At 40.7% G+C, this 72,089-nt stretch overlaps 2 protein-coding genes across 2 annotated transcripts; one reads left to right on the top strand and one right to left on the bottom strand.

Moving 5' to 3' along the window:
* Positions 1 to 44,644: 44,644 nt before the first annotated feature.
* Positions 44,645 to 48,995, bottom strand: HINT1 (histidine triad nucleotide binding protein 1). The gene is made up of 3 exons (XM_054397417.1): positions 48,860 to 48,995; positions 45,724 to 45,828; positions 44,645 to 44,973 (listed from the first exon to the last, which is right to left on the bottom strand). Exons 1-3 carry the CDS (start codon positions 48,968 to 48,970, stop codon positions 44,809 to 44,811), a joined length of 381 nt encoding a protein of 126 aa, XP_054253392.1. The 5' UTR covers positions 48,971 to 48,995; the 3' UTR covers positions 44,645 to 44,808.
* Positions 48,996 to 50,117: 1,122 nt separating this feature from the next.
* Positions 50,118 to 60,263, top strand: LYRM7 (LYR motif containing 7). The gene is made up of 5 exons (XM_054398051.1): positions 50,118 to 50,144; positions 52,511 to 52,583; positions 53,163 to 53,233; positions 54,180 to 54,261; positions 59,811 to 60,263. The coding sequence occupies exons 1-5, from the start codon at positions 50,127 to 50,129 to the stop codon at positions 59,885 to 59,887; spliced, it is 321 nt and encodes a 106-aa protein (XP_054254026.1). The 5' UTR covers positions 50,118 to 50,126; the 3' UTR covers positions 59,888 to 60,263.
* The last annotated feature ends 11,826 nt before the right edge of the window (positions 60,264 to 72,089 follow it).

The raw sequence follows: 72,089 nt of genomic DNA, 5'->3' as shown, positions 1-72,089 counted from the left end.
AGCCCATTCCACTGGCCAATTACCCTTTCTGTGAAGAACTTTCTCTTCACCTCGAGCCTGTGCAGCTTGAGACTGTGTCCTCTTGTTCTGGCACGGGTTGCCTGGGAGAAGAGACCAACCCCCACCTGTCTACAACCTCCTTTCAGGTAGTTGTACAGAGCAATAAGGTCTCCCCTGAGCCTCCTCTTCTCCAGGTTAAACAAGCTCAGGTCCCTCAATCTCTCCTTATAGGGCTTGTGCTCCAGACCTCTCACCAGCCTCGCTGCCCTTCTCTGGACACGTTCAAGTATCTCAATGTCCTTCTTAAATTGAGGAGCCCAGAACTGGACACAGTACTCAAGGTGCGGCCTAACCAGTGTTGAGTACAGGGGCACAATGACTTCCCTAATCCTGCTGGCCACACTATTTCTGATGCAGGCCAGAATGCCATCTGCCTTCTTGGCCACCTGGGCACACTGCTGGCTCATGTTCAGCCTACTGTCAACCAGTACCCCCATGTCCCTTTCTGCCTGGCTGCTCTCCACCCACTCTGTTCGCAGCCTGTAGCACTGCATGGGGTTGTTGTGGCCAAAGGGCAGAACCTGGCACTTTCACATCCTCCTCAGTGGCATTACAAGCAGGAAGCCAAATGTGGTCATTTGTTCCAGATACTTGTTTTGAGACAGCTTTCGTTTTAATTTGGTCTTCATTCTGAGTTTGTCCAGATTCACTTTTAGATTGCCGAGAAGCCTTTAATGAGCCCAGCAAGGTCAAGGTGGGATGGAAGAGAGAACAGAACAATGACATGGCTGCAGCCCATCAAGTGAGCAAGCACAATCTGAGTAGTGCTTGTGGTGGAGAGAAGGGCAAAAAAAGGCAATGGTCTTCCCACTTCTCCTCTGCCATTCAATGCCTTTGGGTGTTTTCTGAGCAGTTGCACTTTGGTGCAGGTATTGATGTGATATACCTTGAGCAAGTATGTGTCCAGCACAGAAAAATGAGCAAAAGTGTTCAGGTGACAATACCTGCAGACCCAGCAGTTTCAGTGAAGGTATTTAGGTGTTCAAGTATCATCAGATGAAACCTAAGCCAAGATTGGATTGAAATTTGGTGCAGCAGTGCCTCTCCATGTATTTGTCAGAATCAGGAAAAAAATGAAACTGCAGGAGTCATTTTAAAATGCCGACACATTTCCAAGTAAGTATCTTTTAACTACTTCTTTGCTTACAATGCATATGCTCAAAGTGTATATAGATTTACAGTATCTGTGTAAAGCCTTAAAAGATATTTTCTCTTTACCAAACAATACTCATTTCTTATAGCAGCAGTTTGTGTTGTCAGTGAAATGTAATCCCATAGCAGAATGAATACTTTGTCAAGGCTAACACACTTGTGATCACCTTATTCACAAACCCGAACATTCATTTTGCCTTGATCAAGATCCAGATCAACACAAGGCTATTCCAGCTACAGAGATAACTACAGACTCTGCAAAATATGCACACAGTAGCTGTCAGAGAAATTACACCAGTAGGAATGCACAGAGGCAGGCATTTCTGCCAGAGGTTTTGCTACCTGAACATTCTTTCTACAGAGCAAGTTCTTACTGCAACACCTTTGGCATAAAACTCTTATACTTCTCCAATGTTCTACTATCGTTACATTATTATTTTACGCTCCTGTAATGTGTTTTTCAGTTCCAAAACACCTTAAAAGTTTAATCCAGATTCCGGTCAAAATCACATCCTCAAAACATTTTGGGCAAGACTAGTAATAAATACCATCCTCATAGGTAAGCTTCAGAAGCTAGATGAGTGGACAGTGAAGTGGATTGAGAACTGGCTGAAGGACAGATCACAGAGGATTGTGATCAGTGGTGCAGGGTCTAATTGGAGAGCTGTAGCTAGTGGTGTTCCCTAGGAGCCAGTACTGGCTCCTGTCTTCTTCATCAAACGACTTGAATGAAGGGATGGAAGTTTGCTGACAATACAGAATTGGGAGGAATGTCTGGCACAACGGAGCTGGACAGGCAGAAGAGCTGAGCGGAGAGAAACCTCATGAAGCTCAATAAGGGTAAGTGTAGAGTCCTGCACCTGGGAAGGAGTAAGCCTATGGACCAGTACAGGTAAGCAGTTGACCTGCTGGAAAGCAGCTCTGCAGAGAAGGACCTGGTGGACAAGTTCCACCATAAGCTAGCAATGTGCCCTCATGGCCAAAAAGGCCAACAGTATTCTAGAGTACATTAAGAAGAGGGTGGTGAGCTGCTTGAGCTACTCTGCCCTGGTGAGGCTATATCTGGAGTATTACGTCCAGTTCTGGGTCCCCAGTTCAAGAGAGACAGGGAACTACTGGAAAGGATCCAACAGAGGGCTGTAAAGATGATGAAGAGGCTGAAGCATTTCTCTTAAGAGGAGAGGCTGAGAGTCCTGGGGCTGTTTTGCCTGGAGAAGATAAGATTCAGAGGAGATATTATCAATGCTATATAAGGAGTAGAGGTCATGAGGATGGGGCTGGACCCTTTTCAGTGGTGGTTGGTGATAGGACAAGGAGCAGTGGCCATGGACACAGGAGGTTTCACTTAAACATAAAGAAGATCTTTACTTCAAGGGTGATGAAGTGCTGGATCAAGCTGCTCAGTGATGTGGAGTCTTCTTTTCTGGAGACTTTTAAAACCCACCTGGATGAATTTCTATGCAACCTGATATAGGCGAACCTGCTTTTTTAGATGATCTACAGAGGTCCCTTCCAACCCCTACTTATTCTGTGAATCTGTGAAAAGCTGGCAAAGATCAAGTACAAGTCTCTAAAGCAGTAAGAGCAAAACTTGCTGTTTTACAGTTGCATGAAGATCAGAACAAGTTTTGCAAAAACTAAGAGGACGTTCTGGCCACACAAAAGTCTGTGAATTCCACTGGAGTGAAAAATTTGCACAGCAGTGGTAAACTGGCTGTTATCTTCATTTAATCAGACTAATGGCATCACCCTATCTGTAGCATTGGTTACATACTCATTGCTTTTATCTCCTTTTGCAGCACTGTGCTATGCAAGTTTGCAAGCTCTGCCATGCAACTATTTCAATACCTCAGCACTGCTTAGGTTAGTCATCTGAGTCGATGTGATCATTATCAGGCAGTACTTCACAGTTCCTCTAAAGGAAATTGCTCCAGACTGCTCCAAGAGACATTTGCAGGGCTATCTGCAAATTGCATGCCTGGCCACGTGCCAGCAAATCAAGGAATAAATGAATGTTCACTCCTTGATGGATTTCTTTTAAATTGTTTGAATTGCAATTAGTCTTGTGATAAATAACAATGACAGAACAGTCTAACTCCAGAACAATAGTCTGTGAATATTTTACACAATTAGTCTTGTAAATTCTATCCATGAAACTTTTCCTATATGCGTAAGAAATCCTGTTCTTCTGGGACAGAAGGTAGACTTTCCACTACAGGTAGACTTTCCACTACAGTTTCTTAGTTTTTAAGCTATTATTTGTTTAGAATTTGTTTAGAAATTATGTAAAATTTCATTTTGTAACTTTTGTAACTCTATATAAATGCAGGAAGTCTATGATTTTAAATAAATAAACTAATTAATTTAATTAATCCAGAATCTCTCTGTGTCCGTTTTCCTAGCTAAATTTGTCCAAAGTAATTTACTTTACAGACTATCAGGGTGAAAACACCATTCACTTGTGCTTTGCTTTACAGAAGAGAAGCAGTTCTTAATGGAGCAATTTTCCTGGTGATTGCTGCCCTTCTCAGAGCTGGAGAACCACTGCACACAAACACAAGCAATTGCAGGCTTTGTGTGTAGGAAAGTAGTGTTAGGAAAGTGTCTGAATACCATTCATTCCTTCTGTAGGTATTTGGCAGACAGAAGATAAAAGAGAGAGAGTTATCAAATCAGTCCTCCACAGAACACCCACTGGAGGGTTCTGGAAACTGTCCCACTGGAGTTATCGGTGATTATATCCCCTTTGTTGTTAACAGGCAAGTATGCTGGAGTTCCATTCATCAAAGTCAGGAAGCTCTGCATAGCATGGAAGTTTTAGTCTAATAACAGTCATGGGAAGAAGAAATTTTAGCTTAATAAGGATGTTACAAAAATATGACACCATTTCAGGTTTGAGGCAATTCAAAAGGCAGAGCTCTCTGAAAATTTAGCTCCATGCTGTGCAGGATCTTCTTGAATGTCAACGTTGTTTTATCCATCACCCAAAAAAGCCATTTTGCTGGAGTACTTTCACAACTGCCATGTACAGGAGCACATTCTCCCTCTTTGCTGTTAGGGAACTCTGCTATATAAGCTGCTGACCTTCTTTGCCTTCTCTCAATTGGCAAGTTTCTTTCTCCCACTTTTGCAGACAATACTTCCTGTAGTTGCCTGCAACTTTTTTGGTACTGGCTTGAAAATCTGATGCTTTCTGGATTTCCTAAAGTCTCTTTTAGCAAAAAAAAGTATCGGTTTTGCTGAGTTTATAGGAAGCAGATACCCACGTGCAGCTATTTTCGTCAGTAAAGGACATTTCCTTTTATGCTGAGTCTTCCATTGGAGAGAGATCTCTGAGCTGCTTCTACTTTCTAAGTTAAAAATAACATAGGCTGGCCAAACCAGCTACTTTACTGCAAAACCATAACGTTTACATATTACCATGCCTTGAAAAATTTACCATTACCATCTCCAGTCAGACCTTCCTCTCTTTCTTCACCCACTGCCATTTCAGACACTCAAACCCCTACTTGCTTTCAGCTGTATTCCCGTAGTTCACACTGCTAATGCACTTTAACATTTGCTTTGGAATTGTGTGAAGAAAACCTGTTCAAAAGCACCTTTATTAGACAACTTAAAGGAAAAACAAAGTAGACCTGATGGGACACATGGAAGAAGTTGTTATACTGTATATTAATCTCAGTTCAAGAGGCTCCTTCATTTCAAAGGCATCTGCCTCCCAGTTCCTGTTAAGTGCATGCTTGCAGGTATTTGAAGTGGGCTTTTGTCATGTTTAGTACAGAGATTAATTCAGCCTTCCTCTGGTATGATCACACTTACAGGGACGGATGCCAAACTGTGCATCCCAGCTTTGGGAGAGATGCAGATGATAAGCACAGGAATGACTTGCAAGGAAATGAAGGGTAGGATGTAAAAGAAGATGCAAACAGATAGGTCCTAGAGGAGAATGTAACCAGGTCCTAAATTAATTTGGTAAGATAGTGGCCATCACAAAAGGGTGCAATATTGGTTTGGGACTCTGGTATGAGAAAACCACGGCACTAAAGTTTATTGGCTGACAGACAAATTGTTTGTTTATTCTCGATTCACAGACCCGAGTCTGCTTTGCAGTATACAACATCAATGGAGCCTTGGTCTTCCCCATGATTACATACTGAATTTTAGTTAATTTTGGATTAAAATTCTATGGTAAATAAATAGCTACAAAGGAAGCATATAGGTGGAAGGAAATCCCTTTAATGAGCTATGTGCCTTAAGACCCAAGTTACAGAAAATGTGACAGACAATGCTGTAAAATATCTTTTTTTTTAATTTAAGAATTACATGACAGTATCATTCTATTTGCCATTTCATTCAAATTTTACATTTTGGTGAGACAAGATAAAGAAAACAAATACAGTGGCTGTGTACACCACTGCTGTACAAACATGTAATACACATAATATTTTCTATTCCAGCATTACCCCACTGAAAATGCACTTATTTTAAAAGTCTCTCTGCCTGTTTTGGCCAGCTTTTTTTAACAGGAAACTACGCAAAGCAAAAAAAATAGAAGAGGCAATAATATTCCTGTGGGATTTTCATGTGACAGTGTTAAAGAGATTGCAACATGCAAGTTGGAAATGATGGTTTGTCCTGATCACAACATGTTACAGAATCACAGAATGTTGAAAGGGACCTCAAAAGGTCATCTAGTCCAACCCCAGGAACCGGGATTTCCCATACAAATGAAGACTCTCAGTGTCCTTCAACTGAAGAAGTCCACTTTTGGATACACAGCTAAGGAATGAAGGATCAAGGGTGAGGCTTCTTTTTTTGATAATAAGTGTCAAAACACTTGAGAACATTGCCTGTCAAAAACAAAGGAAAATAATTAACAGGAGGACGAAGACAGGTTTCTCTTTTTTTTACCCATTAAAAATAGGTGAATCTGTTGCTACAAATAAAAATATTCTTCTCTTTGAGAATGCATGATCTGAATATGATGACACATTTGTGTTATTACTTTTCAAAATTTTGTCATAATATACAAAATATGACCATCAAGAAACAGGATGAACATAACCTTCTAAGATATTAAATGACAAAAGCTTATTTATGCATTTACAGGTGGATCTCTGGGCTGGCAGTGGAAAACCTGATGGGTAAAATATAGCCCTTACCTTTTTCTGAGTCACTGCACTAATTATCAATAAGTACTAAACTCCAAAACCATTGCCAACTGGACTGTGAAGGTGAGACATACCATATAGTGTGTCTTTTGTCACAGAATACCAAAGAAACAACTGTGCTTCTTAATTATTTTTATATTAAAAAATAGGGAGTAAACATAAAAAAATTTCTTCACATCAGTGTGAGGCTTTCTGAGGGGAAAGAATAAACTTGTCTCCATCTGCTCCATCCAGAGATGGGTATTCTTCTGAATAATTTTAATTTTTCATTTTATGATTGCTTTGTGGAACAGATGTGCATGTCAAAATTATGTTTTATGACTGATATTTTCATAAACCTAATGAGCTGAATTGTTTTACAGTGTTTGAGAACCATACCTTTTTAATGTTCCTAGTAAAACTGAGACGTATTTTTAAAATAAATAAATAATTAGTTTACACTGCTGTTCAAAAGCTGGATTACATACACATTTTCATTGGAAGAAAGTGCTCAGCCAGGGCAAAAGTTCTCAGTCAAGGGAAAAAAGTTGTCAATAGTGTTGATGATGAAATGGAACTTCAACTTTAATTCAAAGGGAGGTCAACTAAGCAATTTTTGGCTGTGCTAGAGAGCGGAATCTACACTAATTCTGGGAGTCCTTATGCTCTACAACTAGAATCTTGCATCTGGGAAAGACCAATCCCATGTACCAGTATGTGCTGGGGACTGACCTGTTGGAGAGCAATATAGGAGAAAGGGACCTGGACAACAGGATGCCCATGAGCCAGCAATGTGCTCTTACGGCCAAGAAGGCCAACGCCATTCTGGGGTGTATTAAAAGGGGTGTGGTTAGTAGGTCGAGAGAGGTTCTGCTCCCTTTCTAGTCTGCCCTGGTGAGGCTGCATCTGGAATATTGTATCCAGTTCTATGCCATACAGCTCAAGAAGAACAGGGAACTGCTTGAAAGATTCCAGCACAGAGCTACAAATATGATTAAGGAAGTGGAACATGTCCCTTATGAGGAAAGGCTGAGGGAGCTGGGTCTTTTTAACTTGGAGAAGAGGAGACTAAGTGGTGACCTCATTCGTATTTATAAATATGCAAAGGGCAAGTGTCAGGAGGATGGAGCCAGGCTCTTCTCAATGATGTCCAATGATAGGACAAGGGGCAAGAGGTGCAAGCTGGAGCACAGGAGGTTCCAAGTAAATATAAGGAAAAACCTTTTCACTGTGAGGGTGACTGAACACTGGAACAGGCTGCCCAGAGAGGTTGTGGAGTCTCCTTCTATAGAGACATTCAAAGCCCATCAGGACATATTCCAGTGTGACCTATTCTAGGTGATCCTGCTCTGGTAGAGCAGTTGGACTAGATGATCTTTCCAGGTCCCTTCCAATCTCTTAACATTCTCTGATTCTGTGATACAGCTACCTCAAAGGAAGTTGTAGCAAGGTGACAGTCAGCCTCTTCTGCCAGGTAAGAATCAATAGGTCAAGAGGGGAGGTTTAGATTAGGTATTAGGAAAATTTTCTTCCCTGAAAGAATTGTCAAGCACTGCACAGACTGCCCAGGGATGTGGTTGAGCATCCATTACTGGAAGTATTTAGATACAGTGCTTAGGGTCATGGTTTAGTGGCAGACTTGGCAGTATTGTTAACAGTTGGACCTGATGGTCTTAGGTCACAGTATCATAGTATGCCAGAGGTTGGAAGGGACCTCAAGAGATCATCAGGTCCAACCCCCCTGCCAGAGCAGGATCACTTAGGGTAGTCCACACAGGAATGCATCCAGGTGGGTTTTGGAAGTCTCCAGAGAAGGAGACTCCACAACCCCCCAGGGCAGCCTGTTCCAGTGCTCTGTCACCCTCACTGTAAAGAAGTTCCTCCTCATGTTGAGGTGAAATCTTCTATGTTCAACTTGGAACCCATTGTTCCTTGTTTTATCACTGTGAACCACCAAAAAGAGCCTGGCCCCCTCCACTTGACACCCACCCCTCAGGTATTTATAGACATTGATGAGATCCCCTCTCAGTCTTCTCTTCTCAAGACTAAATAGCCCCAGGGATCTCAGCCTCTCTTCATAGGGGAGATGCTCAAGTCCCATAATCATCCTTGTGGCTCTCTGTTGGATTCTTTCCAGCAGGTCTCTGTCTCTCTTGGACTGGGGAGCCCAAAACTGAACACAGTATTCCAGGTGTGGTCTCATCAGGGTAGAGTAGAGAGGTAGAAGAACTTCCCTGGACACAGGGACACACCTCTCTTGATGCATCCCAGGATCCCATTGGCTTTCTTGGCCACAAGAGCACATTGTTGTTCCATGGAGAACTTGCTGTCCACCAGCACTCCAAAGTCTTTCCCTGTGGAGCTGCTTTCCAGCACGGCAGCCCCTAACCTATTGTTATTCCTCCCCAGATACAGGACACTGCACTTGTCCTTACTAAACTTCATGAGGCTTGCCTGCACCCAGCTCTCCAGCCTGTCCAGGTCATGTTGGATGGCTGCACAGCCTGACAGGGTGTCAGCCACCCCCCCCAGTTTTGTATCATCAGTGAACTTGCTGAGGGTACTCACAATGCCCTCATCTAAAGATATTGAACAAAGATATTGAACAAAAGTGGACCCAGTACCGATCCCTGGGGGACACCACTTGCCACAGGCCTCCAAGTTGACTCTGTGCCATTGATGACAACCCTCTGCACTCTGTTGTGGAGCCAGTTTGCAATCCACCTCACTGACCAACCATCTATGCCACATCTCCTGAGCTTTTCTATGAGGATGTTATGGGAGACAGTCTCAAAAGCTTTACTGAAGTCAAGATTTATGACATCCACTGCTCTTCCCTCATCTACCCACTTGATCATAACTTAATAGAAAGCTATCAGATTAGTCAGACAGGATCTCCCCTTGGTAAATCCATGTTGGCTACTCCTGATAAGCTTCTTCCATGTGGCTAGAGATGACCTCCAGGATGAGCTGCTGCATCATCTTTCCAGGGATGGAGGGGAGGCTGACTAGTCTGCAGTTGCCTGGGTCCTCCTTCTTGCCTTTTTTGAAGACTGGAGTGACATTTGCTTTCTTCCAGTCATCAGGCACCTCTCCTGTTCTCCATGACATTTCAAAGATGATGGAGAGAGGTTCAGTAACAGTATCAGCCAGCTCTCTCAGCACTCATGGATGCATCCCATCAGGCCCCATGGATTTGTGTGTCTTCAGGTGGTATAAGAGATCTCTAACCCTTTCCTGACTGACCAGTGGAATGTCCACATCTCTCCAGTTCTGGTCCCTTGCTTCTAGAGACTGAGGTTCCTGAGGGCTGGTCTTAGGAGTGAAGACTGAGGGAAAGAAGGCATTCAGCAACTCTGCCATCTCTGCATCATCAGTTAGTGTATCTCCCATCTCATTCAGCAGTGGGCCCACCTTTTGCCTGCTCTTCCTTTTATCATTGATGTATTTGAAAAAACTCTTCTTGTTCTCTTTCACCCTCACCCTCCCTGTGAGATTGAGTTCCAAGAGGGCCTTGGCCTTCCTTGTTGTATCTCTACATTCTCTGGCTATATCTCTATAATCCTCCCAATTGGCCAGTTCTTTTTTCCACACATTGTAAACTTCCTTTTTGTTCTTGAGAGTTTTACTAAGAGTTCCTTGCTTATCCATGCAGGTCTTCTTCTTGCCTTACTTGATTTTTTTTCAAGGGAATACGTTTCTCTTGATCTTGGAGGTGGTTATGTTTGAATATTAACCAGCTCTCTTGGGCCCCCCCTTCCTTCCAGAGCCCTAGTCCAGTGGATATTTCTAAATGGAGTCTTGAAGAGGGCAAAGTTTGCCCTTTTAAAGTCCAGGGTTGAAATTTTACTTATCACCCTGCTTCTTTGTCTGTTGATATTAAACTCTAACATGTCATGGTCACTATAACCAGGATTATCCCCAGCCTTGACATCTACAACCAGTCCTTCTTTGTTAATACCAGGTCCAGCATTGCACTCCTCCTTGTTGGTTCTTCAACTACTTGCAGGAGAAAGTTGTCATCGATGCACTGCAGGAACCTTTTGGACTGTTTGTGCTTGTCTGTGTGATCTTTCCAACTAATATTCGAGTGGTTGAAGTCACTCACAAGCACCAGGGCACTTGATCTTGAGGCTACTTCCAGCTGCCTGTAGAAGGCCTCATCAGTAGCTTCTTCCTGGTTCAGTGGTCTGTAGTAAACCCCCACAACCATATCATCCATGTTTGTATGTCCCTTCACTCTTACCCATAAGCTTTTATCATCTCCCCCTGGGTTGAGCTCAACACATTCCAGTTGCTTATTCACATAGAGAGCAACTCCACCACCTCGCCTTGTCAGCCTGTCCTTCCTGAAAGGAACAGTCATTTCCAACCTAAATGACTCTGTTCTATGATTCTAAGATCCTGAATACTCTGCTACTATTTTTTTTCCCTTGAGCAACTATTCCTTCTTTTCTCTGCACAGCTTGCTAGGTGTCCCCCAGCCTAAGTGGCTGTCTTCTGAGAAGTTCAGACTGTCATCTTTTCCACACAGCAGGCTCTGCTGCCTGTGGACACTGCCTGTTCCAATGCCTGCTAGGAAAGTCCCATCAAGTAGATCTTCATCTTATAATTTCCAAGTCTTATATACCTAATAGTGCCTAGAAAACAAAGCAATCCCCTAACAAATAAGAATCCATGCAGCTCTATAGTGCATAAATAACTTTAGTAAAGGGGCAGGTTTTGACAAAACCCCCCCATGAGAACATGAAGAGGAACCGCAAAAGTTCTGATGCAGACCAAATATGTTGCTAAGCTCAAGAAAAGCAGGAGAAGTTGAGAAGTATAAATAAAATCAGTAAGAAGGTTAGTGCTGTAACACAGAATGTATGCAAACTTCTGCCACTAACAAAAAGAACTACCAACTATTTTATGTTTACACTTCAATGTCTGAGATTTATGTAGTGATCCACAGGGACCTCTCAACTTGCAGCATCATCCCAGGCTTCGTAGACAGTAGTAAATAACTCACTGTCACTTGAAAACAAGATTAACAAATAGAAAATATCAATTTAAAATAATTTCATGTTTTGTTTAATGCTAATGATTTTTGAAGACATATTGTTTTATTATCTCAGTTGATATTAACCATCAACAACTGGTTTTTGATTTAATCCACGACTTCTGAAAAACAAACATCAAAGCTCTCCCCACTCAACATAAAAACACTTCACTATTGGAGTTATCACAAAGGGACTTAGCTACTAACATCAAAGTCAATGAAAGTTTTGCCATCAAAGCTGCTGGATGCATATATAATTATTGTTAGTAACACTATACTCACCATTATATGAGGGATTCTTTCAGTGGAGAGAGTTTTAGGCTTTGCAAACTGTAAGCCTAAAAAATCAGTATATGTGGACGAGGGGAGACACAGGGTTTAGAGACTAAATGTCACTGGAAAATGTATTAGAAAATATTTCATCTTCAGCTATGAAAAATAGTATCAAGGAAATAAAGACAGCCTAAATGTCTTTCTTCAAATAACATTATGTCTACAGAGTGGTATCAAAATGTAGAGCCTTCCAAAAGAGTACTTTTTCCCTATTATTAATACTTTTGTGGCATACATATGTACCTCAGAAAAGACAGCTGATCTGTTTTACAGAGATTTCTCTGTACACTTGAAAGAGTATTGTTTAGTATTTTGCAATGGCTCTAGTTCCCAGATGTTCACAGTCAATTCCTGAGACAGCCACATGTGTCTAAAGTACAAGAATGCTGGCAACTTACTCTTTCCATATGCCCAAACAAGAGAATTACTCACCTGATAGTCTTTGGAAGACTAGATTGCACAGCATTTCCTAAAGCTCTTCAAAGGTGTTTTAATCTACAGGAAAATGTAACCAACCCAATAGTAAATCAAACTCCACAGTTCATCAGTCTCTCATACTTTGTATCTGGATCAAGCAGCAGATGTTGTCTTTTTTTCAGTAGAAGCATCTTCTCTTCAAAGTCAAGGAGAGGAAGGGAAGACTTCCTTGGACTACATAAACACGCACCTGTTGAGCACAGGAAAGCTAAAACTAATTACACAGCTTTAAAGTATACAGCTGCTTGTTCACAGTTAGAATACATTTTAAGATCATTTTAAAAATGTGCTTTGTATCAAGGCCAACATTTTGTTTGCAATTCCAAAGAAGTAAGAAATAGGTAAAACAGAGGAAATGAAGCTGATTCATAGCCATCTAGAGGTAGATTTAACAGAATCACAGAATGGTAGGAGTTGGAAGGGACCTTTGAAGATCATCAAGTCCAAGCCCCCTGCCAGAGCTGGATCACCTAAAGCAGATCATGCAGGAAGGCATCTAGGTGGGCCTTGAAAGTCTCTGGAGACAGAGACTCCACCATCTCTCTGGGCAGCCTGTTCCAGTTCTCTGCCACCCCCAAAGTAAAGTTCTTTGTCATGTTTAGATGGAACTTCCTGTGTCCAAGTTTATGCCCACTTGCTCTTGTCCTGTCACTGAGGATCATAGAAAAGAGTCTGGCCTCACCTTCCTGCCACCCACCCTTTAGATATTTGTAAGCATATATCTAAGCCTCCTCTTCAAAGTTAAACACACCCAGATGTCTCAGCCTTTCCTCATACGACATCTCAGTCCCCTAATCACCTTAGTGGCCGTGAGCTGGACTCTCTCCAGTAACTCTTTGTTCTTCTTGAGCTGGGATGCCTAGAACTGAACATGGTACTCCAGGTGAGGCCTCACAAATGCGGAGTACAGGAGGAGGAAAACCTCCCTCCACCTACTGGCCACACTCCTCTTTATGCAACCTGAGATACCATTGTCTTTCTCGGTCACAAGGGCACACTGTCAGCTCGTGGTCATCCTGTTGTCTACCAGAACCCCCAGGTCCTTTTCGTCAGGGTGGCTCTTGAACAAGTCAGGATCTAACCTGTACTGATATATGAGGATGTACTTCACATCTGCCTTTATTGAATTTAATTAGCTTTTTCCCACACAGCTCTCCAGTCTGTCTAGGTTATGCTGAATGGCAGCACAACTTTCTGGCACGTCAGCCACTCCTCCCAGTTTGGTATCTTTAAAAAACTTGCTACAGGTACACTCTATCCATTCATCCAGATCATTGAGGAATATATTGAATAGGGCTGGACCCACTACTGACTGCTGGGAAATACCACTAGCCACATGCCTCCAACTAGACTCTGCTCCACTGACCATAACTCTCTAAGCTCTGTCCTTCAGCCAGCATTCAATCCATCTCACTACTCAGTCATCCAAACTGCACTTTTTAAGCTGGGCTGTGACAATGTCACTGGAGACACTGTCAAAAGCTTTGATGAATTCAGTGTAGACTGCATCCACTGCCCTTTCATCATCTATCTAGTTACGTTGTTATAAAAGACTATTAGACTGGTCAAGTATGATCTCCTCTTTTGGAATCCATGCAGACTACTCAAGATAAATCACTTCTTCTCAACATCCTTTGAGATGACCAAGAACAAGCTGTTCCATCACCTTTTCAGGGATGGAGTTGAAGCTGATCTTCCTATAGTTACCTAGGTCCTCTTTCTTGCCCTTTTTGAAGACTGGAGGGACATCAGCATTCTTCCATTTCTCAGGAACTTCTCCTGTTCTCAAGGACTTTTCAAACATTATGGAGTGTGGCCTAGCTATGATTTCTGCCAGCTCCCTCAGCACTCATGGGTGCATCCCATCAGGCTCCATGGATTTGTGGATGTTCAGTTTGCTGAACTGATCTCTAACCCAATCCTCTTCAATTAAGGCAAAAATCTTCCTTTCTCCTGACTTCCTATATGGTCTTGAAGGTCTGGGACTTCTGAGGGCTGTCTCTCTAATAGACAAAAGTAGAGTTCAGTAACTCCACCTTCTCTGTATCCTGGGTCACCAGGGCATCTGCTTCATTCAGCAGTGCGCCCATGTTTCCTCTCATCCTCCTTTTGCCTCCAACAGATTTGAAAAAGTCTTTCTTATTGTGGCTGTGGCTCTATAAAGTCACAGTTGGAAGGTCTAAGCAAATGAGTCAGTGGAAAAATTATGGCACATCACAAGCAGTGAAATGAATGGACAAAGCATATAAAGACAAAACTCAAAAGAATATCACAGTTTAGATATACTATATACTTTGGGATATAGATTAGATACTAGAGGCAATGTCCCCAGGGACAAGAAGATCTGGGAATTTTACAAAACCATTCAGTTGAGTATTTAATGTCTTACATTCAGGGAAGAAAAGCTAATCTCAAAAAAATGTAATAGACCTCGGGACTTTTCCCAAAGCTGCTTCAAAAGTTTGACTACTGCATTTTAATGCTTACAAAGCCTTACTTAATTGTTGCTTCAGTCTTTTGCAATTCTCAAATGCAAAATCATGTGTGATAGGAAGTGATGTCATGCTAGTTTATAGCCTTTTACTTGCTCCTTAACCTGTCCCAAATATAAAGATACAAGTCTGTTAGGCAGGTGTTAAAATACCTCTTAAAAAAACCTTTTAAACTCTGACATTTTGCAGCTTAATTTGATGTCCTTAGGGTTCTGTATTATGTAAAATAAAGACTATTCACCTTGTTTTTAATGGCAACTCATGATGGCAACTTTATTATTCTCACCAGCTTTTTACTTTCTTCTTGAACAGATGCAAGTATGTGCCTTTGTTCATCACTGTTGAACATCTTTTTTAAAAGTTATTCAAATATTCCCTTTTGTCTGGACTGCACACAGTATTCATGGTATGTACTTATGATGAAATTATACATTGACACATCAACTAGAAATTATAGAAATATTTTTAAGTATTACTAAATAAAAAACAGACAGCTCCATACAGTGACAGAGATATTTTAAGTTCAGAAAAACTCATTACCTAGAAAATAGAAGGAAAATAGGAGTAAGATATATGCCTTCCTTAATACCAGTTTCATTATGAAGATCTAAATACCTCCAAATAGACATTTAATTCTTAAGCTAAAATGTCTTGATTCAAATTTACAGACCAGATTTGCTAGTGGAATTTATGCTTTGTAATATCCAGCTCATAGAGGCCTGCTACCCAGTCTCTGTTATGTTCCTTTCATGTCATATATATGGAGAATTCATAGCCTAAAAAAATAGCTTTGTGGAAATCAATATATTGATTCAATCTGCTGCTTAAATGTGTCAGGACAAAGTGCCAGGAAAGACTCAAGAGAGATAGTGTCTTTTCTCTGGGATTCGTGAGTGCAAATTCACACGCTGGTTGCAAGCTTAATGGTCTCTTTCCTTTCTCAGGAACTTACTGCTGCAAAAGGTGGTGGATAGAAAAGGCGTAGTAAAATCCAAAAAGAAACCAAACAAATCCATAGTAAAAAATTAGAATGTCTAACTAGAGACAAAAAGCTCCAAATCATACCACTTCTAGACCAGAAAGTCTTTCAGCCTCAGACCACCGTGAAAGCATATTGAGGAAGTACCACTACACTCCTTTCTGCCTTTCTTAACTTTTATAAGCATTGGTCATTTTCAGTAAGAGAGTACACAGTGAGCTTAAAAATCTCGAGAAGGATGGAACAAAGATGACTTTATACACTGGCTTCATAGATTCATTCAGGATACGTAGAGAGTTTGTTTAGAAAAGGTTAATTAATGCAGTTTCAAAAAAAAAAAAAAGTTGGGCAATATACTCTGAAGAGCTGCTGAAATAGTCAAAGAAAATATTTATAGGAGTAAGCAGCAGAAAACTGCCAATGAGATCACAAATTGCCTGTTGCAAAATAAAGCAAGGCTTATGTAGTCCGGTTCATACTTCAAATCACTGAGGTCAAGTTCTTTGCATTCACATGGTTTCGTAACAAGTTGTGTACCTATACAAATCTTAACTTGTGAAGCATCCATTCAGAAAAAAAAATTGTCACAGCACACACATCAGAACATTGAGGGGGTTTTGACACTGTTCTCTTCTGTTTAAAATGCCTGTTTGATTCCCGACATGGTTAGATTCAGTTCTCCATGAGACTCTATTAATTGTATTTTTCTGAGCAACCAGAATGCAAGTGCCATTATGTCAGTTAACATCAAAACCTGGCAATTACAGCTGTGTAACAATCCCATGTACTTGGTTTACCATCCAAAATTTCTGGATTAGGAGCCTAAGACAAAGGCAAAAGACTCAGCATCTTTCTTGAAGTGCACTCCAATGCAACTTGCTGGCCAGTTAGCATACATATGCCAGCATGTTGGTAGTGCAGATAAGAAGGGCATGCTGACCTAAGTTGCAAGCCACCATCACCATACAGACAGGTTCAGAGACACAAAGCCCATTATCTCTGCCCACAAAACATCTTGCCTGTTCTATGAGTGCAGAAAGAAGCAGCAGCACACACCTTATTCTCTCTCATTTTGCATTTCTGTCAAAACCCAGGAGTCAGAAAGCAACAGCAAGTAGACAGATCCACTGCAGTTCTCTCCTGGCCTAACTCCCTCAGTGGGAGAGTCTAAGATATTCCGTGTCTCCTATTGATCTGGTCCCAAAAGAACCTGTATGGAATTGGGCTGAATTCATATCTTCCCAGATGAATTGTAAAAGGTATTATGTACTACTAGGAACACCTTACAGAGCTGCGCAAATTGCTGCTACTTTCACAGCCTTATTTTTCATAGTTTCATGTCATTAATAGTAACAATATCACTAGAAATAGAAAAATTGCAGCTATGGTGCACCTCAAAGCAGTATATTACAGTATGGCTCCCCAAGGCAAAGAAGAGAAAAAGTCCAAGCAATGAGTTCGTACCTACTGCCAAAATGCCAGCAAAACACATTCACAGGCATAGAAGTAATTAAAGAAACTGCACAGTGTTAGCACTATAGATCTACTCAGAAGTTCCTAGAGATCTTCCTCAGAAAACAAAATTGTCTTTTTCTGTTTTAAACATAAGGGTTTCTGAGGTAAAATGACTCTGACATTTAAAACTTCAATGCAGGTAGGCACATGTTTAATTTTAAGTGCTGTTCACTTGGAAGTTAACCTTGGCTTAAGTGCACACTTAAGTTAGAACAGGACCTGCACAGTGATGTACCTAGGCACAACCAATTGAAACTTCACTGTAGCTGTCCTCTCAGAAAGAAAAAGATCAATTAAAGAACTTTCATCTTAAATAAGAGAAGTAAGAGCAGAAGGGGCTTAAGAAAAAACAAAGTCAGATAACCAAAACTATGTAATTGAAAAAGTCAATTCAAGAAGCTAGGTATTTACGCGGATGCAGTGCCTAGGACTAGTCCTGCATAAAAATGGTCTGCAAGGAATTAAAGCTTCAATGTAATCTGAACAACTAGCACTGCTTTTACTAGTCATATAGTCAGACAGTGAATGAGTTTCCTGCAAACAATCAGGTATTACATATGGCAAACCATACAGACAGATAGCATCCCCGTTTGTGCTACATGCTGTACTAATGTACACAGACTACCCCTGCTAACAAGGAGTTACAAACCTGAATGTGGTCCACAAAAATGATGATGCCAATGACAAAATAACATAGATTAATTTAAAAAAAAAAAAAAGAGTATTAAGTTAATTCCAGTTTGTCCAGCCACATGTCCTGTCCCATGAGACAACAGTGCCTCTGTCCTGGGTCTTTTCAGATCAAAGTTTTCACTTTTTTTGGGGAAAAAAAAAAAAAAAAAACAAACAAGGAACCAGGAATTTGATGTTATTTTTCTCCCTTCCATTCTGCTATTACCCAAAATATATCTCATGCAATGACAGGCAAAATGACAATGAGGAAACAAAATGAAAAAAATCTGTGAGGAACATGGTGTTTATGAACAGCTAGAACTACCCATAGCTCACCTGGATCCGCTTTTGTTCACTATCTCTATCAACGACCTGGATGAGGGGATTGAGAGTACCCTCAGCAAGTTCACTGATGATACAAAACTGGGGGGGTTGGCTGACACCTGTCAGGCTGTGCAGCCATCCAATGTGACCTGAACAGGCTGGAGAGCTGGGTGCAGGCAAACCTCATGAAGTTTAATAACGACAAGTGCAGGGTCCTACATCTGGGGAGGAATAACAATAGGCACCAGTACAGGTTAGGGGCTGCCGTGCTGGAAAGCAGCTCCACAGAGAAAGACCTTGGAGTGATGATGGAACAACAATGTGCTCTTGTGGCCAAGAGAGCCAATGGGATCCTGGGATGCATCAAGAGAGGTGTGTCCCTGTGTCCAGGGAAGTTCTTCTACCTCTCTACTCTACCCTGATGAGACCACACCTGGAATACTGTGTCCAGTTTTGGGCTCCCCAGTCCAAGAGAGGCAGAGACCTGCTGGAGAGAATCCAACAGAGAGCCACAAGGATGATTAGGGGACTTGAGCATCTCCCCTATGAAGAGAGGCTGAGATCCCTGGGGCTATTTAGTCTTGAGAAGAGAAGACTGAGAGGGGATCTCATCAATGTCTATAAATACCTGAGGGGTGGGTGTCAAGTGGAGGGGGCCAGGCTCTTTTTGGTGGTTCACAGTGATAAAACAAGGAACAATGGGTTCCAAGTTGAACATAGAAGATTTCACCTCAACATGAGGAGAAACTTCTTTATAGTGAGGGTGACAGAGCACTGGAACAGGCTGCCCAGGGCCATTGTGGAGTTTCCTTCTCTGAAGACTTCCAAAACCCACCTGGATGCATTCCTGTGCAGACTACCCTAAGTGATCCTGCTCTGGCAGGGGGGTTGGACCTGATGATCTCTTGAGGTCCCTTAAAACCTCTGATATACTGTGATACTAAGATACTGTGATCTGTACCTATGAAAACATTATGGATTCAAAACAGTAAAGTCTGTTAATGAATAGCTAGAGAAGAAAAGAAAAACAAGAGGCTACAATTTGTCAGTTACCCTTTGCTTTACCAATAACTTGATTTTTAGTGGGTCTCAATGTTTGTATCATACCTCAGCATTTCCTGTTTTCACAGGCTTATATAACATGTATTATTTATTGTCTATACCTCAGGCAAAGGTAGCAATATGGTGCCACAGCTGCCTCAGGGATTTTAAATCCTGGAAGCAATGTTCCTGAACACTCCTTCTGGTCCATCTTTTGACCTCCTCTTATGAACTGGCTCACTGTGGAAAGCTAATGCAGGAAGCAAACTCAGGAGGAAAATAATATATATTTTTAGTGGTGGCAGAAGCACAATTTATTAGCCAAGTCACCTCCTAGTTCATCATGTAATGGAACAGAAAGCACAAAGAGGGGCAGACGAGAAATGTGACAGCCCAGATATGAACACAGATAAAGTACTCTGGACTCTCAGCTGTGTCAGCACAGCTGAGAAGGTGACTGGCATGAGGCACCTGAACTGTTGGGTTTGGCCAACAAAGCCTACAGGTGCATCTCTAGAGGTCCTCTGATTTTCCCAAAGTAACACAGAAAATGGGAGCCAAAGTCAGAAAGGGCATCCCAGTGCCTAGAGACCTTTTATTTAAGTGAGAAAAAAAAAAAAAAAAAGAAAAAAAAAAAAGAAAGAAAAAGAAAACAAATACCAAACATCCTTTACTTCAGCATTATTCTCTTCTTTAAACAAGATGAACAGCATCTTGAGAAAGGAGAGAGTGAAAGTTATTCTAGCCTCCAGTAACAAACAAGCAAACAAAAAATTACTGAAAGCCCTATTATTCCAGCTCTTCTTTTGCAGAAAGCCAACTTTAACATGTCATTTTATGTGCTGCAACACTGTCTTAGAGCAAGCATAAGCATCACTTTTTCCATGCACTCCTCATGTTTCTGACTTATTTCTTAAAAATAAGTCCTATCTCTACATGTAACTGGAGGATCACAGAGCAGAGGTAGGATCATTGAACAGATATGGAAGAGTAGCACCAAAAGGTATTCCTAAAATCAGTTGTGTTCCAAGTGAGCATTCATTTCTGTTTGTGTGAAAAAGCTGCCACACATTAAAGATCCATAAAATCTCACGAATTTGAGGAGAACCAGGTTAATGTTATGAAGAATCACCTCTCTAATACAATTATCCAACATTTCTTACTTTCTCCTGCATAATTCTCTTGCTTAAAACACTCTTGTTTAAATTTTGTGTCACTAAACTGGATATCATACAACTTTTCATGAAACACCAAATTTTCATAAACAGGAAAAAAGTGCAACAGTTTACCCAAAAAAATATATATAATTTAAAAAATAATCTAAACACTTATTTAGAACTCAGTTTATGCACAATTACAGGAAATACTCAAATCTTAGTGAGATAGTCTATTATTTATGCCCATTTTGGGGCGTTCCTTGTTAAGAGAATTTCAAATAATTTGAAATGTGTCACTCTGTGTTGGATCACATGTCAAATGGTCTCAAAAAATAACAACAGTGGCCAAAAAAATTACTTTTGGATTTAGTCTCCCATTGTGAGTGAAAAAATCCATCTTCAGAGAAATAAAACAGAGGGATGAAAAAAACATAGTAAGTTAATCTCCCATATTTGTAATACGAATAATACCCTGAAAGGAAGTTCTGACAGTTCTGATAGGTGAGTCACAATAATGATTAATTTCTTGGAAAAATGCTTATATAACCAAAGTATATTCTACCTAACCTAACCACTTGTTCCCATTTCACCAATAGTCAGTTTAAAAGACACAAACTGATCATAGAACTCAGTTTAAGGTTATCACTTGTCTGGAAAGGGTGCAAAATTTTTCCTGGAGGAAAGCTAGGGGAGTGCCGCAAGTACCTTCTCTCACTGGAGGCTGTCTCATTTTCTGGTGTTGAGATAATGATACTCAGGGCTTAAAAAGTGACAATAGTTCAGAGCTAGGTTGGGGCATATTTTGCACAGCAAACACAGTTCTTTCTTACATCACAAACCATATGGACTGCTTCAACAGCTTAGCTAACAGAAGGAAACAATACCAAAAAATATTTTGGAAGGTCCAGTATATACTGACTACAGGACATTAATTACAGCACTGGATCACCAAACCAAGGCAATTCATTATAGAGGGTTCAGCACAAACAGACCCTAGCACATGGTCCATGGAGCCCTCATATGCTAGGAGCTATTCAAGGCTCACAACATACCCCAGTCAAATACCATGTTAGAGGGACTAGGTCAGTTTTTGTTTAACAGTGAATTTCAGTTGCAGGATGGTAGGAGCATAGCTGAAATACCAATGAACAAATGTTAGACTCGTTCCTCTAACATTGAAGTTTGTCTAATTATTTTGTTTATTTCCACTTTGATGACTGTACTATGTGTAAGTAATCAGAAATCAGTTGTGCTTTCTGTGTATTCATTAATTTGCAGAAAATACTACGAACAAATTTGCCTGTCAGAACCATAAAGTAAAGCTTAGCTTTAATGTTTTATTCATTGTTCATGCCTAGTGCTTTCACTTGTGCATGTAGGAAAGCACCATTCATGGTCTGTCATACAGACTGTAATAAAGAATATTTCCCTAAATTTCTGCCAGCATAACAGAACAGGTTTGTTTATTTTTTCCTAGATTAGAAAACATAGTTGCCACTAGTCTTACTGGGAGAATCTGTCACAGTCTCATTCCTTACTACAACTGGGCTTCACTTACTGAAATTTGCTATCAGAAAGTCGCTGTCCAAATAAATGGCAGTAACACAGGCCTTATGATGGCCTTAGACACTGAGCAAGATGATGCAGTGCAGCTCCTCTATTAGTCATGATAGAGAATGAGCTGCTCAAAAGTAACAAAAGCCCTGGGAAAGGATGTTAAAATTATTCAACAGCATTTTGCAACCTTCCGATCATCTGCTATTCTCCAGGGACTGAAAAAGACTTTTCATAAATTAGAGAGTGCATGTTGTTTTCAAAATCTCAACAGCACCCCCAGGCTGCTCTAACTGCAAGATGCAAGATCAGAATGGAGCCTGCCTTTGACATACCTTCTCAAATCCCAAACCCGTCTCTGGCTCACTCCGAATATTGCTAAATGGGTCCTCCCATAAACTGCCTTACTAGGACATCTGACAGTCTGACACAGGCTCTTTCATGCTGCCACGAACCTTCTGATCAGCACACTCAAGCCCTCCTTCATTCAGTTCTTTTTTGTGACCACATCTCTGAACAGATGGACAAAAATAACTTGCCTCCACCAACCAGACTAGCAAACTTTATCACTGACATTTCCAGTGGTGGCAGACTGGTCAAGATCTGAAAACATTTATTAACTATTCATTCTAACTAATCAGGTATATTGGGAAGACATGTAGGGAAGCCTACACTAAATACGTCTTTTTATACAGGTAGCCAAAACCCTTCAACAGGCTTAGCATTCTGGTCAATATCTCTGAAACAGCCCTAACTAATTCCAATTACATAAACAGAAATCAGCAGTGAAGCATAAGTGTCAAGTCACAGGCCTAACATTCATTGTAATGCCTAACACTTTGATGGATATAGATACATCGACACTCACATTAAAAGCAGCATAAAAATAAATAGACAATAAGCCACAGCTTCTGTGTGTCTCTAAGAGTCCTGTTGACAATAAGCTATCTGCTACTTTCTGAAAAAAGCAGCAGTAGCTGTAATACACAAAATGCTTCTTACTCTGCTAACAGCCTCTTCATTGTAAATTCTCTAAATTCCACTTAGAAGCAAGAAACAGCTCTTATTAAGATAATTGTCTCTCCTTTCTGATCTCAAGTAGTGCTCTGCTCATTTCCCCACCAGGATCTGGTGTTTAAAGTGCTAGCTATTTTCATTTATTAGTTGGGTTCTGATTATCTTTCAAATAATTCCTGTAAGCTCAGACCACCTCTTACCTGTAAGTTACACAATTTTTTGACACTTCTACAAATGTAGCCTCATGAAATCTGGTAACAAAATATGAAGGGGGAATGAATCCTGTTTTCCCATAGATGCACTCTACTATATCCAAATACAGAAGTTAGGAATCAGCTAACTTCTTAGATTCAAAATTACTTCAAGTGAGGATAAGTAAAAAGTATTTTATATTTTAAAAGATAAACTGAATTCCAAGACTGTCCAAAAGCTGTCTGAATTTCTTAGTCAGAGATGAGGTCACCCAAAATACCTCCACTATAAAATAATTTTAGTCAGCCGGGCTACTCAAAAACTCACTTCTTAGAAAAGAATAAGGCTCAGTACTATCTAAGCTCCTGTTTGATTAACAGCATACCTAAATGAATGGCAAGTAGAGGCAGCTGCCTCTTTCTGGTCCATGTCACTGGGGGAAGAAAAGGGAGTCCATTAAGTACCTTTAATTATAAACATCTTAAACCTATGCAGCACACAGTCAGTGCTTTTCAAAACAGAAATGAGCAACAATGTATAAACTCATACATACCAGAATGATGTGAAATAGAGGTATAGCTTTCTGGCTGAATTTTTCATGGGAGAGAAGTCAGAAGTTTAAGCAACCCTTCTTCAGATCAGCATAGAGGTACTGCCTCTCATGACTCTTCTTTCCCAAATTGCCAGGCATCTCAAGGCTGCATTGTACTTCCCTAGAGATGCCTTCCATATGTGTTTAGAGGTTCTAGGTAAACAAAATATGACTATTCCTAAATTATTTTCCCATTTTCCATATCTCATTCATATCTCTCTTCTGTGGAAACATAAGAATAAACCTAGTTGCAGCTGAAGACTAACTCTCCCTATTACATTGGTCAAAAGTGTCTAAGCTAAAGCAGTGAGTTTTTTTCTGTTCTGCAGCCTGAATTTAATCATTCTAAAAGAGTAAACTAAAGAAGAAAATGAAACCATTTTACATTTGCAGTTCATTAAACATTTTATTGCAAAATATGTTCTTTAATCCCAGTCACAGGCAGTACTCAAAATATATTCATTTCCTGCTAGTGTCATTACAGAGCTGAGAAAACCTCAGAGTTTACATTGTTCCAGATAATGCAACCACAGCCCAAATACACTGAACAAAATGTTGGGAATATGACTGTTAATATTCTTGCTGGCTCAGACTCATGTTTACTTTTCATATATATTAATTCAAAGACTAAACTCCACTGTTATAAATGTTCACAAATGGCAGATCTTTGGTGTATGGGTGAGATAAAAATCAAGCAAGCACATAACTTATGAAAAAACTGTTCTTTTCTACTGAAATCCAGTCACCAGCTTACATATTTCACCCAGAAAAGCCAAGGACAATACTGTACTTTTTCAGCTGGCCAATCATAAGTTGCAGGTAAGAAACTGGAGGTGCTCCAAGCAAGTTGCACAGAATCATAGAATGGATTGCATTAAAGGGACCTTAAAGATCACCTAGTCCAATCCCCTGGTGCTGGGCAGTGACAGCTTCCACTCTATCACATTGCTCAAAGCCCCATTCAACCCGATCTTGAAAACTTCTGGGGATGAGGCGTTCACTTCTTTGGGCAATCTGTTCTGTTGTCTCACCACCCTCACAATAAAAATTTCTTCCTCATATCCATTCTAAATATATCATCCTTCAGTTTCAGATGATCGTTCTCCACTTTCTGGTAAATTGCCCCCTTTACAGATTGACCGGCTGAAATAAGGTCTCCACCGAGACTTCTCCCCTCCACACTCAACAATCCCAACACTCTCAGCCTGTCCTCACAGAAGAGGTGCTCCAGCACTCTGATCATCTTCTTATCTCTCCTCTGAATCTCTCCAACAGTGCATGTCTTTCTTACACTGGGGGTTCCAAAGCTGAACACAGAACTCCAGATGGGGTCTCACCAGAGCAGACTAGAGCAGCAGAATCACCTCCCTTGACCTGTTGACCACACTTCTGATGCAGCCCTGGATGCAATTTACTTTCTGGGCTGCAAGTGCACATTGCCAGCTCACACACCATTTTCACCTACCAATATCTTCAAGCCTTTCTCAGCAGGGTTGCGCTCAATCCATGCAGTACCCAACTTGTACTTAGTCTGGTGATTGCCCTGACTCAGGTGCAGAACCTTGCTCTTGGCCCTGTTGAACATCACGAAGTTTACGCTGGTATACTCCAGATCACCAAAGTCTTTCCCTCTCTCTAGCATATCAGCTGCACCACTCAGCTTGCCATCATCTGTAAACTTGCTGAGGGTGCATTCAATTCCACTGCCTATGTTATTAACAAAGATACTGACCAATACTGGTCCTAATATGGATCCCTGAGGGACATCACTACTTGATTCCATTTGGACACTGAGCCATTGAATTGGTGACTTCATCTGCCAGTTTCCTCAGAATCCCAGGATGCATCTCATTGGGTCCTATGTCCTTGCATGTTTAGTTTTCTCAGACTCTTGAGCTTGATTTTCTCCCAGAGTAGGTGGGACTTCATTCCCATAGTCCCTGCCTTACCCTGCAGGGACTCAAGAAAGATGCAAAGAACAATTGCTAGTGAAAATCCAGCCTTCTCCATGTTAGTTGTTATGAGATCTCACATGTCCTTTATCCAGGAGGGTAGGAGTGGAGTTTACAGTTTCTATTGTCCTCCATTTCTGACTAGTGTACCTGTAGACATCCTATTATTCTTCACATCCCTTGCCAAATTTAGGTCCGGGTGTGTCTTAGCTTTCCTGATCACATTCCTACACTGTATTCTTCCCAGGATGCACATCCCTGATTCCACTGTCTAGGCATTTCCCTTGTGCTTCAGTTTGACCAGGAGGTCTTTACTCTGCCATGCTGATCTCCTGCCTTCCTTGCCAATTTCATGCACATGAGAATCAAGAGTTCTTGTGCTTTAAAACAGATATGTTCTATTAGGTGACAGCTCTCATCTGATCTTTTATCCCCAAGGGCAACTTCACAGAGTACTCCAGTGACTAGTTCTCCAAATAACTGAATGTTCACTTTCCTGATGTTTAGGGTCTTGATTACACTTTTCACCTGGCCTGTGGGATAGGATACCTCAGGATCATGAATTTCACCAGGGCATGACCAATGCAGCTCAGATTACCATCAGCCTAGAACTGTCCAATAAATTCCCAGTGAGCAAGAGGTCTAGTAACGTATCACCTCAGGTTTCTCTATTATCTGGATTAGGTTTTTAACACAAATGATGGCATAGAACACACTTTCACAATTACTTCTACAGCTTTTACACCAAACATGAAGAGAGCTTCTGAGAAGAAATGCTGATCTATTTCTTCCTCATATCAGCCACTTTAATTGAATATCAAAATCTCCCTACAACTTATTTCATTAACTACACTACTTTGTAGAGATATACAGGCTATTTTCAAAGCAGATAGCACAATACTAAACTTTTATGGTCTTTGAGGCCCAAATGTGACTAAGATTTCACCTTCAGTTCCTACTGCACCAATCAGGTACAAGTAGGAAACACAAGTACATGCAGGGGTGTGTGTCACACCAAAAATACAGATGGGTTCCACCTCTTTAACCTGCCAAGCCATCAGTTCTGTATGGTCCCATAAACCCAGCTGTCCCTTTCCTCCATGTGGCCAGAGGCAGGGCTGCTTTGAGAGTCTTTTCAGAAGAATCAGAAGCAGTATCAGCTTGTCTGATCTTCTTGGATGATTTTCCACTGGAAACTGAGGCAGTATACTTCATGGGAGAATTCCCCTGTAATTCATGTACTCATGCAGCTAGGACTGAAGTGGTTTTTCCATCCCACTTCCCTATGTCCTCCCTATGGTCACAGAAGTAAAACCACAGGGTATGCCGGGGTGTGTACCTCCCAGATTCTGTCAGTCAGGGGAGCATCTGTTCCTTGTGGCTGAAATACAGGCCTGTACAGATGAGGAGAGATTTTTCCTTATCTCCCTGAGGTCTTTGCTAGTTCCATCCACTGTCCTTGGCCTCTTCCAAAGCACGATGAGTGCTTAAGAGCTGAGCAAACAAAGAGCTCTCTCTCTTTCTCTTGTTCCCTGGTTCATACTTCTGCTTTGTGCTTCTTTTTCCTTACATTTCACCACTGCCCTGAAACTTACATAAAATTTTCTTAACAAGCTTCTCATTTACTCATCTATCTCAACCCTTTTGTCTCCTGCTAAAATCAACTCTCTTAATTAAGACAGATGATTTTGCTGCCTCAGCTTGGAGCACCAAACAATGTAATGGTTTAGAGCAAGGGCTAAACTCCCTGCTCCAATACAAAAGTGAGGGGGAAAGTAACACACGAAACTCAGGGTTGAGATAAAGAGATAAGAGTTTAATATAACATAAGCTATCATAATTGCAATGTATAATTACCTTAGCTAATAATTTAATCAATCTAAGAAGGCAATGCATGATTACCTTAGCCTAGCCTATTTGCAGAACACAGTGAAATGCAGGGGTGAGGGGTGGGGGGAGAAAAAAAAAAAACCCAGCATAAAACATAAACCCAGAACCAGCTACCCAACTCCCACCTGTTCCACTGCCATGCTTGCAAAAAGAGCCAACACCCAAGAACCCAGAAGCAGCAACCAGAACAGAATGCCTCCCATGTTACAATCTGAACTGGAAGCACTGTAATACATCGGTCCAGCCAGAACTCCATTTTTGAAGCTTGCATGACTGCAGCATGGTATGAATAACAGCAGCAGATTAAATTCAATCTATGACAGCCCATATGTGAGTTAGATCAGCAGCAACTTTTAATTGTTTACAAGGATCACAAAAGCTAACTGGAAGGTATTTTTCCTGAGCTGCTGTAACACCTCAAAATTGAATGCCTTTCAGTTTCAACCATTTCCCAAGTCCTTCTTGCTTCTCACCTACTACTTTTGACATTCTGAAAACACCTGCACTGCAGAGAATGAGAGATCTTGTTTCATGAATTAGGGTGTTTAAAGCAATGGATTTCCTTTCAAACTATTAGAAATTTTGTTGAGTGCAGGACATATGTATAAAGCAAAGAGAAACCCCTGAACAACCCTACAAATCAGATCTCTGAAAAAGTTGCAAGAAATCAATAGATTCCCACAGTGAAGTATGGAAAGCCAAAGATGTTACACTTGATTTTATAGAGTCAAACTTTACTAATTTTTTTGTGGTGTTTTTTGTTTTGTTTTGTTTTGTTTTGTTTGTTTGCCAAAGATGTTACACTTGATTTTATAGAGTCAAACTTTACTAATTTTTTTGTGGTGTTTTTTGTTTTGTTTTGTTTGTTTGGGGGTTTTGGTTGGTTGGTTGGTTTTGTTGTTGTTTGGGGCTTTGTTTTGGTTTGTTTTTTAAATAACAAAACCCTTAAAAATGTACTTTTTGAAAGAAGTATTCCTGAGGTATTTTGAATTAGGTACTCAGACTCAGAAAATATATCCTTCTCTCCTTCATTTTTATCTTTTCAAATCACTGACATCCTAAAGCCCAAAATTATATATGCATTGAGTTAAAAAGTCTTATCTCCACTTTACGATTCCATGAGTCTTATTGGTTTGGCTGTTTTAACAACAGCAATGTACACACACTCATATGCAGCAACTAGCAAAAGGCACAAAGGAAACAATATATTTTTGTTATAGATTGAGAACAAAATTTACAGACAACAAAGCAATGTAGCCCAAAACATAAATTCTTTCATTAGTTTTCATCACTTACTGCTACAACTTTCAACCTCAGAATTACAACACACTACTGTGCTTTCCACTCAAACACAGTTCTGCATCAAACCTAAAGATAGCAGTCCTGCCATTATTTTTCCCCCTTAATATGAAATAGTTTATTTTCCCCCTAATCTGGAGGAGTTTATTTAGTACCACACATTCTTATGGTGTTCTGGCAAACAGGCCCCTCTGCTTAGAAGATCATACATCATTTTGCAAGATGCCCCATGCTTGCAAATCTCCATATAAACATGAAATTTACTAAGAGCTGACTGACAGTTTCCAAACATCACCATCGAGCAACAGGCAGGTAGGTATCAAGTGATCATGATTAACAATCACCACAAAGCTACTAGCCCACTGAGTCAGGTAGGAGCCAACAGTATTCAGACAGACCTTTTTCCCAGTCATAGGAGCTAAGGCCTAACCCACACACCACAGAGTTCAGCAAACCATTTTCTTATAATTTAGATCTCAGAAAGTTAGTTACAGTGTAACTTTAGAAGCAAGGAGCCACAACATGGTCCTTTTCACTCTGAGCCATAGTCCCCCAAGATAATGGGACTCATTAAGGGATAAAAATAGTTTCTGCTTACTTCAGAGTTATTAAACCCCAGTAATATGCTAAAATAACAAGAATTCCAGGCAAACCTCACTCTCATCTGATTCTAGATTCATATTCCTAATCCTGCCTCAGACTACACTTACTCATTTCTTATTCTCTCTTTAAATCAAGACTGCTTTCACACAGCAGCCTTCTGAGGTTTGTTTTTTTGTTTCATACTTGTCACTCGAGACCTTTGCATATAATCATCACCACTGAGCAGACACTGTGAGTCCAATTATTTCTTCTCTTGGTTAACTGCAGTGTTTGCCGATGAAATATACAAGATTGGTGTCTCCTTCAGTAAGGTTCTGAGGCATGCATGGCACTATCAGCAGTTTAAATGAAAACATATGAAAGGAGCTACTGAATCTTGTAGAAGCCCATTTATCCAGGGGGAAAAAAGAGTTAGAAGAAACAGTGATACTCAGAATACCGTTGAGAGCATGTAACATTCAGTCCCTCATTTCATACTTTCATGCTCCTACTGATCAATACACAACCCTCTTCATCTAAAGAGTCATATGCAAAAGCCTGATCAATATTAGGCATCTGACAGCATTGTTCAGTAGTTTTTATAATACTGTGCATAAATCTAAAGTATTTCTGAAAGATTTTTTTATTTCAGTTAGGGAAAATACTAGTCAAGTGGTTGTTAGTGTACATCTAATTATTACTCACAGATTTTTTATGACTATTTCCCTCTGAAAATTCTGAATACAGCCCCAGATATGTAACAATATGCTGCAATAATCCGGTACTTGTCTGAATAACCGACAGCAATGGCAGGATTTCTACAGGAAAGTGCTATCTAGCCACCTGTTTTATGTGCCTGCTTTGGCAACTTATTACATGGGAAGGTAAGTTTTTACACATTCCACCTATAAAACATGAAACTAACTATAATTTTGATAACACTTGCATTGGTAATTCTTGGAAATGACCCTCCAGAAGACATCAAGTTCATGTAAACACGAGTGTGTGTGAAGTGACAAATTCTCACAGTCAACTAATACACAAGAACAACCACAAGAATTTTTTCCAGAACTATCCAACAGCAGCTGTTAAGATTGTACCAAGCTAATTAAAAGATAAAACCCTGGAAAAGGGTATCTTTCCATATCAACCATACTGAACCAATGCATGCTGTTCTGCAAACAATAAATATTGCACATCAGAAGAGAAGCCATTTAAAGTTGAATCACTTGGTTTTACAGCTTTGGACATTAGCATGCACATTTCTTTACAATGAAGTGAAAAGCCAAGAAACGCCAGGATTCCATTGAAACGTCACCGTCTGGATTTATGAGTGGTCCTGTGCTGCCCTCAAGTGGCCCAGACTAGGAAGTGCATTTTGGGAAATTTCCTCAGAAACTCTCTCTGCAGTTTTAAGGGATGATCCTTCCACTGACAAAAGCATGATAGTTTGCAACACAGAGTCAGCGTAATTTCACTGTGCATGACTGGATGTGGCACTTAATTTTACCTGTACTAAGTATATGTTTTTCACGACCACAATAATTTTGCATTTCACCTGGTGTGGCTAGGCAGGACATAAGGAACTTTCAGAAGTGTCTGGAAAGTGGTTCCTGCTGAAACTGGTCTTACATTTCACAGCCAAAAATTTAAGAGCATTTGAAAAATACTTCAATCAAACATACATTAAAATTATACTTACTGCAATACTCTAGCCTCTAGACTGGAAATGAAGTTCCACAAACCATATTTATTTAATCTCCCATCTCTTGGTCTCAACTTCCCATCATTCCATTATGTGTCTCAAAATTCACCTTCTTCCTCCTCGTTACAATACACAATTATTAGATTTGTGATTGTCCTAGTGTTTCTAATTCTGTTTTGTTCAGCTATACATTGTTCCATTTACAATATATTCATTTGTTATAATGTTTTTTTTTTTAACCTCACTTTGCCACATTACCTTTAAATTACACCAGATGCAGTTAATCTCTTAAGTTTTGGTGACTCAAGATAAAGAACTAATAAAATAGTTCCTTGAGAAAGACTGAGTAGAAGTTATTTTGGTTTTAAATCATCCCAAGTGTTTTCAAAATGGAAACTGCAAGAAAGTTCAGACCAATCACAATGACTTAGAAAACTGTAGTGCTAGCCAATAGCTTATTTTATTTGGGGCAAGAAAAGAGGACACATTTCAATGGCTGGCCACAAGTGTCTAGATTAGCCACAGAACTGCCACAGGTCAGTTCCTTAACAGCAGTGATGGGACTTTAAAACATCTCTGCCCACCAAATATTGTCATTTTTTAATTCCTTAAACCAAGTAAATTACATGGACTCCTGAATTAGAAGTTCGAAACACAGAAAAATCAAAGTGACTGTTTGATTACATCACACTACAAACTAACCAAATCTGTAAACCTATGCAGCACAATTTACAATTTTGACAAGCATATTTATGTCACGTGTACACCTTTATTACCACTTTTTCCTAAGCATAAGTAAAACAGGAGCCAGCTTTTCTAAATTGTCTGGACAGAAGAAAACACGAGAATACTAATATTCAACCTGAAGTTTGGGGCTTGGAGTTTCTGGCTCCAATACCAATAGACCATTTTTCTCTTTGGCTGTAACTACTCCAGTTTATTATTGATCTTGACAAGCCACTGTCCAAGATTTACCACCAGTTCTGACTCATCGAGAGGTCCCAGATGGCTGGAAGTTGGCCAGTGTGATGCCCATCCACAAGAAAGGCCAGATGGAGGATCTTGAAAACTACAGGCTTGTCTGCCTGACCTCAGAGACAGGCAAGACTACGGAGCAGATCATCTTGAGGGCAATCATAGCACACCTGCAGGATGGCCAAGGGATCAGGCCCAGCCAACACGGATTTAGGAGGGGCAGGATCCTGCCTGACCAACCTGATCTCCTTCTATGACCAGGTGACCTGCTTGGTGGATGTGGGTCAGGCTGTGGATGTAGCCTACCTGGACTTCAGCAAGGCCTTTGACACTGTCCCCCACAGCAAACCCCTGGCCGAGCTGTCAGCCTGTGGCTTGGACTCTGCACTGGGTTCAGAACTGGCTGGAGGGCTGAGCCCAGAGAGTGGTGGTGAATGGTGCCACTGCCAGCTGGCAGCCAGTCACTAGTGGTGTCCCCCAGGGATCAGTGTTGGGCCCAATCCTGTTCAATATCTTTATTGGTGATCTGGATGAGTATGAGATAGAGTCTGTCATTAGTAAGTCTGCAGACTACACCAAGTTGGGATGAGGTGTCGATCTGTTGGAGGGTAGGAGGGCTCTGCAGAGGGATCTTGATAGGCTGGACAGATGGGCAGAGTCCAACAGGATGGCATTCAACAAGTCTATGTGCTGGGTTCTGCACTTTGGCCACAACAACCCCATGCAGTGCTACAGGCTGCGAACAGAGTGGGTAGAGAGCAACCAGGCAGAAAGGGACCTGGGGGTACTGGTTGACAGTAGGCTGAACATGAGCCAGCAGTGTGCCCAGGTGGCCAAGAAGGCCAATGGCATCCTGGCCTGCATCAGGCATGGTGTGGCCAGCGGAAGCAGGGAAGTCATTGTGCCCCTGTACTCAACACTGGTTAGACCACACCTTGAGTACTGTGTCCAGTTCTAGACTCCTCAGTTTAAGAAGGAAATTGAGATACTTGAACGTGTCCAGAGAAGGGGAATGAGGTTGGTGAGAGGTCTTCAGCACAAGCCTTATGAGGAGAGATTGAGGGAGCTGGGGTTGTTTAGCCTGGAGAAGAGGATCAAAAGAGACCTTATTGCTCTCTACAACTACCTGAAAGGAGGTTGTAGACAGGTGGGGGTTGGTCTCTTCTCCCAGGCAACCAGCACCAGAACAAGAGGACACAGTCTCAAGCTGTGCCAGGGGAAGTTTAGGCTAGAGGTGAGGAGAAAGTTCTTCACAGAAAGAGTAATTGGCCAGTGGAATGGGCTGCCCAGGGAGGTGGTGGAGTCACCATCCCTGGAGATGTTCAAAAAAAGATTGGATATGGTGCTTGGAGCCATGGTTTAGTTGTCGGGAGGTGTTAGATATTAGGTAATAGGTTGGACTTGATGATCTCTGAGGTCTTTTCCAACCTGGTTGATTCTGTGATTCTGTGATTATGTGATCTGATTTGTATCTTTTAACAGTCAAATTAAGTATATGTACTCACACTGCGTTATGCATATTTTGTAGAAGTGTATTATAAAAGAATTGTGAAACACAACTACATAATAATCTACCCCTTTAAACACATGTAGCAATTCATTTGTTATTTTTTCCAATAAAAAGTCTACCACATAGATAAGTCACGATATTTATGCAGCTGTATAAAACAATAGAGAACGCCAGATAGAGCACCTTAAAACTCAAAGACTACAATCTGACCAAAAGATTTTATTTCAAGATCTGCTTCTCTTGTCAGCCAGAAATTTTTGGCCTGACATGGCAGCAGAAATGTTGAGATTCTCTCCTATGTGGGCTGTCTGGCAAGCAGCACAGAACCGGCCTTTGCTATCTCAGCAGTGATCTACTGGTTGTGCCATGCAGCAGACACCATCGTATAAAGGCAAACAAAAACTTGCATACACTACATTCTGCTTTACATTTAAGACAAGTAACACATATACATTTCATATATACATTTTAAACCAAGGAAGCACCTGAGAGGAGCACCAGACCTCACTCTCAAAATCCTTTATAAAATGAAAATTTAGGTAGACTACAAGTTGCACCATTTTAGTTTGGGGATTTTTGGTTTGTTCTGTTTGTTTCCCCAGCCACCACCACTAATTATCTGAGCCCATCAACACTATCAATATTGGCTATCATGGTAGGGCCATGACAGGCCTTAAGATGTCTAGACAGGGTCCCTTTCTCTCCCCTCCTACCTGCAGAAAAACAGGGCAATGAAGGAAAAAGAACAAAGGGGACAGAACTCCTGCCTCTCTGGGAAATAAGATGTTTATCTGGGGTGAGAGCATGTAAGCTGACACTTCTGCCCCAGAAACAAAGTCCTTGTTTCTGCCTTTGTTGGCTATAGCCTGGAAGAATGCCTTCCCATTGGGCAGCTACGCGTTAGCTTCGGTGCCCCATTGGACCTATTGATCACTGGCAATTTGTATATATACAAGTGACTGGGTAGTCAGCCTTGCCTTGCCTTGCCTTGCTTCAAACCTTGCTTCAAGCCTAGTTGGACCTGTCTCGTAGAAGCTGCCTCAAGTTGCCCTGCCCTGCCTCAAGTGCCTGCTCCAGAGCATGGGATATAGCCATGAGCCATACACATGCAAGTCGGAGAAACCACAAGCCTAAAAATCAGACCCACCTAGCCCGCTTCCCCTTGCCACCAGAATCGTGCCGTGCCTCAGTTTACCCAGGAACCAAGCAAGTGCCCATCGCGAAGAGCGTCATTAACTGCCTGCCATCAGCTGAAGCCAGACCAGCCTGGGACCACAAGGTAAATCTTTCTTGCTGGCAATCTGTCGTGCTGTGCCCTACGAGAGAGTGCCACAAAGCTAACACAGCAGCAGCAGCGTCCCCCCATGTGGGTAAAACCAGCTGTGAGTAACTAATTCATTGTCCTTTGGGTTTAAAGGTTCTTATCAAGCCTTCCCCCGCTGTGATCGAGCACTATCTGCTCTTGGGGATTTTCTGTTTCCAAGTTGTTGCCTCCTAATTTGCATAGAATAGTTTGTATTTTGCCCTAAGACTGCATAATTCCCATTGTAAATATATATTCCAACTGTACAATGATCTTATTTAACGAGTTTTGGCGTATTTTATTAATAAAGGGTTACTATTTTTATTAATACCTACTTGCCATATAGTTTATTATTGTTGTGAGGGTAATTAATTAATAATATTCCCCCCTGGACCCCAACAATTGGCGTAGTTTCACATATCAATGTCTATCAGCTGAGAAAATGAAAGCTCATTTCCAGGTAACAAGGCTGAAAATTGCACAATTGCCTGAGCTAACACAGCAATTAACAGTGGCTGAGTGACATCCCAAGACAGTTGCAGTCCATCAGGGAATGGAAAGCAGGCCGCTGACATCATTCACATTTTTCTTACCTTTTGTGTCCCGTAAAGCATGACACAATCATGCAATTTTCAAGATAGCAAATTCAGTCTATTCATAACAGCTCTGATTCTCTTTTGTTCCATGTCTTTTCCTTTTCCTGCATTCCACATTCTGATTAATAGCTTCCAGCCACTGGTTTCTAATTAATTGTGGCTAACAACGAGAAGCCTAATACAGCATTTCTCCCATTCTCTGGAAAAAAGGAGATGCATCATAAATTCAACACAAACATACAAAGTCTTATAAATGTGAATTTATACTTTAAAAATCACAGAATTTCAAATATAACTGACTCCCCTCTTACATGCTTTTATTTTAGTTCTGCAGTTTGTGCTTTTTGCCTTGTGGCTTTCTTGTTGATCGCTTTATTTTGAATCTTCTTTGACAATTTTTATGCTGATACTAATGGAACCTGTCCTGAAGGGTCAAACCGCAAAACATCCCCTAACCCAGACAATGGGCTGGGCTAAGCACCTGTGAATGTGAAAACCTGGTCAGTTCCTGGGGTCCAGATGGTCCAGGCAAACGTATAGCACATGTAAGTAACCTTGCAAGCACCCACGAATATATGGGCCTGGACACTTCTTGGGATCCAGATGGTCCAGATAAACCTGCAGCATGTGTAACTAACTTTGTGACACAGCTGTGAACTATGTGCCCCTGGCCATGTCTGGATATGCCTCATCCTATAGGTCCAGTTATCAGGGCATTAATTGTCTTGAGACAGTATTTAAACCAGACTAGAAGTGAGGCAACTTGCCTTGTTCTCACTCAGACAGCAACAAGAGCCAAATGCTGCTGGTGTTGCAGCTGAAGGGCCTTGTTCTTACCACGAAAGAGACATGAGCCAAACACTGCCAGAGTAGCAGCTGAAGAGCTAGTCCTAACAGGCAACAACTACACCCAGGCCTTACACCTGGATCAAGACAGAAAGGGAAAAAGCCCCATGAGAACTGAATCCCAGAAGAACCATGGAAAGACTTCAGCCCAGCGATGAAGCACAAAAGAGAGAGGGCCCCTAGTCCTCTCCGAACCAAGGGCCACTTGAATTGTAGTCACAGTATCTGGGAAGATACTGGACAGAGGAGCAAGTCATGAGTACCCATCTAATCTGCTACAAAATCCCATTTGTGGGAAAACCACAGATCATGGCACCTTTATTTCCACTTTGAATCACTGTATTGGAAATTTTTAGATCTGTGCTTAAATCATTTAACTGTCTTCATATGTGAAATGTATCATGCACAACTGAATAACAGAACCTGTGAATATACTTGGTAAGTAAGTTATGGCAGTGTTTGAAGATACCATTACCCAAAATATTAGATAGTAAAATATGTAAAAATATACATTTTATTACAGAACCACAGAACATTGTTGGAAAGGGACCTCTGGAGACTGGCTAGTCCACTTTCCTGCTCAGATGAGAGCCAAGTCAGATGCACATTGCTTAGGGACTTAGGATCTTGTCTAGTCAAAAAAAACTTGATGCAGTACTTGACCCTTCTTACTGTGAAGATTTTTTCCTAATCTCTATTCAGAATTTCTCCTGCTGCAACATCAGCCCGTTGCTTCCCACCCTTCCACTCTGCCTGCCAGGCACCTGTCTTCTCTATGACCACCCACTAGACAGCTGAAAACAGAAAACAGAAAATCCTTTTCAAGACACTCCTTCAAGACAAAACAACCATTTCTTAGTTTGCAATTATGGGCTCCAGCCCCAATCTCAGTGGCCCACTAGATTCTTTCCAGTATGTCTGCATCATTTTACAAAGAGTCACATGGAAAAGACAAGAGGTAATGGGTACAAGTTGCTACTGGGAAGATTTGGACTGGATGTCAGGAAAAAAAAAATCACCTTTTGCACTACTAAACATTGGAATAAACTCTCAAGGGAGGTGGTGGATTCCCCTGCATTAGACAGTTCCAAGGCCCAGATTGAAAGGCTACTACATTTAAACTATATTCTTATCCTGAAAAGTTGGACTAGATGATCCTTGAGGTTCCTTCCAACCTGGTGTTCTACAAATCTATGAGTCTTCCTTGTACTAGTGAGCTCAAAACTGCATATACCACTCCAGACATCAATTCAAGTGTTGAACTGAGGGAACAAATGAATTCTCCCAGTTGAGCTGCTGCTAATACTGCAGGGCATACTGCTGATATTTGTTCAACTTTACCAAAATTCCCACCTGCTTCACAAGGCAGCTTCTACCCAGTCTGCCCTCAGTAGACCTGTTGCATGAGACCAGTCCATTCCAAGTATAGGACTCTGCACCTGACTCTGTTGAACTTCAAAAGGTCCCCATCCAACCTATTGCTATGCCTCTCAATATCAGCCCCGACTTCCACCTTATCATTCATTGCCCTCCTTAATTTGGTGACATCTATGAACTCCCTAAAGGTATACATTTTTCATGTGACTAATGAAGACATTAAATGTTAGCATCCCTAACATAAACCTCTGAAGAATGGCTTTCTTAACCAACCAACATCTCAGCTCCTACTCTTTGAGTAGTTCATCCAGTTTTCCACTCACTGGGTAATCTGCCAATCCAGTGCATGCTTCTCCACTTCAAAGAGGTTGTGCCAGAAGTTTTGCACACCCCACACCCACACTGCTAATCACACCACTGTACAAGACAATCAGGTACAACTTTGTCCAAGTCCATCTGTGCTTGCTACTCCTGATCACCTTCTCCTGATGTGCCTGGAAATGGCTTCCACCTTCCGAGGCATTTCAATTAGGCCACCTGGCTTGAAGTTCCCCAAATCCATTTTATCTTTCTTCAGGATAGGTGTGATGTTTGTCTTCTTCACCCAGTCATCATGCCTTTTTTTCACATCACAGAGAGCGGCTTCACAATGATACTGACTACTTCCCTCAGCAGCACTGAATACATCCCACTCAAGTCCCATCAATTTCTGTGTATGTCTAGATTTCTTAACAAGTTTGTGCCTAACTCAATCTTTCTTTATCACAACCCAAACTTGGCTTCTACTCACACAGATCTAGACCTGAGAGCAGACCTTGCAGTAAAGAATGAGTAAAAAGAGCTGTTGAGTAACTCAGCCTTTTCTACTTCCTTTGTCACTATGCCCACCACCTTCAGCAGGTATAAATGTTCCCTCTTCTGTTCTTGCTGCTTAGGCAGCTGTAACAGCCCTTCTTCTTGCCCTTCTCATCCAACAAAATTTCAGTATCAGCTGAGCTTGGCTCTTCTACTCCACCTAAGAAACGTCTGTTTCTTTCATGTAGCTCATCCTCACTTCCACCTACGTACAAATGACTTCTGCAATTGAGTTCAGTCAGAGCTCCCCGTTCAGACATGCAAATCTCCTGCTACATCCCCTCAGACCATGAACTTTACAACACACAATTCCCTGAAGGAAGCTATTCTTGACAATCAAAAAGTTGTTTTGGGGCTTTTTACACTCGATAGCTGCCTCCCATGGGATCTCATCTACAAGCTCACTCAAGAAGCTGAAATCTACACATGTTCTCTTTTGCTCAGTAATACATGGAATGATCTCAGGAAAACACTTTCTTAACATACTGGAGAAGATGTGCTACAAATACAGTCTAAACTAAAGCCTGTTACAAAGGTAAATGTACCCATGTAAAGGTCTCAAAGAGTTTCTGAAATAATTATTTCTCCACAATAGATAGCACATTCTTCTAACTGTACAGATAGTTTCTCTAACACAGTCACCCGTTCAGCTATGATGATGCTAAAGATGACACAGATAGATAGTTCATCCTTGCTCAAAAATCCCAGAAATAACAACACTCTTGTCCCACAAGTGCTTAAATGTGTAATTAATCCATTTGTTTTACCCAAACTCCAGAAAGCTCCATGGTTACCCACACGTGTGTGTGGTAACCCTGCTTACAGCATTCCTTACGCATACAACATACACACACAAACACATACACACCTCCCAGCAAGATCAGGACACTTATAAAATGCAGTCAGAATCTGTTTTTCCTTCTTTTAATTAAGATAAACTATCCAAAGGAAAATTCTGGTTATTATTAAACGTCTACCCTTGCATCCTGTATTTTTCATTTAAAGTAGCCAGCACAACATATCCCATATGCCTTTACTACAGGATAGAAAACTTGAGTTTGAAGCACAGGAACATAGCTCTACCCTCTCATTCCCAGCCTTCTCTGCAAAACAATCACATCAGCCTGACCTGTATGCCAATGGCCAACATCTCTTCTGGGACTAAGATGATGTGTTTTCCACAATTCAATAAGCTAAGCTTCACTAGACATAAATAAGCATCCTAACCACTGGACTACAGCCATGATGCACAATGTTTGGCCATGAAGTTAAAATTCCATTCTCTTACAACTTAATGATAACAAGAGTCTCCAGGAGACCGAGATACAATCCAGAGAGGTGTCTCAGAGTCAAAACTGAACTGTACCATGCCTCTCACTTATTTCACATCTTTTGATTCAAAATTTAAACATTCTTATGTCACAGCTGGAAATAAAAATACATGTTGTTTTCTCTATTATGAACAAAAGTTGAAGCAATGTTATGGACACTGCTGAGCTGTTAAACAAGAAAAAAAGCCACAGTATTAAGAATGAGGGTTTTTTAACTAAAAAAAAGACAGCAACCTGCTGATTAATTCTGTCAAGCATAAAACCAAGTCCTCTCACTAAATTGAGATACGGATGCAATTTGTGGTATAGATTTTGGACTAAAAATTAAACCAAATTAAATCCTTTTGCAGAAATTATGATAAAGAAAAAAGAATTAACATTATCAATAACAAGTAATTCATTGAATGCGTTCCCATCAACTACAGAAAGGAAGAACTATGTTTTAAGTACTGTGATGTTAGCTTTGTCACCAGAGTTTATTAGAACCTCCCTAACAGAAATGTTATAATCGGATAGATGAGCTCTGGTGCAAATCAAGGTGCTGAGCCTCCCTTGGCTTGCACTCCATTACCAGACAGAGACAGACCTTTACCAAAGACGCAAATTAGAAAGGAGCACTCTCCAGAGCTTTGCAACTTCACCTCCAGATTTCTATACCTGTATACTAGGCAAAGGACCCAGAGAGAACAGCACTGGGAATACTTGAGTTCCCAGTGTCATGTATGAAAGCAGAAGACACCTTTCATGAGAAAGAACACTGGAAACCTCACCTGGCCCTGACACAGACAGGATTAACACACTGAGAGCTCTTTCATGATTCCATGGGTGGTGGGGCATGGCCATTCTTAGTGGAGCAATTTGTCTGGTTAATTACAGCAACAAACGAGGCTCTAGCATGCTAACTAGTTACATAACCCCTGAGCAGTCAGCATCCAACCACAGACCACTAAAGCATACAGGAATAATCCAGTCTTCCTAAATTTATAAGTCATATGTTGCTTCTTAAAAATTCTCCCTTATGCTTCCCAACACATTCCCCTGCTACACAGCTACCTCTGAAAAGCAGGAACACCTTTGTCATGCCTCAGGAATGTGGTGGGTTTAAGGCTACACCTTTAATTTCTTTTCACAGAGTTTGAGCAGAAAAGAATGTAAATAAATCACAATTGGATATAAGAAAGAAAAATGATTATTCTAAACACTTCCATTATTCGAAACACTTCCACATTCCATCCTTTAAGAATCAGTTCTCAAAACAAAAGTTCAGTGTTCTGTCTGCAGCATTCTAGCATAGGTGTTTCTGCTCTTCTCTTTTGGCTTTGCTTTGGAGATAACACACCTGCACACTGACCTTGGTTAAGTTATAACAACCTCTCAGCTTCTTGTCTTTCTTCCTCTTGCCAGGGCTTCTGGAGACGGCAGGGAAGGGCTAGGCAGAGGGACAGCTTTCCTGGCTTCAGCCAGGCGGGTTTTGTGCTGTTTCTGTTAATTGTACGTATCTGTAAATATTGTAAATACTGTATATTTTGCATATATTTATTGCATTCCATTGTAGATTGTAGTTTTTGTTTGTAAATACAGCCTCATTTGCTTCCAAACTGAGCTAGTCTGGTGGTGTTAATGTGGGAAGGGACTTGCAACCCACCTCATTACATGGAGACATAACAGTAGCCCAGCTCAACCACTCAGTTAAGCAGACACAGCAACTCAATTTCACACCATACATCTGTTTCTATCTGCCTCAAGTAAGTAATTCCCACCTTCTGCCTATGATTAAAGAGAAGCAGAGATTATGGTAGAACTTGCCAAGGTCATCAAGGTTGTTATCTCCCAGTGTAGAAGGCAAGAAGAGAACACCCAGCTAGACTGCTGCAGCAGGACAGACTGAACTTTGAGAACTAAATCTTAAGGGTGTTATTCCTCGAATGGAATCGTTTAGAATGATTATTTTTCCTTTTTACACCCAATAGTGATTTATTTACATTCTTAGGACTTTCTGCTCAATATCTGTGAAAAATGTTAAAGGCTTAGCCCTAAAACCAATACAAAGTCCCAGGGTTGCTTACAGGCTTTTGTCATCTAGCTGCATTTGACTACTTAGAGAAGTAGACATTTTTCAGTGGGTGTCTCAGTCTACCAGTAATGTAGAGCTGAAGGGCTACGTAGCTATGGACACCTTACCATGTCCATCTCCCTGTATTTTTTAATATCTTAAGATGTGAGTTTGCTGTATCTGTCTCCAGGTAAAGGAGTTAAGGTGTCTCGCTTTGTAACAAGCCTCAGAAATTTTAGGACAGAGTACTTGGACCAGAGCTGATTACATAGCCACAGATATAACAAGACTGCAACTCAACCAGAAGGAAGCTCATGGGAGGGATGTTGAAGCCTACCTTGTAGCAACAAAATGACAGGTAGGAAGGCAACTAATACCCAGTTCTCCCATTTCCTGAAGGTTCAGTGCCTTCTAACAGCCATGAATCAGGAAAAATAAAGTTTTTCCTTCAATCATTTTTTTCCATATTGTGTTCACCGCTGGCTGACCAGTGTCCTAAACTCAATACTACTCATCACTCGAGCATCAGTTTTTAAGGTACAGCAGAACACATTCACCTGAAACTGAGGCATAACTGAACTGGTTAGCAAGCTCCCCCATGGCTACCCTTGCAACAGCTCCATGGTTTGCCCTCACTTGGAATTCTTACCTTTCTGAAACACGTATGCGTCCAAGTCAGGTTCCAAGTAGCGCAGCAAAAGCGTTACTTTCACAGGATTCAGCAGCGACCCGACTAACTTCACCGGTTGTGCTTTAACTCACAAACACCAGTGGTGGTGCACATACTTCGAACAGAAATTAGAAAAATAAAGGTAGTACACGTGTCCTTTCCCACATTTGGATAGATGGTTAATTTCAATACCCTCAAGTGCCTTTCATACACTTGTTTCAATAGGTTTTCCAGACACAGCCCCACTGTGTCTGCTAGTCATACCTCATTCTTGTAATACACATTCATCTGTGTGCTCAGGGATGCTGTACCTGAGGGTTTAGTTTTCTTCTTCACTTCTGTGCAGAATACCCAGGAGAACAGCTGTCAGGCTACCCCTGTAGGAACATCTTTCTATTCCTCAACTACAGACCAGCCACTTTCTGAAGCACTACCTGATTTCCAGTTGAAGTCATGTCCTAAGGTACAAAGTCTCAAGATTCAGCACTTTCAAAAGTACTTACTGTTCTCAAGTTGAGTGAATTCAAATGCCTTCACCAAATTCAATCTTTTTATCTGAATAAAAATCACAACTCTCATCTGTCCACCTTGCATACTCATATTTTTGCTATCATAAGTACTCCAGTTTTTCATAAGGCCTAAAGGCTTTAAAGTACCTCCCGTCACAGGCTAGCTGGGACTTTTTAACAGAAAAAAAAATTGCTTTATTTGGCTGTGATGGTTTTAAGGCTATGCCTTTAATTTTGCAGAGTTCAAGCAGAAAAGAATGTAAATAAATCACAATTGGGTGTAAGGAAGCAAAATAATGGTTATTCTAAACAGTTCCATTGGAGAGATAGAAATGTTTAATAAGAGTCAGTACTCAGTCTGTCTGTTAGTCTGTCTGGTGTTTCTCTGCTGAGAAATCTGCATTTCTCCTCTGGCTTTTGCTTTTCGGAGATAACACCCGCATACTGAGTACCTTGAAGAGCTAAGTTTAACAAACTCTCTGCTTTCTGTCTTTCTTCCTTCTCAGGGGGGTCTGGGGAAGGCAGGGAAGGGAGAGGCAGGGGGGCAGCTTTCCTGGCTTTGGCCAGGAGGGTTTTGTGCTGTTTCTGTTAATTGTACTTATTTGTAAATATTGTAAATAGTGTATATTTGTATATATTCATTGCATGTAGTTTTGCCTGTAAATACAGCTTAATTTGATTCTCAACTGCACTAGGTGTTGTTAATGTGGGAGGGGTATTTCAACCCACCACACTACAAACCTGGCACACACGTCTGTAACCCTAGCTTCAGAACTGTCTTGGAGATGTGATGACAGTGCTGTGTGAACAACTATATGCAGCAACATAGAGAAACTACTATTCAATGAAGGATAAAGCCTTCAAAACAAAATACAGAATTTAAAATGTATACATAATACATCATGCTTATGTGTCAAGATGAGCACCTTACAAGGCCCTGCAATAGTTCAGTAGTTTCAAGTCCTCAATTCCATCAAAATCACAATCTAGAAGTAAACACCAGTGTGCAATGGAATGATCACAGCTCCCACTAAGACTATTTTTTCAGATCTCATCTGAAGAGATGAGGCCTGAAGAAAGATGGGGCCTTACAAAACAGCTGCTAACAACAACTGTGTTTCCAACACATTGCACTGTACTGGAACAGCCCTTGCCCAGCATGTTTGGAATTTCACTTTAAAAAGTTTTTAGCAGCAGTGTACACTGGTTTTATGAACATTTACATTCAGTGTTCAAAAAGCTTGAAGTTTTCTTCCCAAAAGACATGAAGAACTGCTAAGCAGTTGTACCTTCAAAGTTTCAAATGCCTCGGCAAATCACTGTCTACAGAAGACTGTTAACAGCAGGCTCAAACACACTACATAGAGAAACTCTGGAGAACATCATTATAACTTCACAACTGTTTCCATCAATGAGACACACCAGACAAAGACAATTCCCATATGCTAAATCTTTATTGTGCGAATGTTGTTCAGAACATTTATTACCCTTTGAGACACACATAAAAAAAAAAGTACATTAACAGTGGCTAGATTGATGGACAATGTATTAAATCTATTCGGTGGTTACTTTATATGCATGCAGTTAACTCTGATGGTGCACAAATCTTAGCCAGGGGGCCAGCCCAACTGACGACCACCCAGAACATGGAGATGTACATGATAGACAGACTGCCCACCCTCAGGCCCTTCATTGACAACCATCCGGAATCCATTGGTCAGGCCCAGGTTAGCAGCACACTTCTTGCCAACAATCATTAAATGCCCAAGAAGCTGGAGGAAGAGAAATAAAAAAGAAACAAAAAGAAACAAAAAACAACACAGAAAACATAAAAAGGGGAGAGTGAATGAAGGGAAGGCACCAGAGCAGAGAACCATTTAGATAAGTCAGTAAGCTAATCCTTAAAAAATTCAACCAACGCTCTTCACGTTACTGTCAACAACACCTTCCAAGAAAAGCTATGAACATCGACTATACATAATGTAGGGGTAAAAATGAGCTAGACAGTAACACACTATAAAAGAATCATAGAAACTAATTTTATCTCATCATCAAAGCCCTCATTACTTCCTCAGGCAGCATATATAAATTTTCGTGGAAAAGAAACTTTCTCTTATCATCTATTGGTTTACAAAATCTTTTAACTTTATGTTTATAGTTATAAATTATACATTCAATACCTCTACTAACTTTTCATTTATTTCTGACCCACCATAAAACTCCAAGCCCTTACTGGATGTACTGTCTGTAAACCATGAAAAGAGACATCAAGACAGCACTCCAAAATAACAATGTATTTTGCACTGTAAATATACACCCAGAGATGCATTTTGCTTTACATCACTACATTTATTGGAAAACCTTAACTCAACTCCCACCCTAACCTAGAAGGAAAAGAATTATTGCATTGGAAAACTGCTTTGCCTCTTTGAAATGTCAAGAGGAAAATGAGGAGTCGTCTAGCAAATTATGAAGTGATAAGAGGTACAGTTTGGTGTACAGAAAGCTTCTAGAGTACTTACAGATTCATCAGAATCTTCAGCTTCAGATAACCTGACAATTGGCTTCTTAGGAATCACAAGGAAATGCGTTGGAGCTTGGGGTGAAATATCATGAAACGCAAGGCACTGGAGGAAAAGCAAACAGTTAAAATGTAATTGCATCAGAGAAAGGTAATGGTTTATATAAATCAATATGCCCCACTAAATACATACTTACACAGATTACCATATTCCCCAAGCATTTTTTGAGTATTAATCAAATTCATCTAGTTTCTAAGCACAAAATATATCCTTACCAAGACCTGTTGGCACGAAAAAAATAATTATTCTGTGTTTAGTATTATTTAAAAGATATACGTCTTCTCAGCAATTTAGAACACAGTTAATAACATTTGCACATAAACACAAGAACTACCAAAGCTGATGGCATGCATGCCTACAGAAAGAATACATTTATGTTTATTTCACTTAATTTATTAACACCCTCTTTAATAAGGCAGATGGCAAACAGCTGCTAATCATCATCGTCTTGTAGTTATGTCTGAACACTGACTTAGTCAAAGATAGCACAGCAATTTCAAAGACCTTGAAGTTAAGTCACTTCTGTTCTCAATAGCACAAATTACTTCATGTGCTGGTTTGGGGCCAGACAGATCGTCTCTTTCCCCGAAAGGGACAAAAGAATGACACTCACACAAACGGATTGGAGACTGATGGAAAGTTTAAATGGAAAAGCGATTGGTGACGCTACAGAAAACTACAAACTACACAGCATAGTGACAGAGAACATCCCAATGCGTACAGAGCCCGTTACATAATTCCCAAAGCTTCCCAATCCTCACTTCCTCCAACCTGAGGGTCTACCCAAAACCCCCCAGGGCTCTTTCTTTCCCCCCCCCAACTGCTAGGCAAGTCTCAGGCTGGCCAGGTCTGAGACTGCCCCCCCCTCCATTCTCCTCCTGGCATTAGGCCTAGACAGGCCTAAGTGGCCTTGAGGATACTCCCCCGGCATTACCCGATAAGAGAGAGCATCTCCTATGGGAGCAGAGAGGGAAGAAAGAGGAAGAATATGACTCTGCAGATGGCTTTACAGGGCACAGGATTTATGGGTAGAAATACGCCGTTTCCTGTGTCCACCCCTATTGGGTGGGCACCCATGACACCACAGGTGTATGTCATGCAGCAGTGGCAGGGGGCACCCAGCCACACTTCAGAAAAATGTATTTTAAAATAATGTATTAAAGCTGGCTCCACTTTAAACTAAAGGGTATCTCTGACTTGCCTATCACATCTAACAGCAAAACATGTTTCAGTCACTTGTGAATCAGTAAAGCAACATTTCTAGGCAACTATACTCCTTTTTAATTCTCGTGAAAGGAACTGTGACCAAGAGTAAAGGTGGTGAAAAGCTCAAACTTCATTTTAACTAAAACACCTTATCTTGCATACCTTCAGTCTGTCCTATCTTAAAATATGTTAAAGAAGACAATGCCCAGTTTTAAATCTTTGGTGAAATGCTTGTTTCTCCCAGAGAAGCATGGTATGAATGGGTGAATAAAACTAATTTGCACCTACTTAAACAAATCTTAACTTTAATAATTTTGTAAGCAGTTTTTCTATTCTATGTAGTCCACACTGAGGCAGAATACAAATAGCCAAGCTAAGTCAAAGAATTTAAGGAGCAGACAACGTAATTTTCTGTGGGACAGAGAGCAGAAGTAGTATCAAACGAAAGCACAATCACAAGTCCCCGAGTGCACCAATGTCTGTTTCAGCATTGAAACAAGTCATAAGGCTTAATTCCACGGAGACTTTGTACTTTTCAGTATGTCCTTTTCTCTCCATGCCAATTAATGACTAATGGCCTTCCTTGTATTTCTTCTTGCAACGTTTCCAGTCACCTCTATAAAAACCTTCAGAGAGTCAACAAAACAAATTAAAGATCATCTACCAGGAAATATGCTGCAGTAATAGTAGTCAGTGTAGGTCGTATGTTCTCAAGTCACTCAAAGTCAATGTCCTGATTCTCAATCAAGCGCAGTGCTCACGTTACACTGTTGTAAACCATTACAGCCAGGGAAATCTTCGTGTAGCTTTGACCTGGGTAAAGAGAGGCTGTGTACCCTCACATAAAGGCAGAACATCATTTTTGGAAAAGCAATGAAAATTTCCAATATTCCTGAGAACAGATGGCAGCTGTTAACACTTTTGTATCTATTAACAAAACATTGTTCCAAGCTATGCATAATTTTTAAGCAGGCAAATGAGACAAAGAGCATCTTTACTGGGTCTGTGTTGTATCTCGGAGACAATCCCTGATTTCAAAAACAAAAGCCTGTGATAATGTTCAACAATTGCAAAAAAAAGAAAAACAAAACGAACAAAAAAAAATTATACTGAATACTAGTTTAGTTTACATCTGAGAAGTAACAGTGGCATTTTTTCTTAGGGTAACTATTTCACCTAACTCCTGGCATGTCGTGTTGCACTAGCATCACTTTATGCTACCAATCCCATCTCGGCACGGAAACTGAGAAAACGATTTTTGAGTCTGCAGGATGACCAGTCCCAGAATTCCGTGAAGAGCTGTAATTTTCCACAATTCTTTACTAATCCCCGTCTGAGATTCACAGTCAAAGCCTGTCAGGTACAGATACATGATCTCTACAACGCTAGTACGAGGCGCAGAATGACCTGCACGTCTTAAGTGCAGCCAATCACAGTGCACGGTTTAGATACGTATGCCCCGAACCCACAACGAGACTCTCTGAGGGTGATAAATCCAAGGCCTCGTAAGCATTCTTCCACATCAGGTGTGAGAACCCTCGCCCTTCAGCAGTAAAGCCTGCAATGCCTACATCGCAGTAGGGCTGCGACACGGCGAAAGCCGGCAGCCGCCTCCGCGTGCGCTGGGCCAGAGCATGTAGGCTGCTCCACATGCAGGCCGGTGACACAGCGGGACTGGGGTGGACCTGGCAGCATCTTCATCCGCCCAGGCAACCGCCGGGCCGCACCGAAGGAGCCGGATGCTTTCGGGATACTGCAGAAAAACCCCGTCCGTCCGTGTCGCCCGCCCGCCGCGCTCCCATGCGCCTCAAGGGAGACACCCGCCGACTCGGGCAGCTACAAGCCGGGGTCGGCCGCGCACCGCTCTCACCTGCTCGTCCTCATAGATGATATTAGCAGGGATCTCCTTGCGGATGATCTTCCCGAAGATGGTATCGCCGCCGGGGCGAGCGGCCTGCGCCTTCCTGATCTCGTCAGCCATGGCGGCCGTCCGCGGGCGGCGCAAGTCGCACAACGCTCCGCCGTTCCATCTGAGGCCACACCCCCCGTGGCGCTCATTGGGTGCACAGATCGGGGGAGTGGAGCCCGCTTCGCGATTGGTAGCGTCGCTCGTCTTTTCCGCATGTCCCCGCACTCGGTTGGCTTCTCCTCGATGACCCGAACGGTGGCGCTCAGGGAGGCGTGGAAGGATCTGGGTTGTGGGGAAGGGAAGGTTTTGGCGGATCAGCGGAGAGATCAACGGAAGAAGGAGGGAATGAGTACAGCGAACCGTGCTGGGGTAGTAGATTCCAGCAGCTGTTGCAGACATTAGTGTTATTTATTGCTGCATCAGATGCATCCCGAATATCTGTGTGACTTCTTAGGACTGCCAAATGCCTGCTCCTAGCAGGGCTGCCATTAGCTTTTCCATAGAAGTTCACTTGAATTCTTTGTGAACACAAACTGCTTGTGAACCCTGTCCTGGAGGCCCTGCTATCCTGGTAGAGGTTTCTGAAATTGCAAGCTGTGTAGTCCCTAACTCAAAGCACAGGATGAAGGGATGCATCAAGGCCACCAGCATCCTTTTGGACCCAAGGGTTGAAGCACTGGGGCTGAAACAGCCTGGAGGCTTTTATAAAGGTAATCACGGCCCCCAAAGTTCGGAGAGTAAAGTCATAAAATATAGAGTGCTACTAGCAGAGGGAAGTGAGAGAGTTACATGTGTTAGCCCTTCTACACATAACCCTTTTTGTAACTAGAAACCAGAGCAATCAGTACGACCTGGCAGTGAAGGCAGTATAAGGCCAGGCTCGATGCCGCTCTGGGCAACCTGGTCCAGTGGAGGGTGTCCCTGCCTATGGCAGGGGGGTTGGAACTAAATGATCCTTGGGGTCCCTTCCAACCTTGACAATTCTGTAATTGTTAGTTTGGCGTCCCGGGGGCGACTCCGCGGGAAGCCGCACGCTGCAGTGGGCTGGCGGGGCAGGAGGGGCAAAGACTGCCCGGAACGATGGCGACGGTGAGTGGTGCTCCGCGGGGCAGCATTGACAGGGCACCCGGCAAAAGCTCGACGGGAGGAGAGCGCAGGTGTGTTCGGTCGCCACTTCCGCCGCGGAAACTGCACCTCTTCGCCGGACCGGAAGAGGACGGCGGTCGCTATGGCGAGCCGCGGGAAAGTGAGTGTGGCGCGCATGCGCGTCGGCGCACCCGAGACGCGGCGGGGAGAGGGTCGTCAGGGCTGTTGCTCCCCCCACCCCCTCCTCCCCGAAGGGGGTGGTTGGCCTCCGTCTTCTGTGAGGTCTCGTGCTGACCGTGATTGTTGAAGCTGGCGGGGGGGAGGGGGCGGTAACTGGGGCCTCTCCGGTCGCCTGGAGTGAATTGGAGCCAGGACCGGCTGAGAAGGGCCAGGGAGGGGCGGCACAGGGTCTGCACAGTGTAAGGCGGCGGTAGAGACTGGCGGCAGTCCTTTCTGCCTTCGTCGCTGCCTTGCATCGTCCGCGGGGCCCACCTTGACCTCTCCCGTGTGGCCTGAGCCCTAGGTGTGCCCAGATTCCTTCTCGTTCTAGTGTCAGAGGCCTCGCGGGGCGCTGCTGCCGACGAATGGTCGCTGCCATGCGCCAGCCGAGCCCCGGGGGTCTGCCACTCGTGCGCCTCTTGGTGCCCCCGTCTCTTGCACTCGGTGGCACTGCATGCAGCGCCGACGAGACGTGCCATGTGCACCTCGAGCGACCGTAGGCTGATGACGCTAATGAGAGTTTAATTGCATACTTTGGGAATCCTTTTTTCTTATTCCCTGAAGGGTAGGAACTTTTTTCGTAGTCGTTCCTGGCATTTATAGCATCAACAGGCAGATAATTCCAGGGCAAGAAGGACACTAACAGAAAGTAGGATTTTGCATGCAAAGACCGTTGTGGGAAAAGGAAACAGACGGCAGTCAGGTAGAGGTTAAAATACAGCAAGAGAGTGAACTGTGATGAGAAAATAAAGGCAAAAAAAAGAGAAGAATTTAAATCTTTGCTCTTTGTAGAGAACTTCCTCGGGGAGTGGACCCCTTCTTAAACAGTTTTGAAGGCTGGGCTTGGGGTACTAGTAGACTGAGAGGGGAGTTTTCTGTTTCGTTAGAGCTCGTTCAGATCACAGAATGTATGCATTAATAGGTGACTTTGAAGCAAGACAAAACTGCGCTGCTGGTTTGGTGCAGATGTTTCTGAGAGAGGTTTGCAGAAATAGGCAAATAGCAGAGGAAGATGCCTGAAAATTGTTGATCAGAGTTCAGAATAACCATAAAACACTTCAGGTGTTGCCATATGCATCTGTGACTCAAAACCATCTGTAATACTAATTTTACTATTTAAAAATGTCATGGGATAGAAATACTTGAGGATGACCTGTCCAAATAATTTAGGCAATCTCTTAAAATACATCTGTAGAACAAGAACTTCCATTGCAGGCCTTTATTTCCACAACTTCAGCCCTCTAGGGAATGCTGCAATTAAGGGCAAAATACTTCTTTGTTTAATTATTAAGGACACAGAAACTGAAAAAAGGAGCTGAGTTCATGTTCTCTTTTATGTCTCTGGTCAGATGATCTGGCAGATTGACATACTAATTCTTGTAAATGTGACAACAGTTTTTTTACTTAAACAATTGAGAATGCAGTAGTTTTTCATCTTCCTGGAAGGATCTGTAATGCAGTAAGATATATACTCAATGCTGAATCATAAATTATAATAGAAATTATGGTGTGGTCAAATCTGTGTTATGAATTGGATTTGAATTTGTTTATTTTTTTTAAACTTCTCCCTTAACAGCCCTAGACGTGTGGCAGTATTATGTTAAAGAAGTAATATGAAACTGGAAAGCAACCTATTATTACTGTTTTAGAAATAGCTTCAAAAATATCTTGTTATAAGGATTTCAATTTTTTTTGTGGTGCCTGTCAGCGATTCTTGTCCATACTTGAGTATTTCAGTACTTCGTTGCTCAGTATGAATAAAGAGCCAAAATCAGTGACTGTGAGCTGTGATTCTTTATTTTGCTTTACGTGCCTACCAAGGTGTGTCATCTCTACATTATGAATTCTAATTGAGTATTTGCTTTCACTAAAATTCTCATTTGCTGATCTGGCAGTTAGATTTAGGGGCAATTAGATTTAGTCACCTTCAGGTGACTTGACTTTTAGAAGTATTCCAATTCTGGTTGGTTTATTTGATACACAGTGTGTTTGAACTAGTGTGTTTTCAGGATTATATTCATGTCATGACAAACAATTAGGACCATAGTGCTAGTACACTCTTAAGATTTTAGATTAGTATGAAATATTGAGAACTGGGTAGAATGTTTGTTTCTTCACATCTGCTTTGGCTGCAAATTACTTGATCAGGAATTGAAGCAAAACATCTTAGCTACTGATTTCATATCAAATTCTGTACTAAACAGAAAATGTGAAAGATCAGCCAGAACACTCTTACTTGCAACATGCTCATTTTGACTAAGAATCTTGCTAACAAACAAGCTGACTGTATTGATGTTGTATTGACAGGTTCTGAAGCTTTTTAAATTATTACACAGAACTCGACAAGAAGTCTTCAAAAATGACACCAGAGCCCTTGAAGGTGGGATACCTTTCATGTGTGGTGCATGCTTGTCTGTCTTTCTTTGGAATTTTCTTCTCTGAACATGAGAATTTTTAACATAATCTTCCTTCAAAATACTGTCTTCTACATTTTAAAAATAATAATTGGGGAAAACTTGTGTCCATAATCAGACATCCTTGAATTTGAAACAAGGGACTAGTTGTTAGACTGAAGCCATTATCTGATAAGCAAAACATCTGTTTCTTGGATCCTTGTTGATCTTCCTGAGTTGTGTTTTTTTTTTTTAACTTCATTTCTTCAGGTGCATCCAAAGCATATTTAAATGTGCTGAGCATAAGAGTTGATTCTGTTTGAGGACAGTAAACCAACTTTAAGTAGTACCTTCTGTGTGTTAGTTATTTGCAGAGCTCAGAATGCTATATAGAGGTCATATTTTATTCCTGTGCCAGTAATTTAAAATGTGACATTACCTGGATTTCCTGGAAATCTTGCATTAAAATACTCGGGCGGAGTACATCAGGAAGGTGTCGTGAAGGACTTTGAATTCTGAGCTTTGAGGCAATGACAAAGGCAAGATAATTTTTTCTTTCACACTAGCTGCAAGACGAAAGATAAATGAAGAATTCAGAAATAACCAAGGTGAGACATCTGAAGAGAAGATAAAAGAGGTACTTCTGGTTTTACTGCTTTTTTTCCACTTTTCCTAAGAATACTTATGTAGGAGATTTTTAAACCAAGATAAAATACTTACTGAGGCATTGTGAGAGCCAAGTGAGTTTGAAAAGGCTTTCACATACATCTTTTTTTTTCTAAATATATTGATACCTCTCTTGGTACTCACTACTTCGTAGTGTAAGTATGTCTCCCAAAGCATCTCACTTGTGCCATGTCATTTATTTCTGACACAAACATCAAAAAAAAGTATTAAACTTCTCTTAATTACTCAACAAAACTACCAATGGTGCTTTTTCTTATCCTCTTAATGAGGGAAGGAATTCTGGGCCTTTTGCCAAGTATTAATGCCTCTGCTGATCTTCAGGTGGTGCTTTGTTCCTGTACTGCTTTTCAGTGAAACCTCAGTATTATTAATTCTTGTCATAGTTTAGCCTTATTTTTGTCTCCTTACTTCAAGAGCAGAAATGGTAAAAGAATCAGATTGCATGTTCACTGTAGGTAGTCAGGTGTTACTGAGGCATTCACCAATGTCTTTAATCGTTGGAACCCATATACTTGTATTGGTAGATGCATTGTTGGCAGTTTTAATTCGGTATATAGATTTTATACTGCCATATGTTGCTGACTAGAAGTTTCTTTCCTCTCATGCTATATATCAAGGTATCTCGTATATCAAGTCCTAAGTTCCTCCAGGATCCCCAAAGTACAAGCTGTGTGTAGATAAAGCATAACTGAATCATAGAACCAACTGGTTTTATTATTTGAGTAGTTGTCTAGTATGGAAAATACCTTTAGGAATAATTAAATATAATTAAATATATATATAAATAAATATATATAAATATATATATATTCATAAATATATGAATAATATTCATATAAATATATATGAAATTACTTTGTGTTGTTTGTTTTGTTGGTTTTCTTCCCTTTTACTAGCTTCTGAAAATAGCTTCAGATGTTGAAGTGATTCTCAGAACTTCTGTTATTCAGGCAGTTCATACAGATTCTGGCAAAATACGTGAGTAAAACTGCATGCTAAAAGGATGCTTTAAAATGTTGTAGTTCAGTAAATAAATATAAAACTTGAAAAGTTAATAGAGGGGTAGAGAGAACAAAAGTCTATCTGTCATTTCTCTGCCCAAAACTTTAATTTAAACCTGTTGACTAATGTCACAGGACAGGTGATATTTTCAAAGATACAAAGTTTCTACACAGATATTTTGAAATAGGCAGGCTGAGAGGAAAGATTGCATTTTGATGCCATCGATAGTTATAATTTGGTATCTTAACTATTGGGAGTGACAGCAATTACATAGTAAGTCAGCATGCTTGTACTGGCTAGTCAGTCAGTGTATGTCTAAATGAAACAGCCACAGTATCTGTAGGTGCTTTGTCTACCAAATAAGTAGAAGCTGCCTGAGGAGAATTAGCAATGGCAGTACATACGCTGTCCATAGCAAAACTTTTTATTTGAGGTTTCAGTGTTCTTTTCCAATACTTTACAATTTCCAATACAATTTACATTTCAGAATATGCCTTGGAACATTTGTGACACATTGATGGCCTTGATGCAAAGCCTATCAAATTCTGAAAGTCTGGTTGCGGTTTAGAGTTTATTTTATCTTAAAGGCAAACAAAAGAGAAGAGGTAGGCTCTGCATACAATTGTGTGGGAGAGGAAAGAAGAAATCTTCAGCTGTGTACATTGTTTCCTTGCACTTCTGTTTAGTGCAGACTACAGCTTTGTTAAGTATGGGATTGGATTTGCTAAAGCATTTAACTACAGAACAGTCATTATGATTGAGGCCAAAGATATGACTAGAACATTGTCGAGTCTTCCACACTGATCTTAAGCAGATGACAGTAGAAGAATAGCAGCAGAGCAACTGAACTTTCATACCTTCCAGCCTTTTACACCTGGCAGCACTTCCTCAGCTGAGGATGGTTTCTGTTTTAGGTATTCTCAGTGGATTTCCCTCTTACAAACTTATTCATGTCAACCTACACAAATTTCTTGCACTCAGGAACCTTTGACAAAGAATTTCCTTTTTTATAACGAATCACTAGCTGTAGTTTTGAATCTGGTCCCACTCTTCAATTATTATCCATATTGTGTGATAACTCATCATGCTATTCATGAGATTTTAAGCCCCTTATTGCCCCTATTTTGGCTTTTTATCTGTGGAACAGCTGTGCTCTGAAACAACAGGTGAACACCTGTGATCATTGCTGTTCTCTGCACCATTTTCAGTTCTACTGTGTCTTTTTTAAAAATTATTAAGAGCACTGTCTCAATCAGAGCTGAGCAGTGAAATGACTTTGCTCAGTGAACATGGAGGGAATAGTGGTGGTTGTCCATTTTGACTGTAGCACAGCTTTAATGCTGCCTCCTTTTAAATATCCCTAAACAAGAAGTGATAGAATTGCCCCTGGCTAATTTTGCAGACTCTTAGAGAACTGATGGCAATGAGGTTTGCATGAGTCTAGTACCGGCCTGTCCTGCAGCAAAAAATCTGGAGTGCATCTGTACACAGGGTGCATTTGACCTGCTTATGGATGCAAAAGATGTCATTATGCAGTCACTCAGTAGTCCTTTTTCTAATCTGTTTTGGATAAATCTAAGCTTGCATCTTGCTCTGTAATTGACCTTGCTGCAGTAAGAACAAAACAGTCTTGAAAAAGCCATCAGAGTTTTGTGTGTGTTTGGAATATATATTGAAATTAGAAATATTTAGTCTTGATAATGTAGTGAATCACCAAGGTTGAAATCACCTTCCAATGTTAACAACACTAGGCTAGCTCAACTTGGAAGCAAATGAGGCTGTATTTTACAAGCAAAAACTACAATCTACAATGGAATGCAATGAATGTGTACAAATATACGTTATTTACAATATTTACAAACATGTGCAATTAACAGAAACAGCACAAAACCCCGTGCCCCTACCTCCCCCGAAAGGAGACCAGGAGACTGGTTCCCTGCCTCTTCCCCCCCACCTTTTTTTTTTGTCAAAAAGAAAAAGAAGAGAAGCAGAGATATTGTTACAACTTAGCCAAGGTCATTGTGCAGGTGTTATCTCCGAAGCAAAGCCAGAAGAGAACAGAAACACCCATACTAGAATGCTGCAGAGAGAACACTGAACTTTGGAGAACTGAATCTTAAAGATTTCTTTCTCTCCAATGGATGTGTTTAGAATAATTATTATTTTTCTTTCTTACATCCAATTGTGTTTATTTACATTCTTTTACTTTCCTGCTTGAATTCTGTGAAAAGAAATTAAAGGCATAGCCTTAAGACCACCACAACCAATTAAAAGACCAAGAGTAGTTTAGAAAAGAAATCCAGAGCATCATGGTAGAAGTTCACAGAATAAAAGAGTGTATAGAGTGCCTAGATACTCGCTTGTCCTGGGGTACTTAAAATGTAAAGAGCATGCAGTGAAGTTGGAATTTACACTCAAATCTAATACCAAAAAAATGTATTTTTATTTTACACAATAATAATTCTTAAAGGTCATGGCAATGAAGAATCTTTTAGGCCAGGAGCAAGGTATTACTCAAAATACAAAAAAGCAGAAGAAACTTCGTGCTTAGGTTGATACCATAGTGAAAGAGTGAAAACAAATATTGTTACAGAATCATAGAATCATTAAGGTTGGAGAAGATGTTTAAGATCATTGTGTCCAACCGTGGCCCAGCTACCATGACCACTACACTATATCCTGAAGCCCCACATCAACACACTTCTTGAAACCTCCAGGGGTGGCAACTCCATCTTCTCCCTTGGCAGCCTGTTCCAATGCCTCACCACTTTTTCAGTAAAGAGATTTTTTCCTAATGTCCAATCTAAACCTCCCCTGGTACAACTTAAGCCATTTTTTTTCCTGTCCAATCACTAGTTACTTAGCAGAAGAGACCAACACCAGCCTCACTACAGCCTGTTTCTGGGTAGTTGTAGAGAGCAATAAGATCTCCCCTTACCCTTCTCTTCTGCAGTCTAAACAAGCCCAGTTCCCTCAGCTGTTCCTTGTACCACATGCCCTCCAAGATCCTTACCAGCCTTGTTGCTCTTCTGTGGACACCTTCCAGGACCTCATTGTCTTTCTTATATCATGGTGCCTAGAACTGAATACAGTACTCAAACTGTTACACCATCATAAACTGATAAAACATTATTCCCATGCCATTTTTAGATCAGGCTTCTGGTACATTTGCAACTTTCCTAAGAGTCCAGCTTTGATTAGTCAGACAGCACTCTGAACTAGGCAGCTCCAGCATAGCTCTTAATACATTGCTAGTGTCATTGGTAGCACAAAGTATGCCCTTAGAAAATTTCTGAAACCAGAAATGCAAAATCTGGGGACGAGCTCGGGTAATAGTCAACATATTTTGCTAGTAGTTCATGCTGAAAAGCCTGGGCACTGCAGCATGTGAAATTGTACCTAAAAATGGGTGTGGTTTCCACTGCTGCTCCCTTTTACTGAGTATTTCACTCTACTGTTTTCATCCTTTCTTTGTAAAGAAAAAGTGTCTGAGATTAAAAAGGGAAAAACTTGGAAGTGTGACTTCAACTTCCAGTTGAATCTTTGGGTAAATGTTGTCATGGTTTAATGCAAGCTGGCAGAAAAGCCCCACACAGGCTCTTGCTTACTGACCCTGGTGGGATGTGAAAGAGGATTGAAAGGGTAAAAATGAGCAAGCCCATGGGTTTAGATAAAAACGTAATAGGTAAGTAAAAGTCATATGTGCAAGCAAAGCAAAGTAAGGAATTCATTCTGTACTTCTCATCAGTTAGCATGTGTTTACAGCCATCTCCAGGAAAAAAGGCTCCATCACACATAGTGGTTATTTGGGAATACAAATACCATCATTGCAAACACTGTCACCTTCTTTCTTCTCTCAGCCTTTATTGCTGAGCACAGTGTCAGATGGTATGGAATATCCCTTTGTCCAGGTGGAGTCAAGTGTCCTCACTGAATCCCCTCCAAATGTTTTGAGCATTGTATATATGATGATACTAAGTGGATTTTCTCAGTTTCCTTATCTTTTTTGCACCTAGAAGCCAGTTGTTGGCACGAAGTTTGTTATAGGAAATGCCTGTGAGGGTATATGAGTCTTCTTTGGTATCACGTTGTATGGATATTCAGTTCCAGTACCTCTTTGATTAAGGAAGTTTTAGAAGAAAAAAATTAACCTTTTTGACTCTTACAGTGCCAGCAGAATTATAGTTAGTTTTCTCATTCTTTTGCTTTTATGGTATCATCTTGTATTAAATTAGAGGCTTGCGACAGCTCTAACACAGAAAAAATGGAAGTGTAGCCTTAGCAGCCTCAAAGCTGCTTGAGTTGCTTTTGGTAAATAAAAATAAATGAACTGAGGAGAAAAGTTTACTTTTCATAGTGCCTCATTTTAGGTGCTATGTATTTGTTTGGAAGTGTTGTAGGTGAATGTTTGCTGTACTGTAATATAACATACATTGGCCTGAAATATTTTACATGGTAGTATACAAATGTCTCAGTTCTGTTGTTTTAAGTTCAGATTAAGCTGATACAATTAGTGCTTGCATTATACTACACATGCAGGATGTTCTGATGTTTTTTTATCATCACTGTATGCTCAAAACTTAGGTTTGAGAAGGAACTTCAAAAACTCTTCTTTCAATCTTTGTCTAGGAAATGGACTCAAATGTAATTTATATAAGAAAAATGCAGTCAACATTTTACTTAATGCTCTGAGAAGCATAATAAATGCATCAATATACAGATTCTGAAGGAACATACCTTCAAAGAAATCAGTCTTCTTTCTTGTAAGATACAGGATATCAGTTCACTTTAGACGGAACATTGCTGGTTACACACACGTGCACTCAAACACAGATTCACTGTACCTTTTGCAGCTGTTTGACCTAGTCAAAGTACAACGTGATTTCAGGTGTTTGTGCTGTAGTTTTTGCTGCTTGGGCAAATATGATTTGACACAGCTTCATCCCTTCATGAAGAAAGGACAACTGATTTCTGAAGAGCCGGAGGGAAAGAATGTAAGAATCAGGAAGAAGTGAAAATTATGTATAATTAGACAAACCTTAATACACTGCACTTCTGTGATGATACAGTAGCCATAATTTTCATCTGATGCTTTCTTTTACTGCTGGCCTTTAAAACAGGGTTACAAGATGAATATTGCAATGTTCCAGGATGTTGGGAGAGAAGGCTAAGTCTAATAGTAATTTTTGGAACTTTTGAGGTAAACAATCTACTTAGGCATGACAAAATTGCTGTTCTCTCTTGCTAAAAGAGAGTTACTACAATACTTTAGCATTTTTTGTAGATTCTTAATGCTATTTAAATATTTTCAGTGCTTTTAAAAGGACAAAGTGGAAGGCGCTATAGTGAGCAAAAGAAGACAAAAATTTTAATGTAATTCTTTCTTAGGTAGATAGTATGATGTTCATTGTTGGTTTCTTTTTTTGTTATTGTTGTCATTGTTTGTAAATATGAAAAGAACTGCTGAATTTTCAATAGTGTTTTCTATATGATATGTTCTTACAGGCTTTCTTTTTCTGTTACAGAGCTGATACCCAGGAAAGATCTACTACAAGACAACACTCCTTACATTGATAAACCAACAAAAAAGCATGAATCCTAAGGGTAGAATGCCCCTCTCCCTAGAACATTAATGTCCTATAAGGAGATCACTGAAAAAACAGTAGCAGATACATGTTACAAAGTTAAATTTTGAGAAAAGTTAAATATCGTTACCAGGAAAACAGAAACTGAAACCAAGTCCTAGATTTTACTGTGCAGTGATCTCATCATGCACATCTTCTGTGGAAGGTACTAACACTTGCACAGAATCTCAAGAGGCACAGTTCTCTTACATATACACTGCTGAATTATGTTACTTCAGCCAGGAATGCTTTTAATTATGACAGCCATCAAAGATCATTTCTTAGCAATTCAGAGTGTTTTTAAACTAAATATAAATTAAATGCTGTCCTTAATCTTGGTAATATTTATTTTAAAGTTTGATGTCAATCATATGTTGCTTTTAAGTAATGAAAAAACATCTTCTGGCATCATTAAATACATGCTTTGCACCAGAAGCATGATTTCTGAAGTCGTCATTAATCCGTACATTAATACACTGTGATGTCTGAGGGAGCTCCTAAGATCTATCTGAACAAACTGTTCAGGCTTTACAGGTGGGAGAGCACGTCTAGTGTTTCTTTTCCCCCACGCCTTTGAATGAGCAGAAATGGCAGAGTTTGAGTTCTTAGATTACAGTGGAACAAGAGAACCCAGCCACAATCAAACCTAAGAATGCTGGTTTAGATCATATGCTTCATGAATTTAAGGGGTTTGTTTTACCTTGTGATTATAGAGTGACTTACTGAGGCATTTTCCAAAGGAAAGAGGCTTATTGCTTAGGCACAAGTGATCTGACTTGCCTGACTTCCATTTATGGTGTGTTTATTTACTAAGCTCTTTCTTAAGGAATTAAGTACAATGACGTGTTCACTCACATTTAGTTGGAACCAGATACAACTACACTGATGATGCAGAATCTTGCTGCGTGAATGATCTTTGAAGGTCTTTTCTAACCATAGTGATTCTCGTGTTTTGTGAAATCTGTAACAGACACCATACTAGGATCTAAACACCTCACGGAGGAGAGAGGTAGCCTAGTAATACCTTTAGGCTCTATTTCGTGTTGCAGCAGTCGTTTACTTTTAATAAGCCTCCAAGATGTCAGTATTACATATCCATGTGGGTTGTGACATGGCTTCCCCAAGTAAACTACAAAGCTATTTTCCTGCATACAGTCTCTTCCTCACACAGCAAGTCAGAGCAGTAGCTGCTTTCTCCAAAACTATTGCCTCTGGCTGCCAGATAATACATTGTCAGTAACCCTCTTTCAATTGCACTGATGTTCCTGTGTTGTAGCTAGAAGGCAGCAGGCAAAAGATGTGAGATAGAATGAAGTGAGTGCTGTTGCTACTATTTCTGACAGTCTAGCTGCTCAGCTGCAAAACAAGTGTCTCACCCTGTGGGCCGTGTGCTGTTGTAGGCCTCTTGTGCTTACTTCCCTATGGACAAAGCATATTCTATGCCTGGTTTCCCATTCCTCTGGAGTCTGCTTACATTGTCTTGGTTTTCACGTAAGGAGCGTAAGAGGAGGGGTATGCAGGAAAGACAAAATAGAAGGTAGTTACAGCTGTAAAGAGAAAACAGAATTACATTAAGTGACTGATATTTTAAGCAGAAATAATTAAACAGGGTTCTGGGAAGAGTACCACATCACACAACCACTAAGATACACATCCCATGGCACACTGGAGTTGTGGGGAATTAATCTTTTGTGGGCCCATTGCTTTAGCCCATGAGAGTAGTGTATTAGTGATTTTATCCAGATTAATTTCATAGAACAGGCTTGGTAGGTCTTTTGCTTGTAAGATAAAATAGTATTGGCTGTCAAAGTGCAAAATACATACAAAAAGAGTGCTGTCAACAGTAGATGGCAAGATTTTCTATCATGTTTAAGTAAACTACAAGTGGAGAAACTTTAATGTGACCACTGCTTCAATACTGTTCTGCTGTCATGTGTTTTAAGTTTTATTTTTTTACAAGAATTAACAGTTAAATAGATAGTCCAGAGATGTCAACTTCTAAGATCAGTTTGGGGATTTGACAGGGATTCATGTGCTTCAGCTTACCTACATCTTGTGTACTCATAATGAAAATACAGAATGAGTTGCTTAAATAACATGCAGAACTGCTGCAAATAAAGGATATGGTAAAAACAAAGGTTGATAGAATTAAATGGCCTTCAGAACAAATCTCCTTACACTCCTGTGCAATATGTTTATGGATTTTGTATTAACATTTCGTATTGCTGCTCTCCGTGTGCATTCCTGGGCAACAAAGGCAAACTGGATTTTGCATTACTGAGATGAGAAAATGAAGTTGCAATGCAATTTACTCCTAGCATAAACGACTGATGGTCCTATTTTTGGTTCTTTTTGCAATGTGATCTTAAATACGAATCCAGGGCTTACACAGACCAGGATAAACAGGAATTCAAATAAGGAATTAAGCCTAAAAGTATCATAGAGTTGGTCACTGTCTGGGCCCAGCAGGTGTTTGCTTTCTTAACAAGCTTGAAAGGGTGCTTAATGAATAGCTGGTAATTATAGACTTCTCTGTGCTAGCTGATGGAGTGGCTTTTCCTCTTCCCCTTATTCCATGCTTTCCTGTTGGTTCATGTTCCAGTATCCACTCATCTCCCCAGCTTCAGTTTGCCTTTTAATTTCACTCTGGGTGTGAATCTGTTCTTGATACTTAATGTTAAAAAGTCAGGAAGTATTGCTGCATTCCTTCTGCAAACTTTGAAGCATTAAAGCATTACAGGGGCTTTCACTTCATGGCTTAGGAGGGGAAAAGGTTAATCATTTACAACAGAAACTAATTTAGTAAGCACACATTAGCATGATTTAATCACAACCTTTTTCAGGTTTCCTGGAACTGTGGAATTTTAGAGCCTTTCTTCCAGAGTATGCATCATCAGTCTTAAAAGATAGGCCCTAAGGGTAATAGGTTCCTAAAGTGTAGTTTAACTATGTCTTGTATCAAAAAAAATCTGTGGAGAACTTTTGTAGGCAGGCAGGAAATTCTATTGAAAAGGCTCACTGCTTGTTCAGATCTGCTGCAGTTCAGCTGCTATAGCCAAGAGGTCAATGTGGTCTAACCTCTGTTAGATGTTTCTATCCAGAGGTGCCTTTGTGACCTGTACAGACACACGAGCAGTGCTACTTATCAGGACCTTGTACTTTTAAGGCATGCTTCGGGTGGCTTAAACAGAGTTCAGCAGAACTCATGGCACCTCATGCATTATATTTGAGAAAATTCTAAGTGCTAACGGAGAGGCATCATGAAGAGTCTTCTGCACTGCTCTCCTTCATGAAGTATTGAATTTGCATACACTGTAGCTTTAATGAAAGCATTAAATACAGCCAAGGAATATTTCCCATTTAAATATTAAGTTTTGGGATTGTTCTAACCACCTTTCTTTCTCCTTTATTTAACAATTCCAAAGTACAAGATTTCCCCATATTTTTTCCCTCATGCAACTAGTTCAGTACAGGGATCAGTCATGTATTTTTTGTATTTTTGTTGTAGCCTGATGTTCATAAAAAAGTTACAGATTTAATCTATGAATTTGTTTTGTTTGCATGGGAAGGATTTGTTTTGAAGTCTTTATAGTCCTCAGGTAAACAAGGTGGTTTTTCTAGTGTCGCTAGGCCATTAATCCCATACTCAGTTCCTGTCCAGGAAGCATTTGGTAGCTGTTTTTTACAGGGAGTGCTGCTGCCTCTCACAAAGTGACTTCACAAAAAGTTAATCTGGAAGTGATGTTAAAATTTCACCTGTAAAAGTAGCTTGTACCTTCCCCAAGATGCTGAGTTCCCAGACGGTTTTTCAGATAAGAGGAGGTCAACAATTCTGTGGTAACTTCAGTGACTAGATCTAGCATTATTAGCATTTATTCTGTTTCTTAGAGGTCATGCCAGCTGAAGGAGCTAAACTGGTCTCAATGCTGCATAGCATCATCAGTCCTGTTTGTATTATACTGGATTTGTAAATAAAGTAATTTAAGTACTGGCAGTTCTTTACACTTCCTTTACAAAAGGGGGAAAAATGACAATTGAAAAATAAAAATAAAGATTGACCAACTTACAGGAAGAGCTGAGTCCTAGGACTTCCCTGCTTAGAAAACTTTCCAAACTACTTGCAGCAGTTTAATCCTAAACTCTGGAGTTTGGTGGGCTGTCAAACCTTTGATTTTCAGCTTTATGGGAAATCAGTTAAATAACACAAAGCACAAATTATCATGCATTCAGCATTAAGGCTGATACTTTACAGCTACAAAGGTTTGATATTTTGATAACTCTACTGGAAATCCATTTATCTTTGACAGCAAAGTATAAGTGAATTTGTGGTGTAGATATCCAGATCTCTAATTCTGTTGAAAGACTTCGCTAATGAAGCTTTTATAATAGTTTTATTCAGCATTTTTAAAGTTTAACTTTTCCTGTGAGTTCTTCTTTCCTGCCATGAAGAATAAGTCTGAGTGAGGAAAACAGAAGAAGGGCACATTTTTATACTTCAATAAAGAGAAGTAAGTTTAACTACATTGCTCTTTTTTTTTTTTTAACAAGCAAATATTTCCATTTAGTTAGCACTTCAATAATCTGGTTTGCATCAAATAGAGGAGTAAAAGCTTCTACTTTTCAAATTACACTTTCTTTTTTCTTGTAGTTTGTACTTCAGCTTTCCATGTCATCTATGGCATGAATCCAAGATAAGTCAGGTTTAAATAAACAGCCAGTGAAAATACAGTCTATAGCAGCTGGGAGGGAGGATGACATCCTGGGTTAGGCCCTAAAAATGAGAACAGCCCTACTATTTCCCTTTTGGATGTAGTAGTAGGAGCCCTGTTCTCTGAGGTCAGTAGCTACATGTGAAGGTTGATTCAGCTGCCCCTGAACTGCCCTTTCCAGCTGAAAAATCTCTCCATAGCTAATTTTAACATTTTGCTTTCTATGCAGTGGAACCATGATAGTGAAAACAAGCAGGCAGTGGCTGGTACAATGCTCTGCAGTTTTTCCTGTCTGTTTGTAAAGGAAATAAGAAAAAATCATTGCAATGCTTCCTTCCCCTCCTAACTGTTTATTTAAGATAAAAATCGTTGTTCTATTGCTGTCCACCTACAGCAATGGGTAGGCCTTTATCAATTCATTTATATGTTTTCTGTATGGGAGGGCTGCTATCATCTGCTTCAGATTTCCTCGTAACACTTGCAGAGGTGCATCCTGAAGTCAGTTTCTTGAAGGTTTTTGGAGACTCGGGACAAACTTTGCCCAACAAATGCTTTTAAGGCACTGCACTTTTTAAAGTGTGTAGAAAGTAATTTAACAGGACGATTGAGGGTCAATTATTTGTTCTGCAGCTATTTTTCTTGCCTAAGTTCTAGATTTATTTGATTTGCATTCAGTGGGGCTTGGATAAAGAAATATGGTTCTTCTCTGGAGAATGAAGAATGATAATTTCCCCTATAAGAGAATAATAAAACTCTTAAATGAGAAGGATCATATAAGAACTTCAAATGTACCCATATTACTTTCTGGTAACGTAGATAGGCACAAAATAGGTAGTAAGCTCACAGCTTGTCACAGTTTCATCAAAATACAGAATTAAATATAAGGATGTTAGGTACAAGAAAACTAAACGTGGCAACTTAATGTCAGACTAATACAAATACTTTTTTTAGAAGAGGAAAGTGTAGAAATTGTGAAGTTTATTTTGCAATGCCTCTAATGTGTCTTTATTTAAAAATATATGAAGAAACACCTGTCCTGGTAGGGCCATGACATGGCCCAGTACAAACCCAGACAGGCCTTAAGATGGTCGAGACAGGGTCCCTTTCTCTCCCCTCCTACCTGCAGAAAAACAGGGCAATGTGGAAAAAAAGAACAAAGGAGACAGGACTCCTGCCTGTCTGGTAAATAAGATGTTTATCTGGGGTGAGAGCATGTAAGCTGACCACTGCTCCCCCAGATACAAGGCTTTGCTTCTGCCCTTTTTGGCTATAGCCTGGCAGAATGCCTTTACATTGGGTAGCTACACGTTAGCTTCAGTGCCCCATTGGACCAATCGATCTCTGGCAATTTGTATATATACAAGTGAGCTTTATATACAAGTGAGTATATATACAAGTCAGCTTTGCCTTGCCTTGCTGAAGCCTGCTCAAGCGTTGCCTTGCTTCAAGCCTTGCCACCTGGAGTCGCCCTGCCCTGCTTTGAGTGTCTGCTCCAGAGCCTGGGATAAAGCCACAAGCCATACACATGCAAGTCAGAGAAGCCACAAGCCTAGAAGCGGGAGTCGCCTAGCCTGCTACCCCTTGCCATCAGAATCGTGCCGTGCCTCAGTTTACCCAGAAACCAAGCAAGTGCCCATCACGAAGAGCGTCGTTAACTGCCTGCCGTCCACTGAAGCCAGACCAGCCTGGGTCCACATGGTAATCTCTCCTTGCCAGCAATCTGCCGTGCTGTGCCTTAAGAGAGCGCCCCAAAGCTAACACAGCAGCAGCATCCCCCCATGTGGCTGAAACTAGCTGGGAGTAACTAATTCACTGCCCTTTGAGTTTAACAGTTCTTACTGAGCCTCCCCCCCGCTGTAACTGAGCGCTATCTGCTCTCAGGGACGTTCTCTTTCCAAGTTGTTGCCTCCTAATTTGCATAGAATAGTTTATATTTACCCTAAGACTGCATAATTCCACTGTAAATATATCTTCCAACTGTACGACGATCCTATTCAACGAGTTTGGCATATTTCAAATTAATAAAGGGTTACAATTTTTATTAATTTTGCCATATCATTTATTATTTCTTGTGAGGGTAATGAATAAATATTCCTCCCCTTGACCACAACACCACCTTAGCTGGCAAGAACTGTGGCAAAGTGTGGTCCTTACTACTGCTTTGCTTTAGCTAATGTGTGAAAGACACAATTCAGGGCACTCCAAGGCCAAAAGACCTGGGACAGAGTTGTAAAGGGTGTGTTACCTGCCATTGTCAAATGATGAATCACACTTTGCAGCTTGCTATTTGACGTACTTCATATTCACCTAAAACAGATTTGTAGTGTGAAATTTTGCCTTAAGATGGATATTGGGATTTCTTTCACTTCTTTTAAACCATCTTCCAATAAATATTTGAAACTAAGAACACTTAAAATGGAGAAAAAGCATGCAAATTACAGCACATGCATTCCACTACCATTTCAGGCCAGAAGACACCACATATTCAAAAGAGTACAAAATAGTCCCCCAAAACAGGAAACAAAGCACACAACATTGTTTCTGTGATCAAGACATAAAGTAAAGCTTGCTGCAGATTTCATCACCTTGTTCTTGCACAATTCCATTTGTTTAAAACTTGCTTTTCTAGCAGATGAAGTAATTAATCAAGTACACAGTAACTCAAAACACAGGAGTTAAGTCAGTCAATACATCAGGGATTTCTCCCAAGTGCTATTTTGTCTACTCCATGTCAAAGAAAATAGAGAAAGCTAAAATTGTAATGAAGCAAAAAGCACAAAAGCATCTGAACTGCTTGTAACATTAACATCTTCACACTTCTGAACCTATAATCCTACTGAATCCTACAAAAACAACCTCCAAAAGTGATGGGACTCTGTAAATTTTAGCAAGAAGAAAGGAAATACTGAGAATTTTGTTAATTAATTACACAAAGGACCATTTCATATTTGGAAATTACTACGGGGGTTACTAAACAGAGGTGCTAAAAGCTACCATAATATTTATTGCAACACATCAAGAAAGAATGCTTTCTATCCTTTTTAATATGAAGCTAGCAATAAACTTAAGATTAGCTAAATAGTCATCTCTAAGCAAGTATCCATATGCATAAGGAAATGAGGAGAAATGAGCTGTAGTCCTGGCTGGTGTAAAATAGCATACTTTCACAGTATGACTACTCTTCAAATGTATACCTTCATTAAGCAGATATGGCTGGAGTGATTTGACAGCCTGTAACTGGGGCTAAGAGGAAGTAGAGAAAATAAAGGCTGAAGATCAAGAAAAGCATGAAGTGCGGCTGTCACTGATGTCAGACTCTGTTCAGTATCTTGTCTTTGCAAAGTGTTGCCTCCAGCAAAGTGGACACCTCTTTTGTTAGGATGTTTGAAGTCTTACCTCCCACAATGCTAAACTACATGCAGTAGACAGATTAGAATGAGTATATATGAGGACTCAGCTGAGTGCTGGGAAAACAGTGAGTTGTACCAGCTATATTATATGTACATTAATGTAGAAGCAATGTGCTCAACCACAACAAAGGCAGCAGAGGCTGAAAGGGAAGGAGATCCTTACACCTCCACCATTGCTTGACGGAAAATTAGGAGACAAGGAAAGTTAGTACAAAACAAGATGTTGCAATGCACTTAGTTTGGTGGGAGTATACCTCTCTATAACACTCCGCTCTAGTTATTGTGTCTGTGTCAGAAAGTCTTTCAGCCAAGTGATTTCTGATGAAAATTGTTTGAGTTGCTAGTTCTCTTTTTTTAGTAGTAGTAGCTTAAGCATGAACATTACACACCCTTCAGTAAATCTGCAGAGCCAATTTCACAGATGTTGTTGAGTACTGTTAATGCTGTATTATCATGGGTTATTTAATACTTACCCGGCAGATGGATTCTCAGTATTCTACCCCTTAAAAAAAATTAGCTAGAAATCATTTGCTGGGACTCTGCTGATATTTCCACTAAGTTATATGTGAAGAAACTCAATCCCACTTGAGTCAATGGAAACACTCCACATGTTTCAGGTTCATTTGAACAGCTATTCCAGGGTTGTGAGAGGGTTTCCTGTAAGTCTGAAGTTCCAGTTCTGCCAACTACATAGTGCTGGCCCACAGCAAACTCTGACTTGGGTACAATAATCAGAGCAGTCTTCGCCTAGATACAGAAAAAATGTCTTTTTTCTATATATTTTCTTTCTGTTGGTCGCTATATGGCTTGATCTCCTCTCAAGGCATTCATCATTGTTTTGCTGTCTGAGAACTAAATGTTTTTTTTTTATCAACATACATGCTAACCATGTGCCAAATATCTCAGATAATTAATTTTGAGAGGTTTATGTTTTGATCTATTTTTTCTGCCCCTGCTGAATTAACAGCAGCCTGTTCTGTACCAGATAGCACTATATGCAACATGTAAATCATTGTGGATATCTTGAGTCCATTAAAACCAGAAAGGCCAGCACTTCTTGTTGCCATATCTTTAACTATAAATCTCACAACAAGGAAACAGAAAGGCACCATATGGAAATACAAGTTTAAAACTCCTAGGTGTGTAGCCCTCAACCACACCATTACTGCCACAGCCATGGGAGAGGACTTCCAATAAGGACTGTCTTACCTCCTTAATGTGTGTCTTTATATGAAAATTCCACCTATGACATAGAATTTGATATGGTCAGCATTTGAGCAAACATGTGTTCCTGCTTATATAAACAACACAATTAAATGTAGTGCTTAAATACTTGCAGGACTGGCAGCGTACTTTGTGACAAGTTTGCCAGAGAAATAAGGAACTTGACAGTAAATCTTTTCTGCCTTGTGCACAGAAGCAATTTCATTGAATCCATCTCTGTTCATAAAGCAAGTAGGATGTGGCATAGTCTTCAAAGTGTTGCAAGCTCTTGTTTGCACCAGGTGCCTCTGGGTAAGTAGCAGCCTAAAAGCAATACATCACTAGAAAGAATGTGTAGCTACTTACTTAATTTCTGGACCCATTTTCAATTTTTATCCTGGAGTATATCTGTATAGATCTTCACCATGGGGGTTTATTTTGGCTCATATCTTGCGTATTTTATCTCTACTGACAATGTGGCTATTATCTAAGAAGTGTATCTAGTACAGTTTTTAAATAAATAAATATGCACAGAATGGTAATAGTCCAAAAAGACAGAGTCATAGAACCAGCTGCAAAGAGCACCAGCAAAGCTGCCCACAGACCTTCTAACCTGTGCTGCCTATATGTTTTGATGTGGAGCAACAAAATTGTCAAGACACTCAACAAAGGTTGCACTGCCATGTGGCTGTGAACATGCTGCTTCAATAAACCAAGTTATATGCTGCATCAGCTGTTTTCAACTCCCTTGGTTTGAAATGCTCATCTTTATGCCTTTACACGTACTGCATTAATGCTTTAATAGTTACTACCTGACTTAAGGAATAATTTGAGCAATGTGTTTGATTTTTGTACCTTTGAAAAAGTGTTCTAGTTCCGTGTGCATACCAGAACATCCTCAGGTAACCTTAGGTGAACACAAACACATCAATCAAAACCACCAACATAGAGGAGGTTTATGTATTTTATCTGTGCTCTAGGCTCATTTATTCTCTGTAGTAGAATTTCTTGCAGGAAAGACAAGAAAGATAGAGAAGTGAATGGTCCTTGGCATTCTAATTAAAAAACTGATTCCATATTTTAGAATTCTTTTCTTAGAGCCCCAATCTCCTGTCATATGGATGGAACTAGATGAGGATGGGTCCTGCAAACAGGTAGTCCTTGGAACACTACTTGTGGAAGTGCATAGCGTGGGAGCAAGGAGGACTAGTTGTACCCATGCTCAACCCACAACAGCTGTTACTGGCATGTAGGAGTGTATTGTGCAGGAATTTGCAGTGCTGCACTTTTCAGTGGCCTAATCTCCTTGCACGATCATCCTCAGCCCCCACACTAGTAATAGTTTCAGTATGCCAAATATTGCTGGTTCCTTGACAGCCTCTCCCACAATCACAGAATCACAGAAAGGTAGAGGTTGGAAAGGACCTCTGAAGGACTTCTAGTCCAGCCTCTCTGCTAGAGCAAGATCACATAGAGTAAATCACCCAGAAATACTTCCAGTCAGGCTTTGAGTGCCTTAAGAGAGAGAGACTCCACTACATCTCTGGGCAGCCTGTTCCAGTCTTCTGCCACCCTCAAAATGAAGAATTTTTCCTTATGTCTATGTGGAACCTCCTGTGTTCCAGTTTGTGACCATTGCCCCTTGTCCTGTAACTGATCACCACTGAGAATAGTCTGGCTTTGTCCTCCTCATGCTCTCCCTTTAGAAATTTATAAGCATTTATGAGATCCCCCCTCAGTCTCCTCCTGGCTAAAAAGACCCAGCTCTCTCAGCCTTTCCTTGTAAGTCAGATTTTCCAGTGTCCTGATGATCTTACTGGCTCTCCACTTGGGTCTCTCCAGTAGTTCCTTGTCCTTGAACTGGGGAGCCCAGAACTGGATGCAGCATTCCAGATGAGGCCTGGAATAGGTGGGACTGGAGCTTCCCAACATCGTCTTGCACCTTGGTCATTAGAGCATAATAGAGGCAAGGAGACTTCAGGCTGGTTCTTAGCCATGTTAAACAGGTATAGTTAGCAATGGCCAGTCCTCTGCACATCAGTTCTCTGTGCCTCATCATAAGCAGAGGGAGAGAAGTACTGAGGAAGGCATGGGAGATGACAGGGGTGTTGTGGAAGACAGACATCGCTCTACAATGAAGAACTGGGTAGGGCAGAGGATTTCTGAAAAGATCAGAAGGCTTCTCAATAGCTCCCTCCAAAACCCTGTAAATCCACAGTGTTTTTGTAGTTGCCTTCAGTGGCATAAGAGCTTCCTGCTTGAATTTTCTTTGTCAGTTAAGGCAAGTGTTAGTGCAGCAACCTGAGGATCAGTTAGAGGGTTGTGTGATGATACTGACCACAGAAACGTTTGTTTCTTTTCTCCTTTAGCCAGGGAACTTGGTGTGATCCAACAGCCTCTGGGCTTACGCATCCTCCTGTTAGTGCACTATCTATCAGCAGTAGATATTGCAGACTGTTTGCAAGCCACACGCAATTCAGGAAGCCCAGATTTGTCCCTGCTGTTGCATTAGGTGTTGGCGAGTATTGTTGTTAATTTGCAAAGGCTATATAACTAAGCAAATTATTATGTTTGCATTTTGAAATCACCATATAGGCTGAGAACTAGGGGCAGATTTCTTTCCTTCCTGGTAGGAACAGTGCTCCAGGCTAGAAACTTTTGTAGAGAAGGGAGAACATGGCTTTCTTAATTTTCTGGATTTTTATGCTAGAGGCAAACTGCCAAAAAGGTTGTCTGATTGTACTTTGAATGTCAATACCAATAAATTAAGCAAAAGAAAGTGTGTGTTTGCAAGTCTTTATGCATATCACAGCTGCCAAACTAGTTAAATTGGGTCCTTCAAAGGAGGATTTTTATTA

The sequence above is a fragment of the Indicator indicator genome, chromosome Z (genome assembly GCF_027791375.1).
Source record: "Indicator indicator isolate 239-I01 chromosome Z, UM_Iind_1.1, whole genome shotgun sequence".
NCBI classification, from domain to species: Eukaryota; Metazoa; Chordata; class Aves; order Piciformes; family Indicatoridae; genus Indicator; species Indicator indicator.
The sequence above is the reverse complement of the archived record's forward strand: the minus strand, read 5'-3'. Positions and strand labels throughout refer to the sequence as shown.

Excerpts from the sequence above, each read along its gene's own strand:
- HINT1 (XM_054397417.1), bottom strand. The coding sequence starts at position 48,970 with ATGGCTGACGAGATCAGGAAGGCGCAGGCCGCTCGCCCCGGCGGCGAT. Across the intron at positions 45,829-48,859 it reads TCATCTATGAGGACGAGCAG|TGCCTTGCGTTTCATGATAT; the intron begins GTGAGAGCGGTG and ends CTTTTCCTCCAG. Across the intron at positions 44,974-45,723 it reads CTGAAGATTCTGATGAATCT|CTTCTTGGGCATTTAATGAT; the intron begins GTAAGTACTCTA and ends CTCTTCCTCCAG.
- LYRM7 (XM_054398051.1), top strand. Across the intron at positions 53,234-54,179 it reads CTGAAGAGAAGATAAAAGAG|CTTCTGAAAATAGCTTCAGA; the intron begins GTACTTCTGGTT and ends CCCTTTTACTAG. Across the intron at positions 54,262-59,810 it reads TACAGATTCTGGCAAAATAC|AGCTGATACCCAGGAAAGAT; the intron begins GTGAGTAAAACT and ends TTTCTGTTACAG.